The sequence below is a fragment of the Nycticebus coucang genome, chromosome 18, assembly GCF_027406575.1.
Source record: "Nycticebus coucang isolate mNycCou1 chromosome 18, mNycCou1.pri, whole genome shotgun sequence".
NCBI lineage: Eukaryota > Metazoa > Chordata > Mammalia > Primates > Lorisidae > Nycticebus > Nycticebus coucang.
Window position 1 is genome coordinate 15,863,649 of NC_069797.1, and position 72,089 is coordinate 15,935,737.

Consider the following 72,089-nt stretch of genomic DNA (forward strand, 5'->3'; position numbering starts at 1 on the left):
TGGAGGTACAGGAACGTTCACTGCAGTGTTATTTATGACAGCATAGAGTTAGAAAACCTTGGTATTCAGCAATAAAGGATTAGTTAACTCAGCATTTCCTAAAGTGTGCTCTATGATATAAATGGGTATTTTTAGAAAAAGAAAAAAGAAGAAGAAGAAATTAGATTGTTACATTCCATGGTCAAAAATTTAAAAGAGGATTGATCTCGGATGATGGCCAACTGGTAGCAACCCTTGGCAGAGGCTTCAGAGCAGAGGAAGAAAAACTGTACAGAATCAGAATCTATGAAGCCAAAGGTGGAGAGCTGAGCCAAGAAAGAAGTTTAGCAATCTGTAACTCCAAGGAAGAGCATTCAAGAAAACAAATTTCAGTTATTATAGCTGTCTGGGGTGACAGAGCTCCCCACATGAGACACATGAAGTGAGCCTGGTAAGGGTTAATTGGCTTTTGCTAACACAGAAGCAGCTTTTGCAAACAACAAAAAGGCTGGACAGAGGGATGGGCTCCCCTGAGCAAACACAGGGCTTGTTTCCATGGAAACAAGAAATTCCAGGAACAATGGCTCTGAAGTCATGCATTCCGTCAGACCCAGTGGTTGCAGGTGTTACAGCCTCACTCCTAGAGTCACAGATCAGAGGTTGACATATGTGAAAACATTATGTCACAAAGAGCCTATAGGTCTCTGTGCTGTGGAGAAACAAAGCCATAAATCTAAACCAGGTAAATTGAATGTGCTTATGAGGGGTTTCACTTCCTCATTTCCCTTGCAGTTTCTGTGTTATGTTTAATCAGATTTGTAGTTAGAGTTGACTGTAGTTAGAGTTGACACATGTCTGAGAGGAATGTAAAAAACAGAAGAAATTGTGTTAATGTGGAGATTTCATATTTACCCACAAGTTAATTTTAGATAGAGTAAGTTAGGTAAGATTTAGGTAATAATAAAGTTTATAGATTAAGTTTCTACGTGACCACCAATGTATATAAGGTGGCACAAAATAAAGTTTCTTTGCTACATGCCATCTTGTGTGTAGTCAATCATTCCTGGGCCCATCAACATTGCAGGAGCAAGCTCACACCTGTGGCAAAGCTGCTGACTCTCTCACATCTCTGATCACACAACATAGGTGTGGTTGGCTATGTTAACCAGTTCAATGAAAATATTTCAAATTGTATATAAAACCAGCACATTGTACCCCATGATTGCATTAATGTACACAGCTATGATTTAATAAAAAAGAAAGAAAGAAAGAAAGAAAGAAAGAAAGAAAGAAAGAAAGAAAGAAAGAAAGAAAGAAAGAAAGAAAGAAAGAAAGAAAGAAAGAGTCAAGTTACACCTGAAAAAAGAAAACAAATTTCAGGTACAAAGCTTATCAATTAGAGGACAGGAGACCTCTCCCCCAAGCAAGAGGCCTGCTGCAGTCTATCTGCAAATGAGCAGGGAATAAAAGACCTCTCATTTTACCTTGCTGGAGACAGCCGCTAAACTCCAGGTCTCTTTCTCCAGAGAGATCCCATTTATCAACCTAGACACCACCCTGCCAGGCATAAAATTGAACAGATATTTTCCCCCACAAGCCCAAACTCCCAGTTCACCCTTCCCCCTCACATGGTGCTCTGAAGTTCTGTGCCCCTGCAGCACAGAATGTTTTGTCTTGTCCTGAGAGATCTGGGCATAGGGTGGACCACCAACCATCAGGATGAAATCTGTGACTAATGGGGAAGAAAGAGGGTGTGGGAAGAAAGGACACTCGGTGGGAGGGGGAGCAGTCCCCTGGTTATGACTATGCCTGGCCAGGGGTAGTGTTGACCCTTAGTTTGGGCTGTGTCTGGTGGGATGGGGTACAGAACCCCTGGCTCTGATGGCACCCACAGTGGGAGAGTGGTTGCTCCATGTGGACTGAGTACAGCAGACAGGCTGGTACCCAGCCCCTGCTGGGCATGTGACTAAGACCTGAGAGCAAGGGCATGGTCTCTTGATTCCAACATAACCCTTAAACAGTGGCCTTCTGGTGTGAACCAAGACCTGAGCACTAGGGCGTGGTCCCCTGTTTCCAGTGGGGCTGTTGAGCAGAGGCTTACTGGGTGAGGACTGAGACCGGCGGGTGGGGCCACAGGTGCCCTGACTCCAACAGAGCCTGCAAACAGAGGCTTGCCAGGCAGTGGACTGAGACTGGCAGGCAGGGGCATGGTCCCCTGACTCCAAATGGTCTGTCAAGCAGAAACTAGCTGGGTGTGCACTGAGACCGGTGGGTGGGGGTGTGGCCTGCGGCTCCAACTGGTCCTATGAACTGAGACATGGACAACAGTGTGGACTAAGTCTGGTGGGTGGGAGTGTGGATCCCTGGCTCCAATTGTGCTCTTGAGGACCCTTGAATCCCTCTCTGTTGAGCAGAGTTTGCACTGCCTGAGACAATTTAATTGGAACCTTTGTCCGGGGTTGTCCACTCAGGGACATTCTGAGGTTGACCGTCGAAGTTCTGTAGTGGAAAAGAACTGAAGGGTGAGGGCTGGGTACCACAACTATTTGTATCTCTTCACAGTTGAGATTTAAACCTAATTCTATGGCTCCTTAGGACAGGGTAGAGGTTGGCTGATATCAAAACAGAGCTTGCATGCAATAACTCACCAAGTAGGTCCTTGGAGTCTCTAGCCAAAACTCTGAAAGGGGCCTTTGTAAGGTTGTTGGAGATAACTCAAAATTACAAAGCCTACCTGGGAACCCCAATTCAATCTCAAACTACCAATTCTAACAACCAAACATTAGAAAATAAACATGGTGTGGACCCAACAGAAGAACTCTGGCAACATGGATAACCAGAGTAGATCAATCCCCCCCCCCCAAGAAATGACAAAGGAGATACAACTGAAGATGCCATGTATAGACAAATGGCAGCAATGTCAGAAGTTGAATTCAGAATATGGATTGCAAATAAGATAAATATAATGGAAGAAAAGATAAAGAAAGATGGGGGAAGAGACAAGATGGCTGACTGAAGCCGGCTTTCCACAGAGGCTCCCGTCCAGAAGGAGAGTTAAAGAACAAAAATTTAGCAAGTAACCTGGTGGATTTGAGCTGCACTAAGAGAGAAGGTTGAAGAACGCATGTCAACCCCGCTGAGGCAAGCTGTGACCACAAGGATACAAACAAAAGGTACAAAATCCATCACCAAGCAGACAATAGTCCCCTCCCCCATGAGAATGGCTCGGAGTGCCCCACAAACAATCGGGCAGAATTCAAAGGTCCTCCCACTATACTCTACTGGAGAGACCCTCTAAAAACTGGACCTACCTCCCCTACTATGGTGCCACAGCATCCTCCTGCCAGGCATAAAACTGTATAAAACTGTATATAGTCTCTACCTGGAATTCTGAGCTCCCAGCGCTCCCCTCCACTCACACTGAGGTCTGAAGGCCAGTCCGCCAGGAGTTCAGAGTCTTGGGTGATTTCTCGAGGGGTATGGATGGTGCCTGGAGTGCAGCTGGTCGGCGCCGGCTCTGGGGCACAGGAGTGAGGAGAGGACAGTCAGCAGAGAGGGTACCACACCGGAGCGGCGGTTCCCTGAGGCACAGTGTGACAGCTGTCTTTTGGTGACAATACGGCCAGGCATAAAACTGTGTAAAACTGTGTGTCTTCTCTGCCCGCAACCCTGGGCTCCCAGCACTCCCCTCCGCTCTCGCTACCAAGGTCTGGAGTTCTGTCCCCCAAGAGTCCAGACTCTTGGGTGATTGCTCGAGGGGTGAGGACAGTGCCAGGACTGCAGCCAGTTGGTGCAGACTATGGGGCATGGGAGCAGAGACAGGACAGTTGGCCGGAAGGGAGCTGAACCAGAGCAGTGGTTCCCTGAGGCATAAAACAGCAGCCCTCTTTTGGTAGCAATATGGCTCACTACCAAATATTCTGAAGTCACATCCCTTGTCTCCCTGGGTAACCAGAGACTGTGAGTATAGGATTTGCCTGAGGCAATACCAACTTTCAAACTGGGGAAACTCCCAGGGCGGGGCTGACCCAGAGGTCCGCGTTACTGAGCCTAAGATGCACCTGGCCCTCAGGGGATCGTCAGCCTATAGACAATACAAGAGCAAAGACAAGCTGATTTGGAACTCAATTCAGCTTTTCTTCTGCAGGGGAACCGCAAAGTTGTTCTGTTCTATTCTGTGAGTAACATTAATCAGGGACGAGACTGCACCTGAGTGAAAACCCCCCAACCTTCTTCAAGCACCCGAGGTTGTCAGGCCTCACCTCCTCCTGCTAGAAAGAGGCAGAGCGCAGCAGCCTGGCAGACTTCCTTGTGATTCAGGCAGGTGCAAACTCCTGGAATACCGATTCACTACAGGCAACTGGGTCAGCCAACTGCAGGGCTATCAGTGACTGGGTGTGACAGTGGTGCAAGGTGGGGAAGGAGGCATAAACCTTCCCAGACTGATCTATTGGCTAGGTGGCTCCTCCTGACTCCACACAACACTGGAGCAAGCCACACCAGAGTAGTCACCAGACCCCTGTGATCCAGTTCCCAGAGACCTCTTAAACTCTCTCACCCAAGACAGGTGCAGACTGAGACAATTGATTTGGACCTTTTGAACTGAACCAATCGCCTGAGGACAAATCAGGTGGTGCCCTGGGTGCACGGACGTAGGAAAGTTTGATATTCCTTTTCCAATTGTTTGCCCGTGGGGGGTGGGGTGACTTAATTGCTGATATTCTCCACAGCTGAGACTTCAATCCAGCGTATCTGTTTCACTAGGGTGGAACAGAAACCAGCTAAAAAGAAGACAGAACCATTAGCCCCACCACACCAAACAGGACCCCAGTTTCTCAGGCCACAACACTGTACAGGCCCTCAAAAAAGCCCCAGGGGAAAAAAATCAAAGGGAGTAAAACAACCATGGGGTGGAATCAGCGGAAAATCTCTGGTAACATGAATAACCAGAATAGTCAACCCCGCAAGGAAAGATATGGCAGATGTAATTGAAGATTCTATTCATAAACAACTGGCTGAGATGTCAGAAATCAAATTCAGAATTTGGATTGCAGACAAGATTAAAAGTGGAATTAGGAATTGGAGGAGAAATTCAAAAGTTTTCTCGAGAATTTAACGAATTTAAAGACAAAACCACCAAAGACTTAGACACAATGAAGCAAGAATTTGCAGCCCTCAAATATATGAAAAATACAGTAGAATCCCTCAGCAACAGAATGGAGCAAGCAGAAGAAAGGATTTCTGACATTGAAGATAAAGCCTTTCAACGCTCCCAAAATGAGCAAAAACGGATCATTCTTTCCAAGAGCTCTGGCATAATTCGAAAAAGGCAAGTATCCGAATCATAGGGGTTCCAGAAACAGATGAAGTGGCCTAACTGGGCACAGAGGCCCTTCTTCATGAAATTATGAAAGAGAATTTTCCAGACATGCCTAGAGATTCTGAAATTCAGACAGTGGACAGCTTCAGAACCCCAGTACCACTCAACCCCATGAAGACATCCCCCAGGCATATAATAACTAACTTCACTAAAGTTAATATGAAGGAGAAAATTCTCAAAGCTGCCAGGAGAAAGAAAACCATTACCTTCAAAGGGAAGAATATTAGAATGACTGCAGATCTCTCTGATGAAACTTTTCAAACCAGAAGAGGGTGGTCATCAACTTTTAATCTCCTAAAGCAAAATACCTTTCAACCCCAGATCTTGTATCCAGCTAAACTGAGTTCTATTTATGATGGAGAAATTAAATACTTTAATGACATTCATATGTTGAAGAAATTTGCCATAACCAAAAAAGCTCTTCAGGATATTCTCAGACCTATCCTCCATAATGACCAACCAATCCTATACCACAAAAGTAAACTCACTCAGAAACTTCAGATCAAACTCCAATTTCCACACTGGCAAAAGGATTAAAAATATCCACTGGACTTTTGAAAAACTCGATACCCAAAAGTTCACCAGACTTATCAATATTCTCCATTAATGTGAATGGCTTAAACTGTCCTCTAAAGAGGCACAGGTTAGCTGACTGGATACAAAAACTCAGGCCAGATGTTTGTTGCATACAAGAGTCACAACTTAACTTCAAAGACAAATACATACTCAGGATGAATGGATGGTCATCCATATTTCAGGCAAATGGTAATCAGAAAAAAGCAGGTGTTGCAATTTTAGTTGCAGATACAATAGGCTTTAAACCAACAAAAGTAAGCAAGGACAAGAATGGTCACTTTATATTTGTTAAGGGTAATACTCAATATGATGAGATTTCAATCATTAATATCTATGCACCCAACCAGAATGCACCTCAATTTATAAGAGAAACTCTAACAGACATGAGAAACTTGATTTCCTGCAACTCCATAATAGTCGGAGATTTCAACACTCCTTTGGCAGTGTTGGATCGATCCTCCAACAAGAAGCTGAGCAAAGAAATCTTAGATTTAAACCTAACCATCCAACATTTGGATTTAGCAGACATTTACAGAACATTTCATCCCAACAAAACTGAATATATATACTTCTCATAAGCCCATGAAACTTACTCCAAAATCTATCACATCTTAGGTCACAAGTCTAACCTCAGTAAATTTAAAGGAATAGAAATTATTCCATGCAACTTCTTGGCCTGCCATGGAATAAAACTTGAGCTGAGTAACAACAGAAATCTGCATACTCATACAAAAATATGGAAGTTAAATAACCTTATGCTGAATGATAGCTGGGTCAGAGATGAGATTAAGAAAGAAATCGCCAATTTTTGGAACAAAACAACAGTGAAGACACGAACTATCAGAACCTCTGGGACATCGCAAAGGCAGTTCTATTAGGGAAATTTATAGCACAGCAAGTCTTCCTCAATTGAATGGAAAGAGAGGAAGTTAACAACTTAATGGGACATCTCAAGCAACTGGAAAAGGAAGAATAGTCCAACCCCAAACCCCGTAGAAGAAAAGAAATAACCAAAATTAGACCAGGATTAAATGAAATTGAAAACAAAAGAATAACAGAACACATCAATAAATCAAAAAACCGGTTTTTCAAAAAGGTCAGTAAAATAGATAAACCTTTGGCCAACCTAATCAGGAAAGGAAGAGTAAAATCTCTAATCTCATCAATCAGAAACAACAAACACGAAATGACAACAGACTCCTCAGAAATCAAAAAAAAAATCCTTAATGAAAATTACAAGAAACTTTATTCTCAGAAATATGAAAATCTGAAGGAAATTGACCAATACTTGGAAGCACATCACCTTCCAAGACTTAGCCAGAATCAAGTGGAAATGTTGAACAAGCCCATATCAAGTTCGGAAATAGCATCAACCATACGAAACCTCCCTGAAAAGAAAAGCCCGGGACCAGATGGTTTCACATCAGAATTCTACCAAACCTTTAAAGAGAAATTAGTACCTATATTACTCAACCTGTTCCAAAAGGTAGAAAAAGAAGTAAGACTACCCAACACGTTCTATGAAGCAAACATCACCCTGATCCCCAAACCAGGAAAAGACCCAACAAGAAAAGAAAACTATAGACCGATATCACTAATGAATATAGATGCAAAAATATTCAACAAGATCCTAACAAACAGAATCCAGCAACACATCAAACAAATTATACATCATGACCAAGTCGGTTTTATCCCAGTGTCTCAAGGCTGGTTCAATATACATAAATCTATAAATGTAATTCAGCACATTAACAAATTAAAAAACAAAGACCATATGATTCTCTCAATCGATGCAGAAAAAGCTTTTGATAATATCCAGCATCCCTTCATGATCAGAACACTTAAGAAAATTGGTATACAAGGGGCATTTCTTAAATTGATAGAGACCATCTACAGCAAACCCACAGCCAATATCATATTGAATGGAGTTAAATTGGAATCATTTTCACTCAGATCAGGAACCAGACAAGGCTGCCCATTGTCTCCATTGCTTTTTATCATTGTAATAGAATTTTGAGCCACCGCAATTAGGGAAGAAAAGGAGATCAAGGGTATCCATATAGGGTCAGAAGAGATCAAACTTTCGCTCTTCACAGATGATATGATTGTATATCTGGAAAACACTAGGGACTCTACTACAAAACTCTTAGAAGTGATCAAGGAATACAGCAGTGTCTCAGGTTACTAAATCAACATTCATAAATCGGTAGCCTTTATATACACCAACAATAGTCAAGTTGAAAAAACAGTTCAGGACTCTATCCCATTCACAGTAGTGCCAAAGAAGAAGAAATATTTGGGAATTTATCTAACAAAGGACATGAAAGATCTCTATAAAGAGAACTATGACACTCTCAGAAAAGAAATAGCTGAAAATGTTAACAAATGGAAAAACATACCAGGCTCATGGCTGGGAAGAATCAACATTGTTAAAATGTCCATACTACCCAAAGCAATATATAATTTCAACGCAATCCGTATTAAGGCTCCACTGTCATACTTTAAATATCTTGAAAAAACAATACTTTGTTTTATATGGAATCAGAAAAAACCTGGAATAGCCAAGACATAACTCAGAAATAAAAACAAAGCAGGAGGAATTACGCTACCAGACCTCAGACTATACTACAAATCAATGGTGATCAAAACAGCATGGTATTGGCACAAAAACAGAGAAGTAGATGTCTGGAACAGAATAGAGAACCAAGAGATGAATCCAGCTACTTGCCATTATTTGATCTTGGACAAGCCAATTAAAAACATTCAGTGGGGAAAACATTCCCTATTTAACAAATGGTGCTGGGTGAACTGGCTAGCAACCTGCAGAATACTGAACCTGGACCCACACCTTTCACCATTAACTAAGATAGACTCTCACTGGAGTAAAGATTTAAACTTAAGACACGAAACTATAAAAAATACTAGAGGAGAGTGCAGGGAAAACCCTTGAAGAAATCGGTCTGGGCGAGTATTTTATGAGGAGGACCCCCGGGCAATTGAAGCAGCTTCAAAAATACACTACTGGGACATGATCAAACTAAAAAGCTTCTGCACAGCAAAGAACACAGTAAGTAAAGCAAGCAAACAGCCCTCAGAATGGGAGAAGATATTTGCAGGTTATGTCTCCGACAAAGGTTTAATTACCAGAATCCACAGAGAACTCAAATGCATTAGCAAGAATAGAACAAGGGATCCCATCGCAGGCTGGGCAAGGGATTTGAAGAGAAACTTCTCTGAAGAAGACAGGCGCGCGGCCTTCAGACATATGAAAAAATGCTCATCATCTTTAATCATCAGAGAAATGCAAAACAAAACTACTTTGAGATATCATCTTACTCCAGTGATACTAGCCTATATCACAAAATCCCAAGACCAGAGATGTTGGCGTGGATGTGGAGAAAAGGGAACACTTTTGCACTGCTGATGGGAATGCAAATTAATACATTCCATTTGGTAAGATATATGGAGAACACTTAGAGATCTAAAAATAGATCTGCCATTCAATCCTGTAATCCCTCTACTGGGCATATACCCAGAAGACAAAAAATCACATCATAACAAAGATATTTGTACCAGAATGTTTATTGCAGCCCTATTCATAATTGCTAAGTCATGGAAAAAGCCCAAGTGCCCATCCATCCACGAATGGATCAATAAATTGTGGTATATGTACACCATGGAATATTATGCAGCCTTAAAGAAAGATGAAGACTTTACCTCTTTCATGTTTACATGGAGGGAGATGGAACATATTCTTCTTAGTAAAGTATCTCAAGAATGGAAAAGAAAGTACCCAATGTACTCAGCCCTACTATGAAACTAATTTAGGGTTTTCAAATGAAAGCTATAACCCAGTTACAACCTAAGAATGTGGGAAGGGGTAAAGGGAGGGGAGGGAGGAGGAAGGTTGGTAGAGGGAAAGGGATTGGTGGGATTATACCAGTGGTATATCTTACAAGGGTATATGTGAAACTTGGTAAATGTGGAATGTAAGTGTCTTGGCACAGTAACTGAGAGAATGCCAGGAAGGCTATGTTAACCAGTGTGATGAAAGTGTGTCAAACGGTCTGTGAAGCTAGTGAATGATGCCCCATGATCTTATCAATGTACACAGCTATGATTTAATAAAAAAAAAAGTTCAAAAAAAAAGATAAAGAAAGATAAGGAAAGTCACTACATACTTGTCAAGGTAAACACCTAACATGAAGAAATTTGGATAATTAACATTTATGCACCCTAACAGAATGCTCCCCAATACATAAAGCTGGATATGAACAACTTCATATCTTCCTGCACTATAATAGTTGGAGATTTTAACACCCCTTTGACAGTTTTGGATAGATCCTCCAAGAAGAAACTAAACAAAGTAATATTAGACTTAAACCAGACCCTAGAACAAATGGACTTTAGAGACCTATAAAGAACATTTCACCCTAATAAAACTGAATATACATTCTTCTCATCAGCCCATGGGTCATCCTCCAAAATAGATCATATCCTAGGACACAAGTCTAACCTCAGCAAATTTAAAAGTATAGAAATTATTCCTTGTATTTTCTCAGATTACCATGGAATGAAAGTTGAACTCAACAGCAACAGGAATCCTCATACTCAAGCAAAGTCATGGAAACTAAATAACCTTAGGCTGAATAATAGCTGGGTCAAAGACAAGATTAAGAATGAAATTACCGGTGGCACCTGTGGCTCAGTTGGTGGGGTGCTGGCCCCATATACCGAGGGTGGCGGGTTCAAACCCGGCCCCGGCTGAACTGCAACCAAAAAATAGCCAGGCGTTGTGGTGGGCGCCTGTAGTCCCAGCTACTTGGGAGGCTGAGGCAAGAGAATTGCTTAAGCCCAGAAGTTGGAGGTTGCTGTGAGCTGTGTGATGCCATGGCACTCTACCCAGGGTCATAAAGTGAGACTCTGTCTCTACAAAAAAAAAAAAAAAAAAAAGAATGAAATTACCAAATTTTTGGAACAAAATGATAATGAGTACACAAATTATTCAAACTTGTGGGATACTGCAAAGGGAAATATATAGTATTGGGAGCCTTCATCAAGAAAACCGAAAGACAGGAAGCCAACAACTTAATGGGTCATCTCAAGCAACTGGAAAAGCAAGAACATTGCATCCCCAAACCCAGCAGAAGAAAAGAAATAACCAAAATTAGGGCAAAATTAAATGAAATTGAAAACAAAAGAATCATTGAGAAGATCAATGAAACAAAAAGTTCGTTTTTTGAAAATTTTAACAAAATTGATAAACCTTTGGCCCACCTAACCAGAATAGAAAAGTAAAATCTCTAATATTGTCTATCAGAAATGATAAAGAGAAATAACAATAGAGTATTAGAATTGAATTCAGTATTGAATTAGTATTGAATTCAGAAATTCAAAAAATTCCTAAATGATTACTACAAAAATCTCTATTCCCAGAAATATGAAAATCTGAAGGAAATGGACCAATACCTGGAAGCACACCACCTTCCTAGACTCAACCAGAAAGAATTAGAAATCTTGAATAGACCTATATCAATCACTGAAATAGCATCAAAAATACAAAATCTCCCAAAAAAGAAAAGTCTGGGACCAGAGAGTTTCACATCCTAATTCTATTAAACCTTTCAAGAGGAACTAGTGACTATATTATACAATGTTTTCCAAAGCATAGAAAAAGAAGGAATACTTCCTAACTTCCCTGATCCCCAAACAAGGAAAGGATCCAACAAAGAAAGCAAATATCACCCTGATCCCCAAACCAGGAAGGGATCCAACAAAGAAAGAAAATTATAGACCAATATCATTAATGAATATCGATGCAAAAATATTTGATAAGATCTTAGCAAACAGAATTCAACAGCACATCAAAAAAATTATACACAAGTTGGTTTTATTCCAGGGTTACAGGGTTGGTACAACATATGAAAATCTATAAATATAATACATCACATCAATAAAATAAAAAAACAAAGACCTATGATTCTCTAATTGATGCAAAAAAAGCCTTTGATAATATCCAGAATCCTTTCATGATCAGAAAACTTAAGAAAATAGGCATAGAAGGGACATTTCTTAAACTGATGGAGGCCATCTACAGCCAACCCACAGCCAATATCATACCGAATGGTGCAAAATTGAAAACATTTCCACTCAGATCAGGAAGGAGGCAAGGATGCCCAAAGTCTCTACGGCTATTCAACATAGTAATGGAAGTCTTAGCCATCGCAATCAGGCAAGAGAAGGTGATCAAGTGTATCCAGATAGGGTCAGAGGAAATCAAACTCTCACTCTTCACTGATGATAAGATCCATATCTGGAAAATATGAGGGACTCAACTTCAAAACTCTTATATGTGATCAAAGAATACAACATCATCTCAGGATACAAAGTCAATACTTACAAGTCGGTAGCTTTTGCCAACAATAGTCAAGCTGAAAAAACAATCAAGGACTCTATTCCTTTTACAATAGTGGCAAATAAGATGAAATATCTGGGAATTTACCTAACAAAGGACATGAAAGATCTCTATAAAGAGAACGATGAAACTCTGAGAAAAGAAATAGCTGAAGATGTTAACAAATGGAAAAACATACCATGCTCATGGCTGGGAAGAATCAACATTGTTAAAATGTCCATACTTCCCAAAGCAACCTACAGATTTAATGTAATCCCTATTAAAGCACCATTGTCATACTTTAAAGAACTTGAAAAAATAGTACTTCATTTTATATGGAATCAGAAAAAACATTGAATAACAAATACATTACTCAGAAATAAGAACAAATCAGGAGGTACCACGTTGCCAGACTTTAGGCTATACTATAAATCTATAGTTATCAAAGCAGCATGGTACTGACACAAAAACAAAGTGATAGATATGGAACAGAATAGAGAACCAAGAGATGAACCCAGCTACTTATCATCATTTGATCTTCGACAAACCTGTCAAAAATATTCAGTGGGGGAAAGACTCACTATTTAACAAATGGTGCTGGGTAAACTGGCTGGCAACCTGTAGAAGACTGAAACTGAGCCCCCACCTTTCACCATTAACAAAAATTGATTCTCACTGGATAAAAGATTTAAATTTAAGACATGAAACTATAAAAATACTGTAAAAGAGTGCAGGGAAAATACTTGAAGAAATTGGCCTGGGAGAATATTTTATGAGGAGGACTCCCTGGGCAATTGAAGCAACACCAAAAATACATTACTGGGATCTTATCAAACTAAAAAGCTTTTGCACAGCCAAGAGCACAGTAAGTAAAGCAAATAGACAACCTTCAGAATGGGAGAAGATTTTTACAGGTTATGCTTTTGACAAAGGTCTGATAACTAGGATCTACAGAGAACTCAAACTAATCAATAAGGAAAGCACAAATAACCCCATTTTTAAGTGGGCAAGAGACTTGAATAGAAATTTCTCTGATGAAGATAGTGTATGCATGACCTAAAAGATAGTGCATGACCTAAAAACACATAAAAAATGCTCATCATCCTTAATCATCAGAGAAAGGCAAATCAAAACCACTTTGAGATATCATCTAACTCCAGTAAGATTAGCCCACATTACAAAATCCCAAAACCAAAGATGTTGGTGTGGATGCAGAGAAGGGAATGCTTCTACACTGCTGGTGGGAATGCAAGCTAATACAACCTTTTTGGAAAGAAGTTTGGAGAACACTCAAGGAACTAAAAGAAGACTTACCATTCAATCCTGCAATTCCTCTACTAGACATATACCCAGATGATCAAAAATTATTTTACGGGCAGCGCCTGTGGCTCAGTGAGTAGGGCACCGGCCCCATATGCCGAGGGTGGCAGGTTCAAACCCAGCCCCGGCCAAACTGCAACAAAAAAATAGCCAGGCGTTGTGGCGGGCACCTGTAGTCCCAGCTGCTTAGGAGGCTGAGGCAAAAGAATCGCTTAAGCCCAAGAGTTAGAGGTTGCTGTGAGCCGTGTGATGCCACGGCACTCTACCTGAGGGCGGTACAGTGAGACTCTGTCTCTACAAAAAAAAAAAAAAAAATTATTTTACAACAAAGACATTTGCACCAGAATGTTCATTGCGGCCCAATTCATAATAGCTAAGACATGGAAACAGCCTAAATGCCCACTGACCCATGAATGGGTTAACAAATTGTGGTATGTGTACACCATTGAATACTATGCAGCCATAAAAAAAAGATGGAGACTTCACATCTTTTATGTTTACCTGGATGGAGCTGGAACATATTCTTCTTAGTAAAGTATCTCAAGAATGGGGGAGAAAGTATCCAATGTACTCAATACTACTATGAAATCAATATGTAATCACCTACACACTCATATGAATTGAAAACATAACTATAGTCCAGAAAGTAGAAGGGAAGAGGAGAGAGAGGGGATTAGTGGGGAGACATGGGAGGAGGGAGGATATTTGGGGGGACCTCACCTAATGTGTTTGATGCAATGGTACATTTTAAAACTATTAAGAAATGAGTATAATTATGATAGATGTGTTACTTAGTTCAATGTACGCATTTCACATTGCATTTTGAAGCAGTACCCTGAACCCCATAAATGCATCAATGTACAAAGTTATGATTTAATAAAAATAATTAAAAAAGAATAAAAGGAAACATTAAAAACTAAAAAAAATAGGCTTGGCACCTGCGGCTCAAGTGGCTAAGGCACCAGCCACATACACCTGAGCTGGCAGGTTCGAATCCAGCCCGGGCCCACCAAACAACAATGACAGCTGCAACCAAAAAATAGCCAGGTGTTGTGGTGGGCACCTGTGGTCCCAGCTACTTGGGAGGCAGAGGCAAGAGAATTGCTTAATCCCAGGAGTTGGAGGTTGCTGTGAGCTGTGATGCTACAGCACTCTACCCAGGGAGACAGTTTGAGGCTCTGTCTCAAAAAAAAAAATAACATAAAATAAAATAATTTAAAAAATTTAAAAGAAACATTATCTTAAACAAAGAACAAAGTCAAAAAGATTCCTTTACTGGGGAACTTCATTGGCCTTTTATACAGCATATATTAAGCACTCAATAAAATTTGTTGAATTACTGAACAGATGAATGGCTATTTATAGTCCAGTAAAAAGGCAATTTGCTTCATTTTTTTTAAGTCATGGAACATGTTTCCTCCCACTATGGCATAGTAATCATTTATTGGACATAAAAGGTGGGAGTTAGATGCTTATTTCTGTCTTTATCTATTTTTTGCCTTTTTCCAAGGAAATATTTTAGGTGGTTAATCAAGGTCACACCTTATAAAGTTCCTGGAGGTCAAAAGATCCTGTCTCAAGCACTCTTTGGATGCTAGACCTAGGCCTGGAGACCAAGCCAGCAGCAGAAGATATTGTTCGCACACATATGCAACAAGTCCCATCTGTTTTCTATAAAAATGATTAGTTCAGAATGGAAATATGTATTTGTTCAGAATCCCAGATCTCAGAATCTTCACCTAGCACCTACTGACACTGCAACTTTTCACAGGCAATATGTACATTCTAAACAAGATGAGGGATGTTTATATTATTTATGACTGTAAGCCTTTACTCCCAGATTCCTCAGAATCAGATTCCTCATGAGCTTGACTTGACCACATGTGAGTTAGAAAGACTTCTTTGTGCTCTTGGCCTGCTTCATCTGAAAGTAAGTACAAAATATGGTAGAATCAAGAGTATATAAACGTCTTAACACATAGGTACATACGACCTAAAACAAAAAATTGTTTATAGTAGCCAGCATGTATTCAGTGTTTAAGGTATTCCAGCATTGTTCTAGGTAGCTTTATACGGATTGACTCATAATTCTTACAGAATACAGTGAAGTGAGTACTATGGTTATTCTATTTTTTTGCACTTGAGAAAACTAAAGAACAGAGAGGTGAAGCAACTTGCCCAAGGTCACACAGCTAATGAAATAAATAGGATTTAGAAGCAGCAGTCTAGCTACAGAATCCATTCTCTTAGCCAACATATGATTCTGTTACTTAAATTGATCCTAAGCCCACCCATGGGTGGGCCTTCCTAGAAAGAGCATTGTGAATATTAGAGAAGTGACAAGGGACACTCAGAGTGAAAAAGGTAACAGGGTGATCACTTGGCAAGTTCAGAAGGTCTCTGGGGGAAGCATCCACATGTAGGAAAGGACAGGAAGAGAGAGGCCTGGGACTCCATGCTCCCCCCACAAACACTGCAGCCCAAGTTATTGCGGGGTCCCCATCATGACTGCAGACCTCCACACTGATCAGGGTCTGCTTAGAATTTACACAGTGACACTACACCAGAGAGTGGGCACAACAGGGACCTGGTGGCTTTCTAAGTTGCCACAACTGATGTCATTCTGAGCTCTCAGGTTCAGAGCACCAGGTTTACACAAGACTTGGCTTTGCTGCAACCACTTCTTCATTGTCCTGGCAAGGTTTGGGAGGGAGCAGGGACAGCATACACTCTCACACACCCTGTGGCTGGGAGCTGAGCTCCCCTCCATCCTATGGGGGATTTCAGCAGAATGGGAGCAACAGACACCACCTGAGAAGCCTTGTAGGACTCCCTCTATGGAAACCTGGGCAAGGGGAGAACCCCAGATGCCCCACAGCCTGGCCCCGTACCCCTTCCTCCATTAGACTTTGCATCTCGATCCCCAAGGCCCCGGTACTGCTGTCAGAACAGATAGCCTGTCCCCACAACTCCTAATGGCCACTATCATTCTGCCAGGGACCTGCTAACCTCAGCCACCATTGCACCCAGACCCAGTTGGAGGAAACACAACACTGACACCTATGACCACTGCCTAGATAGCCTCATTCAGCTGCCTCACTGTCACAAACACAGGGAGACCAAGGCAGAGCAATCTCTCAAAAACCCAGAATTCATGGTGAGGTACTCATCCAGCCGCCAACCCAAGCTTCCAACAGCAGCCTTAGGAACAACACATCACTCTGCACAAAGATCATCCTGCACTAGCTGGGACTGTGATAAGCACAGGGGAATGAGACAATACAGGACAGCTGCATTACAGGCTCTTAGTTCAGCCATCCCTTCCCTTGCCAGGTCAGTCTTACAAAGTAGGTCTCAAAATCTCCCCATCTAGGGACCACTCTTTCTTCTCACTAAGTAGGAGAATTTCCAGCAAAGGAGAACAGGTGGATCACTAATATATCTACCCTGACCTGAGAGAAGAGGATTTAGACATGAAGAAACCAACAAAAGAACTCTAGTGATGTGATTTTAAAAGCTTGTTTGACACCCCCAAGGAATCATAATGGATCTACAGCAGTGGAGTCAAACCAAAAGAAAATAGTCAAAAAGTTAGAAATAGAATTCAGAATATGGATGGCAAATAAGATAAATGGGACTGAAGAGAAAGTTGAAAAGCAACACAAAGAAGCCAAAGAACATATAGATATGTGTGTGTGTGTGCATATATATACACACAAGGTAGATGTAAAGTGTGTGCAATTTACTATGCTAAACTATTTTAAACTGCGCACAAACTTTGTGTCTACTTTGTGTGTATATGTCTGTGTATATATAGATGTATTTATTTATTCTTTTATTTTAAGACATTAATGAAAATATGAAAAAGTTGCTAAGGAGGTAGATAATTTAAGAATGGAAATAACAGAACCTAAAGAAATGGAAGAATCATGTAGGAATCTTCAAAATACAATAGAAAGCCTGAATAGCAGGCTACACCACACAGAATAAAGAATCTCAGAACTTGAAGATAAGGTTCTTGAACTAACTGATTCAGTCAAATATGAAGAAAGGAAGGAAGGAAGGAAGGAAGGAAGGAAGGAAGGAAGGAAGGAAGGAAGGAAGGAAGGAAGGAAGGAAGGAAGGAAGGAAGGAAGGAAGGAAGGAAGGACAATCACTCAGAAAAACAGGGACTATGTGAAGCAAACCAATGTACAAATTACAGATATCCTTGAGGGAAAAGAATAAAAAGCAAAAATCATGGAAAAATCTATCCTAGGGAATTATTGAAGAAAACATCTCTGATATCACCAGAGATCCAGGTACAAGATGGCCTCAAATACCAGGAAGATTCAAAAAAATAAAATATCTCCATGACACATAGTCAGTCAATTGGCCAAAGTCAAAATGAAAGAGAAAATTCCACAAGCAGGACGATAAAAGCAACCAATAACCTACAAAGGAAAATTATCAGGCTAACAGCAGACTTCTCAGGAGAAAGGGTTGGGGCCCCATTTTTAATCTTCTCAAATAGAACAACTTCCAGACAAGAATTTTCTATGTTGCAAAACTACTTTTCGTAAATAATGGAGAATAAAGACTTTTCCGGACAAACAAACACTAAGAGAATTTGTCACTATGAGACCTGCCCTATAGGAAACATTCATAACTGGAGTATACATGGAACAGCATTATAAATACCCACCAGTGTAAAAATTTGCAGAAGTTAAAGCTAACAGCTCTTATAAAATAATAGCACAACAGGGTAAACAAAATAACAAGACATCATCTAACATGATAAACAGAACAGCATCCCACATATCAATACTAACACTGAATGTAAATAGTCTTAAAGTCCCACTTAAAAGATATAGACTGACTAAATGCATGAAAGAGCACACCCCAAGTACATGTTGTTTCCAAGAAACACATCTAATTTGTAAAGACTCACATAAACTCAGATAAAGGGATAGAAAAAATATTCCATGCAAATGGAAACCAAAGACAAGCAGGTGCAGCTATTTTCATATCACATAAAATAGACTTTAAATTAGCAATGGTAGAAAAAGACAAAAATGGTCATTATCTAATGGTAAAAGAAGCAATTCAACAAGAAGACATGGCGATCCTAAGTATATATACACCTAACATGGGAACTCCCAGATTTATAAAGCAAACTCTACTAGATCTAAGCAAAGAAATAAACGGTAGCATTATAATTGCCAGAGAATTTGACACAACACTGACAGAACTAGACAGATCACCCAAGTAGAAAATCAACAAATAAACATTGGACTTAAGTGGGACTCTAGAACAAATGAACCCAACAGACATTTACAGATGATTCTACCCCCAAATTACTAAATACACATTATTCTCGTCAGCACATGGAATTCTCCAAGAGTGATCATTTCTTAGGCCACAAAATAAGCCTCAGCAAATACAAGAAAATCAAAACCATACCATGTAGCTTCTCAAACCACAGTGGAATAAAACTAGAAATCAACTCCAAGGGAAGCATTCAAATCTACACAAAGTCATGGAACTTAAACAACCTGATGTTGAAGACTTTTCCCTATGATGAAATTAAGCTGGAAATCAAAAGATTCCTCAAACTGAATGACAAACAGGACACAACTGTCAAAACTCTATGGGACACAGCAAAAGGATTCCTAAGGGGAAAGTCACATCAAAAAGTCAGAAAGATCACAAATTAACAACTTAATGTCACATATGAAGATGTGAGAAACTAGAAAAAGAAGAACACATCAATCTCAAAGCCAGCAGAAGAAATGAAATAACAAATGTCAAAGCAGAAGTAAATAAAATAAAAACCAAAAAAAAAAAATTCAATGAAAAGGATCAATTAAACAAAAATTTGTTTATTTGAGAAGATAAACAAAATCAATATACTAATAGCCAGATTAACCAGAAATAGAAAAGACTTCATAAAGCTCAATCAGAAATGAAAAAGGAGACATCACAACTGATACTGCAGAAATACAAAATATCATCCACATATATTATGCAAACAAACTAGAAAACATAGAGGAAATAGACAAATTCCTGGAAACACATAATCTCCCAAGCATAAATCAGGAAGAAATAGAAATTGGGAACAGATCAACAATGAGCAGTGATACTGAAGAAATAATAAAAAAAAAAAAAAACCTCCAAACAAAAGAAAACACCAGATCAGATGAATTCACAGCCAAATTCCACCAGATCTACAAAGAAAAAAACTGGTATAAAACTGGTATAAAACCTATTATTCCATAACATTGAGAAGAGAGAAATCCTCCCTACTCATTCTATGAAGCCAGTACCACCTTGATACCAAAGCCATGAAAGGACTCAATAGAAAAAGAAAACTATGGACTGGGCATGGTGGCTCATGCCTGTAACCCGAGCACTCTGGGAGGCTGATGTGGCAGGATTGCTTGAGCTCAGGAGTTCGAGACCAGCAAGAGCAAGACCCCATCTCTACTAAAAATAGAAAAACTAGCAGGGCATTGTGGCTGGTGCATGTAGTCCCAGGTATTTGGGAGGCTGAGGCAGGATAATTGCCTGAAACAAGGAATCTGAGGTTGCTGTGAGCTAGGCTGATGCTGGGGCAACAGAGTGAGACTCTGCTCAAAAAATTAAAAAAAATAAAAAAAAGGAAAAGAAAACTACAGATCAATATCCCTTATGAATATAGATGCAAAAATCCTCAACAAAATACTTGCAAACCAAATTCAACAGCAGATCAAAAAGATAATTTGCCATGATCAATTGGGTTTCATCCCAGGAATACAAGGGATGAAATTAATAAATGCAATTCACTATACAAGCAGAAGCAAAAACAAAAATGATAGGATCATCTCAATAGATGCAGAAAAAGCATTGGATAAAATACAGCACCCTGTCATGATACTAACCTTTAACAAACTAAGGATAGGAGGAACACACCTCAAATTAATAATAGCTGTACATGAAAAACTCATAGCCAACATCATAGTGAAAGGTGAAATATTGAAAGGATGCCACATAAGAATTATTAGAAGACAAGGGTACCCACTGTCACCACTTCTCTTAAACATAGTGCTAGAAATCCTAGTTAGAGCAATCAAGCAAGAGAAACAAATAAAGGGAAGCCAACTCAGGAAAGAGGAGGTCAAACTGCACCTGTTCATTTACAATATGATCTTATATCTAGAAAACTCTAAAGATGACTCGACCAAAAGACTCTTAGAACTGGCAAAATCTCAGGTTACAAAATGAATGTACATAAATCAGTAAATAATAGACTAATAACAAACTAAAAGGTCAAACAAGTATTCAATATCACTCACTATAGCCACAAAGAAAATAAAATACCTAAGAGTATACATAACTAAGGAGGTGATCTCTAACAAGAACTGCAAAACACTGATGAAAGTAACCACAGATAGCAGAAACAAATGAAAACAACATTCTATACTTAGGAATTGGTAGAATCAACGTTGTTAAAATGTCCAAACTGCCCAAAGCAACTTCAGATTCAATGTAATCCCCATCAAAAAACCAACATCATGATGTTTCACAGATCTAACAAAATAATTATGCACTTTATTTGGAACCAAAAAAGAGCCTGAACAGCCAAAGCAATCTTAAGAAAAAGGACAAATCTGGAGGTATCACATTACTGGATTTTGAATTATAAGACTATAGTAACCAAAACAGCATGGTTCTGATATAAAAATAGAGACACAGACCAGAAAACCATCTATCTACAACCAACTGATCTTTGACAAAGCAGACAACAACATACACTGGGAAAAGGAAGGCCAATTCGATAAATGTTCCTGGGAAAGCTGAATAGCTACATGCAGAAGAAAGGAACAGAACCCCTCTTCCTCATCATTTATAAAAATTGATTCAAGGCTTGGCACCTGTAGCTTAGCGGCCAGGGTGCCAGCCACATACACCAGGGCTGGCAGTTCACACTCAGCCTGAGCCTGCCAAACAACAACGGCAACTACAACAAAAAAAATAGCCAGGTGTTGTGTTGGGCACCTGTTGTCCCAGCTAGTCAGGAGACTGAGGCAAGAGAATCACTTAAGTCCAAGAATTTGAGGTTGCTGTGAGGAGTGATGATGCCACGGCACTCTACCGAGGGTGACGTAGTAAGACTGTCTCAAAAAAAAAAAAAATTGATTCAAGATAAATAAAAGATTTAAGCATGAAACCATAAAAATTCTAGAAGAAAATATAGGAAAAACTCTTCTAAACATCAGCAGAGGCAAAGAATTTATCACTAAGATCCCAAAGGCAAATACAGAAACAACAAAAATTAATAAATGGGACTTAATTAAATCAGAAAGCTTCAGCACAGCAAAGGACATGATCAACAGAGTAAACAGACAACCTACAGAATGGGGGAAAATATTCAAACTATGCATCCATTAAAGGACTAATATCCAGAGTCTACAAAGAGCTTAAGCAAATCAGCAAGAAAAAACAAACATGCAACCTCATTGAAAAAGTGGATAAAAGATGTGAATGGAAGTTTTTCAAAAGAAGATAGACAAATGACCAAGAAACATTTGAGAAAATGTCCAATAACACTAATCATCAGGGAAATGCAAATTAAAACCATAATGCAATACCATTTTACCCTTATCAAAACGGCCGTTAATAACAATTTAGAAAAATAGATTCTAGTACAGATGCAGAGAGATAGCTATGCTTATACACTGTTGGTAAGACTGCAAATTAGTAGAACCTCTATGGAAAACAATATGAAGATTTCACAACAAAATTAAATGTAGACTGTAGTTCATCCAGCCATCCCACTACTGGGTATCTACCCAAAGGAAATGAAATCATTTTTTTTTTTTTCAAAATGAAATCTGCACTTGAATGTTTATTGCAGCACAATTCACAATTGCAAAGATGTGGAATCAACCTAAGTGCCCACCAAACAACAATTCATCAGTGAACAAAGAAACTGTGGTGTATGTACTACCCAGATGGATCTGGAGACCGTTATCCTAAGCAAAGTATCTCAAGAGTGGAAGAACAAAAACCACATGTGCTGTCCAATAATTGGGAACTGAACAACAGGTACAAAAGATGTGAGGGACATTGAAAACCAAGAAGGAGGAGAGGGTGGTAGGAAGTGAGGGGTATAAAAACTTACCAGGTACAATGAACATTATTGTGGTGATGGGCATCCTAAAACTTCAACTTAAGCATTGCACAAGGGATCAGTATCACAAACACATGTGTACCTCCTTAATATTTTGAAATAAGAGAAATGATGAAACTGAGACAGGAGTGGATAAGTAACTGGACTCAAATGGCATAGCCAGTTAGTTATGGAACTGGGGTTTGATGGGGAGGATATCTAGGTCATATGAAAAATAAATAAAAATTTTAAAAATATTGCAGTAACCTAGGTAAGAGGTGATAGTGACTCAGACCAGGGTAGCAGGAATGGAAGTCATAGTTCAAGGTTGGATTCTAACTATAAAATATTTTGAAAACAGAGCCAGATTTCCTCATGAATTCATGTAAATTGTGAAAGAAAGAGAGGAGTTAAGGATGACTCCAGGATTTTTGGCCTGAGCTACTAGAGTAGAAGCTGCCATTTACTGAGCTGGAGAAAGTTCTGCGTGGACCAGCGTTAGAGGAGAAAGAGCAGGAGTTCCGTTCTGGACATGTTAAGTTGGGGATGCCTAATTGTCATCTAAGTGAGATGTAGAGTTGGTAGCAGGATAAATAAGGCTGAAGTTTAAAGGCAGGTTTAGAGCAGAAATATAATTTGGGGAGTCCTTGAATAGTTTTCAAAACACTAGGACTGAATGTGATTGGTGAAGGAATGAATAATAGAGGACAAAGGACCAAACACGGGGACACTTTGACATCACCAAGCAGGGAACAGAGGGGATATCACAGGAAAGGAGACTGAGGAATTACAACCAGTAGGAGCGGGGAGATATTCGGTGTCATTTTCTGGAAGCCAAGTACTCAGCTCTGTATTTTGTGGCTTTTATTTTATTTATTTATTTATTTATTTATTTTTATTGTTAAATCATAGCTATGTACATTAGGGCAATGAAGGGGTACAATGTGCTGGTTTCATATACAATCTGAAATAATCTCATCAAACTGTTCAATGTAACCTTCATGGCATTTTCTTAGTTATTGTGTGTAGGCATTTGTATTCGCTTTTAGTAAGTTTTGCCTGTACCCATTCTAAGACTCACCCTAGGTGTGGTCCCATCCATTACCTTCCCTCCACCTGAACCTCCCCCCTCCCTTCCCCTTCCTTGGCCCTTTCCCCTTCCTTGGCCTTTTCCCCATATTTTGTGCTATAGTTGGGTTATAGCCTTCATATGAAAGCTATAAATTAGCTTCATAGTAGGGCTGAGTAGATTGGATACTTTATCTTCCATTCCTGAGATACTTTGCTAAGAAGAATATGTTCCAGCTCCATCCATGTAAACATGAAAGAAGTAAAGTCTCCATCTTTCTTTAAGGCTGCATAATATTCCATGGTGTACATGCACCACAATTTGATAGTCCATTCATGGGTCGATGGACACTTGGGCTTTTTCCATGACTTAGCAATTATGAATTGGGCTGCAATAAAGATTCTGGTACAGATGTCTTTGTTATATTGTGATTTTTGGTCTTCTGGGTATATACCTAGTAGAGGAATTATAGGATTGAATGGCAGGTTTATTTTTAGATCTCTAAGTATTCTCCAAACATCATTCCAAAAGGAACGTATTAGTGTACATTCCCACCAGCAGTGTAGAAGTGTGCCCTTTTCTCCACATCCATGCCAATATCTCTGGTTTGGGGATTTTGTTATGTGGGCTACTCTTACTGGGGTTAGGTGATATCTCAAAGTAGTTTTGATTTGCATTTCTCTGATGATTAAGGATGATGAGCTTTTTTTCATGTCTTTGTAGATCGTGCGTCTGTCTTTAGAGAAGTTTCTCTTCAAGTCTGTTGCCCACCCTGAGATGGGATCATGTGTTCTTTTCTTGCTAATACGTTTGAGTTCTCTGTGGATTCTGGTTATTAAACCTTTATCAGAGGTATAACCTGCAAATATTTTCACCCATTCTGAGGGCTGTCTGCTTACTTTACTCACTATGTTCTTGGCTGTGCAGAAGCTTTTTAGTTTGATCACATCCCAGTAATGTATTTTTGATACTGCTTCAGTTGTCTGGGGAGTCCTCCTCATAAAGTATTCACCCAGGCGGATTCCTTGGAGAGTTTTCCCTGCATGTTCTTCAAGTATTTTTATAGTTTAATGTCTTAAATCTTTTATCCAGTGAGAGTCTATCTTAGTTAATGGTGAAAGGTGTGGGTCCAGTTTCAGTCTTCCACAGGTTGCCAGCCAGTTCACACAGCACCATTTGTTAAATAGGGAATCTTTTCCCCACTGAATGTTTTTAATTGGCTTGTCAAAGATCAAATAATGGTAAGTAGCTGGATTCATCTCTTGGTTCTCTATTCTGTTCCAGACATCTACTTCTCTGTTTTTCTGCCAGTACCATGCTGTTTTGGTCACTATTGATTTATAGTACAGTCTCAGGTCTGGTGACGTGATTCCTACCACTTTGTTTTTATTTCTGAGCAATTTCTTGGCTTTTCAAGGTTTTTTCTGATTCCATATAAAATGAAGTATTATTTTTTCAAGGTCTTTAAAATATGACAATGGAACTTTAATAGGAATTGCATTAAAATTATATACTGCTTTGTGTAGTATAGACATTTTAACAATGTTGATTCTTCCCAGCCATGAGCATGGTATATTTTTCCATTTGTTAACATCTTCAGCTATTTCTTTTCTTAAAGCTTCATAGTTCTCTTTGTAGAGATCTTTCACATCCTTTTTAGGTATACTCCCAAATGTTTCATCTTCTTTGACAATACTGTGAAAGGAATCAAGTCCTAGACTGTTCTTTCAGCTTGGTTATTGTTGGTATATATAAAGGCTACAGATTTATGGGTGTTGATTTTGTAGCCTAAGACATTGCTGTATTCCTTGATCATTTCTAAAAGTTTTGTAGTAGAATCCCTAGTGTTTTCCAGATATACGATCATATCATCTGTGAAGAGTGAAAGTTTGATCTCTTCTGACCCTATGTGGATACCCTTGATTGCCTTTTATTCCCTAATTGCAATGGCTAAATCTTCCATTACAATGTTAAGGAGCAATGGAGACAATGGGCAACCTTGCCTGGTTCCTGATCTAAGTAGAAATGATTTCAATTTAACTCCATTCAATATGATATTGGCTGTGGGTTTGCTGTAGATGGCCTCTGTTAGTTTAAGAAATGTCCCTTCTATACCAATTTTCTTAAGGGTTCTGATCAAGAAGGGATGCTGGATATTATCAAAAGCTTTTTCTGTATCATTTGAGAGAATCATATGGTTCTTATTTTTTAGTTTGTTTATGTGCTGAATTACATTTATAGATTTACGTACATTGAACCAGCCTTGAGAGCCTGGGATAAATCCCACTTGGTCATGGTGTATAATTTTTTTTTTTTGATGTGTTGTTGGATTCTGTTTGTTAGGATCTTATTGAATATTTTTGCATCAATATTCATTAGTGATATTGGTCTATAATTTTCTTTTCTTGTTGGGTCTTTCCCTGGTTTAGGGATCAAGGTTTGCTTTGTAGAATGTGTTGGGTAGTATTCCTTCTTTTTCTATATTTTGGATGAGGTTTAGTAATATAGGTACTAGTTCTTCTTTAAAGGTTTGGTAGAATTCTGACGTAAAGCCATCTGGTCCTGAGCTTTTCTTTTTAGGGAGATTTTGTATAGTTGATGCTATTTCAGAACTTGATATAGGCCTGTTCAACATTTCCACTTCATTCTGGCTAAGTCTTAGTAGGTGGCGTACTTCCAAGTATTGGACAATTTCTTTCAGATTTTCGTATTTCTGAGAGTAGAGTTTCTTGTAATATTCGTTAAGGATTTTTTGAATTTCTGAGGGGTCTGTTATTATTTTGTCTTTGTCATTTCTGATTGATGAGATTAAAGATTTTACTCTTTTTTTCCCAGTAATGTTGGCCAAAGGTTTATCTATTTTATCGATCCTTTCAAAAAACCAACTTTTAGATTTATTGATCTGTTGTATACTTCTTTTGTTTTCAATTTCATTTAATTCTGGTCTGATTTTAGTTATTATTTTTCTTCTGATGGGTTTGGGGTTGGAATGTTCTTCCTTCTACTGTTGCTTGTGATGTCCCATTAAGTTATTAATTTCCTCTCTTTCCATTTTCTTGAGGAAGGTTTGCAGTGCTATAAATTTCCCTCTTAGGACTGCCTTTGCAGTATCCAAGAGGTTCTGATAATTTGTGTCTTCATTGTTGTTTTGTTCCAAAAATTTGGTGATTTCCTTCTTAATCTCATCTATAACCCATCTATCCTTCTGCATAAGGTTGTTTAGCTTCCATGTTTTTGTGTGAGTATGCAGATTCCTGTTGTTGTTGAGTTCAACTTTTATTCCATGATGGTTTGAGAAGATGCAAGGAATAATTTCTATCTTTTTAAATTTGCTGAGGTTGGATTTGTGGCCTAGGATGTGGTTGATTTTGGAGTATGTTCTGTGGGTTGATGAGAAGAATGTGTATTCAGTTTTGTTGAGATTAAATATTCTATAGATGTCTGTTAAGTCTCGATGTTGAATGGTTAAGTTTAAATCTAAAATTTCTTTGCTTAGCTTCTTTTTGGAGGATCTATCCAGCACTGCTAGAGGGGTGTTAAAATCACCAATTACTATGGAACTGGAAGAAATCAAGTTGCTCATGTCTGTTAGAGTTTCTCTTATAAATTGAGGTGCATTCTGGTAGGGTGCATAAATATTAATAATTGAAATCATATCATATTGAGTATTACTTTTAACAAATATGAAGTGTCCATCCTAATCTTACCTTATTTTGGTTGATTTAAAGCCTATTGCATGTGCAAATAGGATTGTGCTTTTTTCTGCTTTCCATTTGCCTGGAGTATAGTTGACCATCCCTTTGAGTCTATATTTGTCTTCTAATGTAAGATGAGATTCTTGTATGCGGCAAATATCTGGCTTGATTTTTTGTGTCCAGTCAGCCAACCTGTGCCTCTTTAGAGGACAATTTAAAAAATTCACATTAATTGAGAATATTGATAAGCCTTTCGAGAGTCCAGTGGACATTTTTAATCCTTTTGCGACTGTGGAAGTTGGAATTTGATCAAAATTTTCTGGGTGGGTTTACTTTTGTGGTGGAGGATTACGCTGGTCTTCATGGAGGATAGGTCTGAAAATATCCTGGAGAGCTGGTTTAGGTATGGCAAATTTCTTCAACATGTGAATGTCATTAAAGTATTTAATTTCTCCATCACAAATGAAATTCAGTTTAGCTGGATACAGGATCCTGTGTTGAAAGTTATTATGTTTTAGGAGATTAAAAGTCTATAACCATCCTCTTCTAGCTTGAAAGGTTTCAGCAGAGAGATCTGCAGTGATTCTAATATTCTTGCCCTTGTACATGATGGTTTGCTTTCATCTGGCTGCTTTCAGAATTTTCTCCTTCATATTAACTTTAGTGAAATTGATTATGATGTGTCTGGGGGGTGTCTTATTTGGGTTGAGTCATGCTGCAGTTCTGAAGCTGTCTACTATCTGAATTTCAGAATCTCTTGGCATGTCTGGAAAGTTCTCCTTCATAATCTCATGGAGAAGAGACTCTGTGCCTTGTGAAGCCACTTTATCGCTTTCAGGGATCCCGATAAGATGAATATTGGTTTTCTTCAAATTATCCCAGATCTCTCTGAGAGAGTGATCTGTTTTTGCCCTCCATTTCTCTTCCTCTTGGAGAGTTTGGCAGCGTTTGAAAGCTTTGTGTTCAATGTCAGAAATCCTTTCTTCTGCTTTTTCCATTCTGTTATTGAGGGATTCTACTGTGTTTCTCAGATCTTTGAGGGCTGCAACTTCTTGTCGCAATTTCTCAAAATCTTTGGTCATTTAGTCTTTGAATTCGTTGAATTTGAGATATCTTTTGGGTTACTTCTTGGAATTCTAGTTCGATCTTATTTGGTATCCAGATTCTGAATTCGATTTCTGACATCTCAGCTATTTGTTTATGCATGGGATCTTTTGCTGTGTCTGCCCCATTGATCCTTGGGGGTGTTGATCTACTCTGATTATTCATATTGCCAGAGTTTATTCATTGATTTTGCCTCATGATTGTTTTTCCACCATTGCCTCTAGCTGTCCTCAGAGTTGGGGAGATGCCTCTCCAACATTAGACCCCAGCGGGATCACTCTATTGTTGTTGGCTCTTTGTAGGGAGTGACCCTGTGTAGCTCCTCTGGGGCTGCCCCAGCCAGGGAGTTCTGGTTGTGGGAGCAGCTTTGAAGTGTGACACTCCCAGATCCAGCAACAGGGCTGGGGTGGTGAACAGGGAGTGCACCACTGGTGCCCAGTCATTTTGGCTCAGAAAACCCAAGGCTCCAGCAGTCTCTGGCCAGGAGAAGGGCTCTGCACAGAGGCAAGAGGGCTCTGGAGTGCACTCAGCTACCAGAGTCCCTGGCCAGACAAGCAGGCCAGTGTGGAGACAGGGAGGGTACAGGACGGAGGATGTGGGGTTGCGTGGCTTCCGGAGTTTCTGGTCAGGGTGTGTGGAGGCCCAATGGGCACAGCTCTTACCAGAGTCTGGGTGGGGGCAGATCGCTGACTGCGGCGCAGCTCTTACAGAGGTCCAGGTGCTGATTGCTGATTGTGCGCAGCTCTTACAGAGATCTGGGTGCCCATAACTGATCATGTGCAGCTGTTACGGAGGTCCGGATGCCAATAGCTGATGGTGCGCAGCTCTTACAGATCCAGGTGCTGATCTGTTTTGTGGCTTTTAGCTAAAGCTTTTGTTTTTGTTTTGTTTTGGGTTTTTTGTTTGTTGTTTGTTTTTATTGAGATGGAGTCTCAGTAGAGTTTTGTGGAGTCATAGCTCACAGCAACCTCAACTCTTGGGCTCAAGCAATTCTCCAGCTCAGCCTCCCTAGTAGCTGATACTATAGGAGCCCACCACAATGCCTGGATATTTTTTTGTTTGTTTGTTTAGCAGGCCCAGGCCAGGTTTGAACCCACTAGCCCCAGAGCATATGGCTGGCACCCTAACCACTGAGTATGGGTGAACCGCTAAAGCTGTTGAGTGGATATTGGCTTTTGGGGAAATATGCTAACAGCCATTTGAATTCTTCTTTTGTTTTAAATTAGAGAAATTAAATGCTTATGAATCTTAAAATGCTTATATCTTTAAATATCCACTTTGCACATATTACTTCAGAAGAAAAATAAAGCTATATCCATTAAGGGTGGAGGGGAAGAAACTTCATTTATAAAAGAGAAAATAGGTGATCTAAACCAAATTCTGGGGACATCAATAAAGTCCACTAGTTACATAGCTCTTATGTCACACACCAATGGAAAAAAATTTAAATGGCCATAGTTTATGTCTATTTCTTGGCCCCAAATTGTCACACAACTTTACTGTAGACATTATAACGTTGTAAATATTGGTCATCATATATATTAGTTTTTAATTAATTGAAACTTGAATAGAACAAAAGAGTAAAATAATCCTTTAATATATTTCACTACCATGAAAAGGTCATTGCTGATTTATGATTTATATGAAGGATAGAGTGAATGGACCATGGATAACTAGAATATTTCTATAAAATACTTGTGGTAAATGTGATTCTATTTATTCTAATGCTTCTGTAGCATACATAGCCTCTAACTAATAAGAAAATTTTAAAAGTCTTATATTTGAAATCTCATAAAGAGCAATTCATTTTTAAGACTAATATATTTTTCAGTCTTCTATGATTTAAACATCCAAGTAAAAGTATACAGAAATTTACATTAAAATGTTTATGCTCCTGGGTGGCTCCCATAGCTCAGTGGGTAGGGTGCCAGCCACATACACCAAGGGTGGCAGGTTCAAACCGGCCTAGGCCAGCTAAAAACAACAATGACAATTGCAACAACAACAACAACAAAAATAGCCAGGCATTGTGGCAGGTGCCTGTAGTCACAGCTACTTTGGAGGCTCAGGCAAGAGAATTGCTTAAGTCCAAGAGTTTGAGGTTGCTGTGAGCTGTGATGCCACAGCACTCTAGCCAGAGTGACATAGGGAGACTCTGTCTCAAAAAAGAAAAAAAAATTATGCTTCTTTTAAAAACTGTAGTGTATACCATTATGGCAAGTGTACTATGTACAGTATAAGAAAAATTATTTATTTGAAATGTATTTTTTTTTCTTGGACACAGAGCCACAAGCTGTGGCCTGGGTAGAGTGCTGTGGCATCACAGCTCACAGCAACCTCTAACTCCTGGGCTCAAGCGATTCTCTTGCCTCAGCCTCCCAAGTAGCTGGGAGCACAGGTGCCCACCACAACACCTGGGCTTTTTTTTGGTTGTAGCTGTCATTATTGTTTGGCGGGCCTGAGCTGGATTCGAACCTGCCAGCTCAGGTGTATGTGGCTGGCACCTTAGCTGCTTGAACCAGAGGTGCTAAGCCTTGAAATGTATTTCTTTACTGAAACTTAATGCATCCAAATGAAATACTTTATTTATTCAGGAAAAAAATGGCCCTACATTTTTCAAAATAAACAAACACAAGTACTGAGATTTAGAAAATTTATGGTACAGTTTGGTGAACTTTTATAAAGTAACCACAGCTGATTAGCCACCACCAGAGTCACAAAATAGACCATTAGCCATAGCACAGAGCCTGCCGCATGATTACCTCCTCAAAGGTAATCACTATTTTGTCCTTCATCACCATAAATTAGTTCTGCCTGTTTTCAAACTTTATATTAGGTGGAGGAATCATAGAGTACATGCTACTTCTGGTCTGGTCTGGTAACCTCCACTGCATCTGCGAGGTTTATCCGCGTGGTGGAGTGCATAGAAGTTGTTAACTCTTCTTTGTTTCTCTCCCTCCACCTGTTTTTGTGCAGCCTGCAAGCTAAGAACAGTTTTTATATTTTGTAATGGTTGAGAAAAAAATCAAAAGAAGAATATTATATGAATGAAAGTTATATGTAACTCAAATTTCAGTATCTGTAAATACAGTTCTAGGAGCGTGGTGGCTGTTTTCACACTACTGTAGTGCATGAGTCATGACAGAATGGCCTGCAAAGTCTAAATGAATTTGCTGTCTGATTCTTTACAGAAGAAGTTCACTGAACCCTGCTATATGAGGAACTATGATTTACTACCCATCTAACTGTTGGTAAACATTTAGGTTGTTTCCAACAGCGGGGCCGTAATAAAGATTGACACTGTACACACGCCTTTGGGGGCACAAGTGTACATGTTTCAGTTGCTATACCAACGTATAGAATTGCTGGGTCACAGAACATTCATATGTTTTCCAAAGTGGATGCACCAATGCACACCATCACTAGTAAAATAACTGGCAACTTTTACATGAATCAAGTGACTAAATGTGAGTAATTCTGTTTCTGGACTCTATTCTATTTCATTAGTCAGTTTGTCTGTTCTGAGACATGCACAATCTTAATTACTATAGCTTTCTAAAACATCTTAAAGTTGAAGACATCTTGTTCTTCATCTCTTTCCATTTCCATATAAATTCTAGAATCAGCTTGTCAATTTCTATAAATGTAAAATCTGCTAGGATATTTGTGCCCAGATCTTGAAATCCCCCACAAAGACCACCAGGGAGCCGAGTCCAATGCAAAGGCAAAAGGGCCATTTATTGCATGTTTGAACTTGGGCTCCCAGGGTCTCCGCTACAACGGATCCGAGGCAGGAGCCCTGAGCTCTGGAGCAGGGGGTTCTTATGGTCCCGCACAGTGGGTGGGTGTGCACAGCTTGAAACAAAGGGGGCGCTTCTGGATTGGTCAGGTGGGGGTGTCCCTGATTGGTGGGCAGTTGTCTCATGATTTCGGGGAATTGCCTGGGCTTGCCTGGGAAGTTAAACTTACTGAGCAAAATGGTGGGAGTGAGCGAAACTTAACTCCTAAGATGGCGCTAGTCTTGTTCTTTCAGGAATAACATTAATATATAGATTAATTTCAAGAAAACAAGATATATAACAACATTGAATCTTTCACTGCACCAATAAGCCACTTCCTTCCATTTATAATCAGTAATTGAGTATAGTCTTCTGTGTAGAAGTCTTGACTCTCTCTTTTTTTTTTTTGGTAGAGACAGAGTTTCACTTTATCGCCCTCAGTAGAATGCCATGGTGTCACAGCCAGCTCTTGGGCTTAAGTGATTCTCTTGCCTCAGCCTCCCAAGTAGCTAGGACTACAGATGCCCACCACAATTCCCGGCTATTTTTTTGTTGCAGGTTGTCCGGGGCTGGGTTTGAACCCACCACCCTTGGTATATGGGGCTGGCACCCTACCCACTGAGCCACAGGCACTGCCTGTCTTGAGTCTCTTTCATCAAGCATTTTCTAGGTATTTGATGTTTTTGATGCTCTTTGGAGCCATATCTCTCCATGAATTCTCCAAACTCTATCCACTGGCTGCTGAGTACATTAGGACATCTTCTACAAGCTCTTCCTCAGCCTCTCTCTTGTGAGATGTTCTTGCTTTCCCCACTTACTATAATAGGATCCCAATTATATTTGAAATCCAGAAAAAAAAAAAACACCTCTTACTTGAATCCTCCTGGACCTCTACAACCCCACAGTAAATGCCTCCAGCTAGTGGCCCCTCTTATTTTTATTGTTTGCTTACACAGGAATCATCTTCTGCTGCCTCACCTCTTTGGGGAATAAATTGCCAAGGAAGTTTTCAATGTCAATACACAACTTTTAATATCTTGTCTCTCTAAATATAGTGCCCATTCACCAAAGTCAAATACACATTATTTTTCACTTTTAGTATCCCTCAAATATTCTTCCAGGGTAGTGTGTTCAGAAGGAATTTAATGTTAGCTCCTTGTTTGATTGAATTCTCGATTCATATCCCTGAATATACTCCAGCCGGAGATGGATGAAAACTGGTTAGCCATGTCCTGGATTTCCTGTAATTGACTCATACATCACACATGGAGTAATTCATTGATTTAAAATATTTTAATGCTTTAAAGCTAAAGTTTTCAATAAATTAAGAGACATATTTTTTGTATTCTTTCTTTCTGTCTGTCTTTTTGATGGGAGAGGTAGGCAGCTAGTTCAAAAAAGAGCTTGGAGCAAAAGAAAAAAAACACCACTTCATCATTTAGCCTTTTTTGTTAGCTCATTAAATCCCTTTGAATGAGGCCATGAAATTACAGAAGATTCAAATCTGTTATCCATAATTTGCAGTTGTTGACATGCAAGACCCTGTGTGTATTAATAAATCAGTTTTCAAAATGCCAAGCAGCATTTTCTTGGCTCATAAATAAGGATGGTGGCCTATATGACCCAAATAATTTGTTTCCCCAATTGGAAACTACTTAGATGTAGCCAGGCGAGTTTAGAAAAGAGAAAGGCAGAAATAACAGACAGAAATGGCCAAATCGAAACTGGAACCTCTCCCACACCGTGTCCCGTGATTGGGATCAGGACAAATGAAGAGATAATAAAAATCAGAAAGATAGAGTTTTGGACAAAGGGGACTGCATGGAATGTGGATACACAGATCATTTGGGGCTTATGTTTTGTTTTAAAAAAAATCGCACCACAACAACCAGCCTGATCCCTCAAAAAGCTCCCAGCAGCTGGCTCCTAGAGATAAGCAGAGGTATTTCACAGTCTAATACTAATCATATTTGGGCATTTCAAGTAAGATTGGAACATACGTGGGTTTTTTCCCCCCTTTTATAATGTGTATTTTTAAGTTCAAAGCAAGAACTTGTTATGTATGTGAAAGATTCCCTTGAATCTAAAATACAAAACAGAAGGAGAGAGAAGTGAGGATGTGGCCGGAGGTGGGAGGGGGAATTGAAGAGAATACTAATGCCTCCCTCCAGCAGAACCCAGTGATTAATGCTGGAATTCTCATAAACTTCCAGACTTCCCCGGCTGATACCCACATGAGAGTGGCAGCTGCTACCGAGGCTGCCAGACCTCTGGTGAGGAAATGAAATTCAAAGACCAGCAAGGTGCAAGGATGCTGGGACAGCACGGCCGGGAGGACCCGAGGAGGAGACACGTCCTTCATCATGATAGGCACCTGTATTTCTTTGCCAGCCCCACCTGCAGATCACACTTGCCCTTCAGTGAGCAGCCTGTAATTCCACATAGTCTGTACATGATTTCCTTGGGCCATGACTGGAAAAGAAGCTATAGTGCATGTCAGTTAGGCTCAGCTGTGGATTGGCTTCCTCTTCTTGAAGCAATTTCTTTCCAGTCTTGTTCACCTTAGAGGCCTCACATGTTTTCCTTTGGGTATATTGAACTGGGTGTGAATCAATGACTTCATACCAAAAAAAAAAAAACTTCCATCCTCACGGTAGGTCAACATGCAGGTAACCAGCAGTTGGTCATTTTTAATCCTGCTCTTTTTTCGTCTATTCAAGCTTTTTCTTTTTTTTCAAACAGTTTCAATAATGGCCACTCCTTCCCAAACCCACAGAGAATTAGAAGATCATCTGTTAAGCCCATTCATGGCAACACAGATGTAATTTCATACCCCTGCATCTTTGTCTATGATGTCCTGGATTTTTTTTTTCCTTGAGACACAGTCTCACTCTGTTGCTATGGGGTCAGCCTAGCTCACAGCAACCTCATACTCCTTACTTGGTTCAAGTGGTTCTCTTGCCTCAGCCTCCCAAATAGGGACTGCAGGTGCCTGCCACAATGCCTGGTAATTTTTCAGTCTGGTATCAAACACCTCAGCTCAAGGGATCCGTCTGTCTTGGCCTCCCAGAGTGCTAGGATTACAAGTGTGAGCCACCACATCTGCCCCACCTAGAATTATTTCATCTCTACCACTGCTTGTTGAACTCCTGGGGAAGAGCTGTGTAGACTATTACCTTCTCTGTGAAAATTCTCCTAAAATTCCCAAGAAGAAAAGTGTCTCTCCCCATTGTGCTCTCTTGGCCCTCTCCATATGCCACAACTGTGATACTTGGCAAGTAAATATTACAAATCAATTCCATGTTTCCTCTTGCTAGACTGTGAGTACAAGAGAAAAAGATATTTCATGGACATCACTACAACCACAGTCTCCAGCACTGTGTCTGACACACGGTAAATGCACAATAAAATATTGGGTGGATGGGAGGGTTGATGCTGATAAAACTAGAAGATTGGTGCATTGGTTTCTATTTTTGCTATATAATAAGAAGTCCAATTACATTTTTGATGGTTGACTACCGACAGTATTTTTTTTTTTTGAGACAGTTTCAAGCTGTCACCCTGGGTAGAGTGCTCTGGCATCATAGCTCACAGCAACCTCCAACTCAGGCTCAAGCCATCCTCTTGCCTCAGTTTTTCTATTTTTAGTAGAGACGGGGTCTCGCTTTTGCCCAGGCTGGTATCGAATTTGTGAGCTCAAGCTATCAACTCTTCTTGGCCTCCCAGAGTGCTAGGATTATAGGCGTGAGCCGCTGCACCCAGCTGAGACTACTGACAGTATTTAAGTATCACTCTACATTATTCTTTTCTTCCCCATACCTGGAAAGCTGCCAAGAAAGCCTGCCATTTTCTCTCTCTCAGCCATTACAAAAATCAGACCATGCTTGAGAATCTTCACTCCTCCTAACTACCATAAATTTCCCAAGAAAGTCTTCTTTTAGGTTTTCTCAAGTCATTTTGGATCTGCTTGGGAGCCACCCTGAAAGTAAGAAACTTTTTCATACTCGTTTAGCATATGTGCGTGTGTGTGTGTGTATGTGTGTGGCATCATCGGTCTCAACATCTGAACCAAATTTTGGGTGGATGTCCGTCCTGTCCCTGAGGGGGTGTCTATAACATGCTGTAACAAGTAGCCACAAATTTAGTAACTTGAAACAACGCAAATATCTTATAGGTCGATAGACCGTAACTCCAACATAGGCTTCATCAAGCAAAACCAAGGCGCCAGCAGTATATCGCTGTCTGGAGGTTCTAGGGGAAAATCCATTCCCTTATCTTTTCCTGCTTCTAGTAGCTTCCTTGATTCCTGGGGTCTCAGCCTCTCCCTGCATCTTCGAAGCAAACAATTTTACATTTCTCCAGCTCTGCTTTCCTTTATTTCCTATTCTCTCTTCCTCTTTCCTCTTCCCCTCCCCCCACTTTTGGGAACTGCTATGTATAGCTTGCTGGTCAGAAGTACAGTGGACGTGTGATTGGCAAGCAGAGTTGGGACAGTCTTGTGAAACTGAGCCTCAACCTGGGGGTCTGTGCTAACCCTGGGTACTTGGTGTCATAATTGCATTGAATTGTATGACACTTAATTCAATTGTCTGGAAAACCAGAGAATGGCTTTTGGGGTGGAAGATAAAACCCACCCCAAAAGAGACAGGAATAACAGTGAAAGGAAAGTTCCCCTTTGCCTTTGGAAGGTTTGCTTAAAAAATTACTCATAAAAGGCAGATTAATAAGAAAAAAGACATCTAATCAATTAATGTCTGCACAGGGAAAACCACAAAGTGATGATTTATCTCCACATGAATGTAGAAGCTTATTTATCATCTGGAGGTTAACAAGATGGTAGAATGCAGACTCAGAGTATGGCCAAAAACAAGAATACTAAGACATAATTTTAGGAATCTCATATAATTTTTGAGCATATATTAATAGTACATTTATACAAATATAACTCAGAGAAAGCTAAACACCATTTCTTATTTGGCAATGCTTCCCATGTGATTTTAACATAACAAGTAAGACTTGTATGTCTGTTTGGACTTCCAGAGGCCCTAATAGCCAAAAAATTAATTTGATGTCAAAAAGACTGAAATTAGAATTTGAAAATTTGGTTTTGAAAAGTTTGTCAAAAATCGAAGGCTTAAAACATTTGCTTAAAATAGACTCATGGGTCATTAAATAATATTAATAGTCATTTATTGGGCAGTGCCTGTGGCTCAAAGGTGTAGGGCACCGGCCCCATATACTGGAAGTAGAGGGTTCAAACCCAGCCCCAGCCAAAAAATACAAAAAAAAAAGTCATTCATTAGCCAAAGTGATAGTTCAAAGATTTTAAAAAGCAAAAGCTTTATTTTTTGATAGAGAGGACACTCAGTTTCCCAAACTAAAGACAAAAGACCATTTTATGACCTTAAAACATCTAACAGAGACAGTATAAACCTATCTAATCAATAGACCTAGGCCAAAAAAAAAGTATAAGTTAAAATTGGAAGACATGTTTATTTTATTTTACAAACAATCTTATTTATTAAAGATTATTAAAATTATGTAAATTTGTAGAGTATCTGAGCTTATTACTTAACTTATGAGTATTTATTTATCTGTAAGTGATCTGTAAGTGTAGGGAGTATATAGACTGACAAATTTGCATGTACACATAAGACACAGAGACTTTGTGGTTTTGTTCTTTAAAATGTTAGCTAGGAGACCAGTAAAACTTACTAATTTAAAAGGATAGGGCTTTTTTTAAGTGGCTTATGCCTGTAATCCCAGCACTTTGGGAGTCTGATACAAAAGGACTACTTGAGGCTAAGAGTTTGAGATCAGCTTGGACAACATAGTGAGACTCTGTTTCTACAAAAAATTTAAAAAAAAAACTTACTTGGGCATCGTCATGTGCACCTATAATCCTAGGTATATACGTATGGGATAACTTGGGAGGCCAATCTGGGAGGATCACTTGAGCCCAGGAGTTTGTGGTTACGTTAGCTACGATCACACCCATTACACTAGCCTGGGCAACAGAGCAAGAACCTGCCTGTTACAAAAAATAAAAATAAATAAAAATAAAGACACAGGTTAGGGAGGTTAAGCAAATTTCTGTGTTTTCTCAGTCACTAAGTATTGTTCTGAGAGTCAAACGGAGCCCCTGACTCCAGGATGAATGTGTTTTCCCACTCTTTCATGATGATGGGAAGGAAATTCTACAGTGCCAGAGTGTGATGAATGGTTTTTCGTATGGCCAGAGCTCAGAGACTCAGATGGGATTTGTTGCAAAGGAAGTAGGAGAGCCACTTTGGTGGTGGTGGTGAGTGGTTCTCCTCTTTCCTTTGTCACTTGTATTTTATAAGGCTTCATTTGTTCTCTGGAGATGAGACCTCAGGACATCTGCACAGCATTTATTTTTTTTGTTTTTTGAGACAGAGCCTCAAGCTATTGCCCTGGGTAGAGTGTCGTAGCATCACAGCTCACAGCAACCTCCAACTCGTGAGCTCAAGCTATTCTCCTGCCTCCGCCTCCCAAGTAGCTGGGACCACAGGCGCCCGCCACAACGCCCGGCTGTTTTTTTGTTTTTTTGTTTTTTTTAGTTGCAGCCATCATTGTTGTTTGGCAGGCTGGGCTCGAACCTGCCAGCTCAGGGTATGTGGCTGGTGCCTTAGCCGCTTGAGCCACAGGCGCCGAGCCACACAGCACTTATTTTAAAGCAGAAAGCCATGTTAGATAAAATATTCTAGTTCCTTACATTTTAGGATTTATTTTCCAGAATGAAATATACCTTGTATATCAAAGTTCTTGAGTTCTATCCTTTTAATTAGGCAATCTCCACCTGTAGAACTTAACAAGAAAGGTTTAGAATGTATTTTTGCAGGGACACACCCAGTCAGGTAGGTGCTTAGTATCGACTGGAAGTCAAAGTGCTATTTTGGAAAAAGCACTAGACGAGAAGCCAAAAAACCTAGGGTTGACTCTCCTGTCTATCACTCACTTGCTGTGTGCCCTTGGGAAAATCACCCAGACGCTCTATGCTTCAGTTTCCCCTTCTGCAATATGGAAATAATATTTATCTTGCATCTTTTTAATATGAGAGTAATTTTAAACTGCAAAGAACTATACAAATGCAAGTCATTGCCATTATTATTATTTGAATCGGAGCAATGTGATAAAGTAGAGGGAACTCTGGACCAGGCAGGCGCAAGAAACCGGTTTTGCCAATTATTTATTGAGCAATGTTGAGCAAGTGAGTTCTTTCTGTTCAGTGTTCTCTATATCCAAATATGTAGAGGGGAGCAGGTAAACTGCATGATTTCTTTTAGTCTCCTTTTGCTAAAATGTTAAGTCTTCAGCACTGAATCGTTATTTTCAGCATATGTGGTAGCCCATCTGAAGTTCTGGTTCTTGATCTGTGGCCTGAATGCAGTTTAAGGCCTCCATTTTTAGCGCTGGTGGTCGTTCTGATGTGCTTGCCTCAGCACAAGCGCATGTGAGCAGCAGTTGCCTTATCCAGGGTCCGGTTGCCTGATTGAAAGGATGCTCTAAGCATCTGTCTATTTCTGCAGCCACCATTTTATTGCACTGAACACTTGTGCTCACAAAAGCAAAGATTGTCATTCCCAAAGAATAGGTCTAGAGAGCGTCAGCATGCCATGCACAGAAGGGGAGCAGGATTTGAATTCTGTGCCCACTAAAGCTACTAAAGAGGTATGTGACCTTGTACCTCCCTGAAATTCTAGACCTTACCTGAAGTAAGTATGATACTACCTCACCACTTCCCTTCTTCTCATTTAATCTCTAAGTATCTCCGTGTAGGGTTCACAAACTGGTGCATGCTATAAAGATGAAAGAGAGAAGGTAGGAAAAAGAGAAATTAGAAAACAGAAGACCAGCTTCCACCAGTCCCAGCCATCACCTCCTGACTCATGGTGTGATCTCATTTTATGAGCTCACTAAATAATGAATATTTAGTGTTTCCACTGTGTTATCCTCAAACATAATGAGCCTAAAACCTGCCTTCAACCATGGCAGAAGCAAAACTGTCCTGTAACGCTGAGCCCTGTAGTTCATCATCACAGACAACCTGCCAGGTTCATGCTAACCTCCGTCCTTCATCTTTGCATTTTCTGGGGTCCAGGTGCTCAATAAGTTGCAATACTTCCTCCCTGTAATGTCACCCAGTCTGTAATTTTTATCTTTTTTTTTTTTTTTTTCAGACAGAGTCTCACTATGTTGCCCTTGGTAGAGTGCTATGGTGTCACAGTTCACAGCAACCTCAAACTCTTGGGCTTAAGCAATTCTCTTGCCTCAGCCTCCCAAGTAGCTGGGACTATAGGTGCCTGCCACAACACCTGGCTATTTTTTGTTGCAGTTGCCATTGTTGTTTAGGTGGCCTGGGCTGGGTTCCAACCTGCCAGCCTCAGTGTATGTGGCTGACACCATAACCACTGTGCTACGGGTGCCAAGCCTGTACTTTTTATCTTATTTACACAGAGAGACTTTGTATACGTAGGTCAAAAATCTTACACAAATTCAATGAAGTACTTAAGCAGGCTGCAGCAGTAGAATCCTGGTACTTATTTCATAGATCAAACTAGTCAAGTAGCCCCATCCTTCTGGGCCATGCTCATAACTAGCACACGGTCATTTTTATTTGTAAGTGCTCACAAGGCCATCATATGTCCTGCTCAACAGACCTGATCAAAGGCCAAAGGAGGGACTCTCAGGTTACAGGACTGGCCTGGCACGTTTAGAGAATGACTGGTCTGCAGCTCGCAGGAGAAACCCTTCCCTAGGCTTCTGTTTTCCATCCATTTTCCAGAACCCCTCAACGTATGAGTAGTAGTCCCATTCCAAACACCTCCAGCAATGCCAGGAGGACAGGATGAAGTTTCAGATGACCAAAAAAGGATCAGCCCTAAGCTCATACTAGGCCCATGATCAAAAATTTTTATATAGAAAACAAGGATTAAAACCAGTCCACCTGGATGGAGGAAGACGGCAGTGGGATTTTTAAGGGATTTATTTGGTATTTGTTTGGTACAAAATGCTTTGCCCAGATGTAAATATTAATCAAATTCACATGTTAATTATCCAGCTCTCCACTTCCCTTTGCTTGAATCTTCTCAAGATGCCTCCCTTCCCAGGCAAAAAGACGGAATTGCCTGCAGCTTGGCACACAAGAAGCCTAGCTCCCGGACAGCTCTGGGTGCGGCTGGCTTCTTGGTGATGTTAACCAGAGTTGGCTGCTGGGATCTTAGAGGATCAAAGGAATTTTTAAAAATTGTACATAAGCCCAGAAGAAAGCCCATAAAATCACTTCCTTGTGTCTGTGGGTTCCACCCATTAATAGCTTGCCAAACCCAAATACCTGGGAGAAAGCAGGGTGCCGAGAGAAAGAAGGAGAAGCCGGCTCCAAAGGAAAAATGAATCAATCCCCAAAGTCTGGATTCATTCCTGTTTATACCATTCGCATCTGATTTCAGGGAGAAAGTTAGATAATCTCCTTCTATGCTCCTAGCTAATATTTCTCATCAAAGTTATAAGAAAGATACTGGGAAGAGAGGTGGAGGGACTGAGTTAATTTGAAGGAAGTAGATTCCTCTTTTGTTTTACCAAAAGGCAAGTAAGATTTTTTTCAGTTCTTCTTTTGGTCTTTCTCTGCAAAAGCTGTATTTACTTTTTTTTTTTTTTTTTTTTTTTTGGTGCCCTGGTAAGTATCGTGGCTGTGAATATTGACCAGGCATCATTGTCCCCCTCTGCTACTCTGCTGGCCTCATTCAAGCACTCAAGATAAGCTCTAATTTGTAGGTAGGCTACTGAAAATCGAACTCAGTCACGAAGTCCACCTATTTTCAGTTTAGCTTCATTATAGAAGAATAGGCTATGTGATGGCAGGTTAAGCCATCCGCAGGCCCGTGCTTCTGTGTCTCTGCACAGACTGTTCCCACCAGCAGCAGCATGCCCTTTCCTGCCCCCTAGGAAGCTCCTGCCAATCTCTCATGACTCTCTCTAAGCATCAGACCTCTGTGAAGCCAGTCCTAACTCCCTCTGCCTCTACAGCCCATCGCCAAACAAGCCCTCAAGTCCACTGCTTTCCTGTGCCAGCATTTCTCTCTCTATGATTGCATATGACCATAAGTATGTTCTGGAATAGTCCTCCTCCCACTCCTGGTTTTCTCAACTATAATGACTCAAGGGGAAGATCCATACCTTATTCATCTCCACCACCTACTAGCACCAGTCAATGATGGTTGAATGAATGAATGATATTTCATTAGCCAGAGATCAGCCTCAGTTTTCAGCCCATTACAAGCCCTCAGCTTCTTCACTCTTTGCTTTCAGTGAGGGCAGAGAGTCCAGGCATAATGGACAGGGAGGATCATGGTCAATGGACAGTGCCAAAATCTATGCATGTACGTGGTTCTGTAAGTGGTTTATATACGAACCCTCAATGCAGTTATCTTTCACTGTCTGTTTTTGTACCTGCTTCTTCCGTCTTTGACACATAGGTAACACTATATCTACTATGACGACAGGAAGAAATGGGCCTATCAAATGATGGAATGAGTGAATAAAAGCAGTATGATCAGGAGCAAGGTTGCAAGATGCTAGAGTAATTCCCTGCAATTGTCTTTATGATATACGCTGAATGGGGTGCAAATGCTTAATAAACGTTAGTCATCATCGTCATCATCAAAAGTGCCTTGTATTTCCATTCAGAAATGAATTTATTACCATTAAAGCCTAGATGTCCATAATTATCATTATTATTTAACATTCTGGGAGTTCCAGCCAGGGCAATCAGACAAGCAATAATAGCAGCTGTATGTGCCAGGTACTTAGCTATGTGCTTCATAGGCAATATTTCATTTAATCCTCATAATATCCCTATAAAGTAGGTATTATTATACCTCTTTGAGGAAACTTAGCATCAGAAATTGGGTAATTTGAAAAAGGTTCAACTTAGTAGGTGGTACAGTTGAAACTCAGCACAAATCTGTCTGTCCCAAATACCTATGCTTTATTAGCACCGTGTTACTTACTCTATAAAAAGTAAAAATTCTAAATATTGACAAATATTTCTTGAAAAGAATATGTTTATCTCTTTACAAAGCCCAGGATAGCTAAACTAGATGAAGGAAACAAAAAAATTTATTAGGAGACCTAAAAGAATGAAAATAAACAAAAACATATACTGTATTTCTAATGGGAAGATTTAATATTGATAAAAATCAATTTTTCACAAATTTACCTTTACATTTCACAATGCTATAAAAACTCTGACAGGACTATTTTCTGAAATATTACAAAATTATTTTAATATTCATATGGGAGAGTATATCAAAAGCCAAAAATATTTGGTAAAAGAAGAGTTAGAGGAAGGATTTATAGAACCACTATTAACATGTAATACATAGCACAAAAATTAAAGCAGTATGTTACTTGTACCAAATTAAAAAGATGGAGGAAAAAATAGAACAAGAAGTATAAAAACACACCCAAGTAAATATATAAAGTAGTATTCTGTAAGAATGAAATTTAAGTAGAAAAAGAATAAATAATTCAACAAATGGTTTGGGAAAAAATTGTTTAGCCACTTATAAAGTAAATGTATACTACCAATGCATACCACACACTAAATAAATTACAGATATACTAAATGTTTTAGGTGTTAAAACAAAAGTAAACTATAAGACAATAAACATTAGTTTATAATTTTTAGCAGGGTAGAGCTAAAATACCATATCAAAAGCAGAAATCAGGGGGGCGGAGCAAGATGGCAGCCGAGTAACAGCTTCCTTGCATCTGGGCACCGTGAGTCTGGGGAGATAGGACTCCAGGCATCTCTGGCTGGTGGGAACTGCCTATCATCACTCCTATGAGAATACAGGGAGTCAGCGAGAGACTTCTGGACCCCAAAAGGAGGACTAAAACAGTGGAAAACCGGCAAGTGGTTGCGTGTGTTCAACCCGTCTAAACCCGCCCACAACTGTAAGTTCAGTAGCAGCGAGACTGCAAACCAGAAAGGCCTTACCTGTGAACTCTTTTGATGTCCTTGGACTTGGCACTGAGTTGAACTGCCTTGGGGAAGGCCTGAGTGGGAGTGCGGAGAACTTTGGCCGTTGTCTAGGGCCCCAGTCTGAGCCGCTGAGCCAGACGGAGCTAATAGTGTTTGGCGGTGGGTCACACGGATCCATTGTCAGTGATCTGCCCCGGCAAGCTCCGCCCTCAGGGTCACAGAGCTAGAAACGGGTGGGAGCTGGTAACCCAGCAACCAAGTAGCCTAAGGGTGGGGTCTGAGCCGCCTTGCAGCCCTAACCCTCAGGGGCAGAGTGAGACCGGTTTTGGCACACTGAGTAAGTGGATAGCCACTTCAGCAGCGATTCCAGTGAGAAAGCTGGGAAAGCTTCTGCTCAGCAAGTTTACAAGTTCAAAGTGCCTTTTAAGTGGGCTGAAGAGAGATTTAGGGTGTCTACCTGCTGGGGTTTGAGAAATCAGCAGCCTCCAGTCGTATTGGAACTGTGACTAACATCCCATACCCCAAAAGACCACGTGTTGCCCAGACAATATTCAACAACATATACAAACTGCTTTGTTTTTGGTTGTGTATTTTTTTTTCTTTTTTTTTTGTTTGGTTGGGTTTTTTTGTTTGTTTATTTGGACGTTGTTGATGTTCTTTTGTTTCTTAATTTCAATCTTTTCCATACAGATCCCTTTTTCTTTCTCAATTTTTCTAGTTTAATTATAATTTCCCATTGCTGCCTTTTTTAATAACTACAACTTCATTTTTGCTAGTGGTTCTACCGCTATCACTTGGTTTTTCACCCAATTTTATCGCCATAAAGTTTTCTGTTTGCTTGTTTTGGTTTGAGTTATAGCATTTTTGTCTTTCCTCTCTACTTGGTGGAGGTGGGGTACTGTGTCTGACCAGGTTAGCAAAGAGCTGCTGACCTCAAGGGAACCACCCAACTGGGCACCCAACCCCCAGAAGGTGGGGTTTTTTAAGGTTGTGTCAAAGTACCCTACTGTACACCTATATTGCCCTGTCTCCCTCTTTCTGTGCCTCTCTTCTTTTTGTCAATATTCCTTATCCCTACCCCCTCTCCTTTCTCTATCTTTCTTTTTTTTCTTATCACTCGGTCATCCTTTCTTTCATCCCTTTTTTGCTCTTCAACCTTCTCACCTTTCTGGTCCTGTAACCCTTAGTCCACAGGCACGAGAACTTAAAGAGCAAGAGGAAGTGAAAGGAAAATTAGGGCAAGGAAACAGATAAAAGAAATCACTCATGAGGAAGAATCAGCAGAAAACTCCAGGCAACATGAAGAACCAGTCCAGAACAACCCCGCCAAGGGACCATGAGGTAGCTACTGCAGAGGATTCCACCTATACAGAAATGTTAGGAATGACAGAAAGGGAATTTAGAATACACATGTTGAAAACAATGAAAGAAATGATGGAAACAATGAAGGAAACTGCTAATAAAGTGGAAAATAACCAAAAGGAAATCCAAAAACAGAATCAAATCAGAGATGAACGATATGAAGAATATAAAAAGGATATAGCAGAGCTGAAGGAAATGAAACAGTCAATCAGGGAACTTAAAGATGCAATGGAAAGTATCAGCAACAGGTTAGACCATGCAGAAGAAAGAATTTCAGAGGTAGAAGACAAAGTTTTTGAGATAACTCAGATAGTAAAAGAGGCAGAAAAGAAGAGAGAGAAAGCAGAACGTTCACTGTCAGAATTATGGGACTTTATGAAACGTTCCAACATACGAGTTATAGGAATTCCAGAAGGGGAAGAAGACTGCCCCAGAGGAATGGAAGCCATACTAGAGAATATTATAAAAGAAAATTTCCCAAACATCACCAAAGATTCTGACACACTGCTTTCAGAGGGATATCGGACCCCAGGTCGCCTCAACTCTAACCGAGCTTCTCCAAGACACATTGTGATGAACCTGTCCAAAGTCAAGACCAAAGAAAAGATTCTGCAAGCTGCCAGGAGTAAGCGCCAGTTGACCTACAGGGGCAAATCCATCAGAGTGACCTCAGACTTCTCTAATGAAACTTTCCAAGCAAGAAGACAATGGTCATCTACCTTTAATCTACTTAAACAGAACAATTTTCAGCCCAGAATTCTGTACCCTGCTAAGCTAAGCTTCAAAATTGATGGAGAAATCAAATCATTTACGGATATACAAACATTGAGGAAATTCACCACAACAAGACCAGCTCCACAGGGAATACTTCAACCTGTTCTGCACACTGACCACCACAATGGATCAGCAGCAAAGTAAGAACTCAGAAATCAAAGGACAGAACCTAACCTCCACACTGATGCAAAAGATAAAACTAAGCAATGGACTCTCACCAAATAAGACGAATAGAATACTACCACACTTATCAATTATCTCCATAAATGTTAATGGCTTGAATTCCCCACTGAAGAGACATAGATTGGCTGACTGGATTAAAAAACACAAGCCATCCATTTGCTGTCTGCAAGAAACACACCTGGCTTCAAAAGACAAATTAAAGCTCCGAGTCAAGGGTTGGAAGACAATTTTTCAGGCAAATGGAATTCAGAAGAAAAGAGGAGTTGCAATCTTATTTTCAGATACATGTGGATTTAAAGCAACTAAAGTCAAAAAAGACAAAGATGGTCACTTTATATTGGTCAAGGGAAAACTACAACAAGAAGACATTTCAATTCTAAATATCTATGCACCAAATTTAAATGCTCCCAGATTCTTGAAACAGACCTTACTCAGTCTGAGCAATATGATATCTGATAATACCATCATAACAGGGGACTTTAACACACCTCTTACAGAGCTGGACAGATCCTCTAAACAGAAATTAAACAAAGATATAAGAGATTTAAATGAGACCCTAGAACAATTATGCTTGATAGACGCATACAGAACACTCCACCCCAAAGATAAAGAATATACATTCTTCTCATCACCCCATGGAACATTCTCCAAAATTGATCATATCCTGGGACACAAAACAAATATCAACAGAATCAAAAGAATTGAAATTTTACCTTGTATCTTTTCAGACCATAAGGCACTAAAGGTGGAACTCAACTCTAACAAAAATGCTCGACCACATCCAAAGGCATGGAAATTAAACAATCTTCTTTTGAATAACAGATGGGTGCAGGAAGAAATCAAACAGGAAATCACTAACTTCCTTAAGCATAACAACAATGAAGACACAAGCTACCAAAACCTGTGGGATACTGCAAAAGCAGTTTTGAGAGGAAAACTCATCGCTTTAGATGCCTACATTCGAAAAACAGACAGAGAGCACATCAACAATCTCACAAGAGACCTTATGGAATTGGAAAAAGAAGAACAATCTAAGCCTAAACTCAGTAGAAGAAAAGAAATCTCCAAAATCAAATCAGAGATCAATGAAATTGAAAACAAAAGAATCATTCAGAAAATTAATGAAACAAGGAGTTGGTTTTTTGAAAAAATAAATAAAATAGATAAACCATTGGCCAGACTAACTAGAAATAGAAAAGTAAAATCTCTAGTAACCTCAATCAGAAATGATAAAGGGGAAATAACAACTGATCCCACAGAGATACAAGAGATCATCTCTGAATACTACCAGAAACTGTATGCCCAGAAATTTGACAATGTGAAGGAAATGGATCAATATTTGGAATCACACCCTCTCCCTAGACTTGGCCAGGAAGAAATAGACCTCCTGAACAGACCAATTTCAAGCACTGAGATCAAAGAAACAATAAAAAAGCTTCCAACTAAAAAATCCCCTGGTCCAGATGGCTTCACTCCAGAATTCTATCAAACCTTCAAGGAAGAGCTTATTCCTGTACTGCAGAAATTATTCCAAAAAATTGAGGAAGAAGGAATCTTCCCCAACACATTCTATGAAGCAAACATCACCCTGATACCAAAACCAGGAAAAGACCCAAACAAAAAGGAGAATTTCAGACCAATCTCACTCATGAATATAGATGGAAAAATTCTCAACAAAATCCTAGCCAATAGATTACAGCTTATCATCAAAAAAGTCATTCATCATGATCAAGCAGGCTTCATCCCAGGGATGCAAGGCTGGTTCAACATACGCAAGTCCATAAACGTTATCCACCATATTAACAGAGGCAAAAATAAAGATCACATGATCCTCTCAATAGATGCAGAAAAAGCATTTGATAAAATCCAGCATCCTTTTCTAATTAGAACACTGAAGAGTATAGGCATAGGTGGCACATTTCTAAAACTGATTGAAGCTATCTATGACAAACCCACAGCCAATATTTTACTGAATGGAGTAAAACTGAAAGCTTTTCCTCTTAGAACTGGAACCAGACAAGGTTGTCCTCTGTCACCTTTACTATTCAACATAGTGCTGGAAGTTCTAGCCAATACAATTAGGCAAGACAAGGAAATAAAGGGAATCCAAATGGGAGCAGAGGAGGTCAAACTCTCCCTCTTTGCTGACGACATGATCTTATACTTAGAGAACCCCAAAGACTCAACCACAAGACTCCTAGAAGTCATCAAAAAATACAGTAATGTTTCAGGATATAAAATCAATGTCCACAAGTCAGTAGCCTTTGTATACACCAATAACAGTCAAGAGGAGAAGCTAATTAAGGACACAACTCCCTTCACCATAGTTTCAAAGAAAATGAAATACCTAGGAATATACCTAACGAAGGAGGTGAAGGACCTCTATAAAGAAAACTATGAACTCCTCAGAAAGGAAATAGCAGAGGATATTAACAAATGGAAGAACATACCATGCTCATGGCTTGGAAGAATCAACATTGTTAAAATGTCTATACTTCCCAAAGCAATCTACCTATTCAATGCCATTCCTATCAAAGTACCTACATCGTACTTTCAAGATTTGGAAAAAATGATTCTGCGTTTTGTATGGAACCGGAAAAAACCCCGTATAGCTAAGGCAGTTCTTAGTAACAAAAATAAAGCTGGGGGCATCAGCATACCAGATTTTAGTCTGTACTACAAAGCCATAGTGCTCAAGACAGCATGGTACTGGCACAAAAACAGAGACATAGACACTTGGAATCGAATTGAACACCAAGAAATGAAACTAACATCTTACAACCACCTAATCTTCGATAAACCAAACAAGAACTTACCTTGGGGGAAAGACTCCCTATTCAATAAATGGTGTTGGGAGAACTGGATGTCTGCGTGTAAAAGACTGAAACTGGACCCACACCTTTCCCCACTCACAAAAATTGATTCAAGATGGATAAAGGACTTAAATTTAAGGCACGAAACAATAAAAATCCTCAAAGAAAGCATAGGAAAAACACTGGAAGATATTGGCCTGGGGGAAGACTTCATGAAGAAGACTGCCATGGCAATTGCAACAACAACAAAAATAAACAAATGGGACTTCATTAAACTGAAAAGCTTCTGTACAGCTAAGGTGACGATAACCAAAGCAAAGAGACAACCCACACAATGGGAAAGGATATTTGCATATCTTCAATCAGACAAAAGCTTGATAACCAGGATCTATAGAGAACTCAAATTAATCCACATGAAAAAAGCCAACAATCCCTTATATCAATGGGCAAGAGACATGAATAGAACTTTCTCTAAAGACGACAGACGAATGGCTAACAAACACATGAAAAAATGTTCATCATCTCTATATATTAGAGAAATGCAAATCAAAACATCCCTGAGATACCATCTAACCCCAGAGAGAATGGCCCACATCACAAAATCTCAAAACTGCAGATGCTGGCGTGGATGTGGAGAGAAGGGAACACTTTTACACTGCTGGTGGGACTGCAAACTAGTACAACCTTTCTGGAAGGAAGTATGGAGAAACCTCAATGCACTCAACCTAGACCTCCCATTCGATCCTGCAATCCCATTACTGGGCATCTACCCAGAAGGAAAAAAATCCTTTTATCATAAGGACACTTGTACTAGACTGTTTATTGCAGCTCAATTTACAATCGCCAAAATGTGGAAACAGCCTAAATGCCCACCAACCCAGGAATGGATTAACAAGCTGTGGTATATGTACACCATGGAATACTATTCAGCCATTAAAAAAAATGGAGACTTTACATCCTTCGTATTAACCTGGATGGAAGTGGAAGACATTATTCTTAGTAAAGCATCACAAGAATGGAGAAGCATGAATCCTATGTACTCAATCTTGATATGAGGACAATTAATGACAATTAAGGTTATGGGGGGTGCAGAAAGAGGGATGGAGGGAGGGGGGTGGGGCCTTAGTGTGTGTCACACTTTATGGGGGCAAGACATGATTGCAAGAGGGACTTTACCTAACAATTGCAATCAGTGTAACTGGCTTATTGTACCCTCAATGAATCCCCAACAATAAAAAAAAAAAAAGAAAAAAAAAACAAAGAAAGAATGATAAAACCTAAAAAAAAAAAAAAAAAAAAAAAGCAGAAATCAAAAAGGAAAAAAACTGAGATTCAACTAAATTACAATTTTATAATGTTTGCAGGTTTTAAAAAGTGAAAAGCAAATGAGGCATAAAGAAAGCCTTTGTATGTTCTGTGGTAAACGTTTGATTCCTCCACATATAAAGATCTTATAGGAATCAGTTAGAAAGAGATAGATATTTCTGTTAAAAAACTAAGCAAAAGCAAGTCACAAAAGAAATATAAAAAGAGATTATAAACCCTACTAGAAATCTGCTACAATTGCAAAGCAAAACATCTTTGAGATAACGCTGCTTCAAGTGTCAAATTGGGACCAATTTTTTAAATTGTTAGCTAAATGAGGATAAGAGGTGCTTTCATATTCTATTTGTGACAAATATAAATCTATGTAATTTTTCTGGAAGGTAATTTTGTTCTAGAAACGAAAAATGCTTAAAAATTGTGCAACCTACTCTAGAGGTAATAGGAAGGAAGTTACCATGCATGCAAATTATCTTTTAGAAAGTTTATTGAATTTATCTTTTAGAAAGTTTATTGAATCATCGTTACAGTAATGAGAAACTGGAAAAATTTGAATTTCCATATTCGGAAAAATGGTGTAAAAAAATAACAGGATGTGTACACAATACCATGACATCATTCAAAGTAATATTATATGGTTATATTTTATCACATGGGAAACGGTCATGGTCAGTGAGCAAAGATTATAGGACTCTATTTGCAGCAAGCACTGTCCAGTAGGATGCTCTGTGTTGACGGAAATGTTTATATCTGTACTTCCCAGCAGCCATGTGCAGCTTTGGAGTGCCGGAAGTGTAGCTAGTGCTACTGAATGAATTTTGATTTTGATTAGTTCTAATTTGCATCTACATATGGCTATTGGCTACTATATTGAACTATACAGATCTATGGTATAAACCTGTTTTATCCACATATGTCTGTATAATAATAATAATATTGAGAAGATGTACAACAAAATGTAAATGATGGTTATCCCTGAGGAGCAGGACTATGGTTGGTTTGTTGAAGTGTCAAAATTTGTTTAAATACAAAGGGCTTTTTTTTTTTTTCAGATTAATACAAGGTTACATACAATTAGGTCACAATGTTTACATTTGTTAGGTAAAGTCTGAGTGCTTCACCAGGAGGTGCGCTGCATACCCCCACATAGTACCCATTAGGTGGGAGCTTCCCAAACCTCCTCCCCCTGCCCCCTTCTTGACTTTAATTGTTTTTCTCCCATATGGGCCTATAGTGGTTCATCTACTCATTTCATATTAGTATTGAGCACACTGGATACTTGCTTTTCCTTTCCTGTAGGAGGATACTTTACTTAGGAGGATGCTTCCAAACCCATCCAGGTAAACACAAAATACCCAAAGTCTCCACCTTTTATGGTTGAATAATATTTCATGGTATACATATGACATAGTTTACTTATCCATCCATGGGTTGATGGGCACTTAGATTGTTTCCCCATCTTTGTGATTGTGAATTGAGCTGCAATAAACATTCAAATGTCCTTATGATAAAATGATATTGTTTTCTTTTGGGTAGATCCGTAGTAATGGGATTGCAGGATCAAATGGAACGTAAGGAAGTTATTTTTTTAAATGGCAGTTCAGCATTTTACAAACTGCTTTGAAAATGCTTTTCTGTGTGGAGAGTGGTGAAAACTCTGAGCCCATCACAAAGCTCCCTGATGGGTTTCCCTGACCACCCAAACTGAGTCATATTTAATTGGAGCCCTAAATTTTTTTGTTCCCAGGGACCATTCCAGATGTCATAGCCCTACATCTCGACACACCAAGGATCACTTCTCCAGAGTCAAAGCCCTGGGCTTTTGTCAGTGCTATTTTTTTCTTAACTGATGGGCAGAGATTTTTAATGACGAGGCGGGAGGTCTGCTTTTAATAGAAGCCACGCTGCAGGTTCTGGAACTGGCCATGCATGCTTCCATTCAGCACCCCTTCGCTCATCCACTGTCAAAGCTTTTCATCACGTCATGTGGCCCAATCCAGAGAGATTTGTTTCCCATTATGGCTCCCAGCCTAGTTCCCTATCCCAGGAGTCAGGCCCAGGCATTGCTCAGGATGAGAAATTATCCAAGTTGCCAAGTTGCTGCTACAGTGGGAGAACTAATCCTCCCACCGTGGGTAGTTCAAGGTACTTAAGAACTCCTCCCAAACTGTAGGAATCGTCACAAAAGAAGTTTTCTGAGAGGCCCACATCTGGGGGCTCCTTAGGACCATCACACATCCTCCTTTAGTCTCCATTTGTCTCTGCTTCACCCCAAGAGCAGCATAGAATTAAAAAGGCAAGAGCATCATCCCTCTGTCTTCCCCCAACTGTTGCGTTTACTGGTCGCAGTGCTCTCACCTGCTGAGTTCAAGGAGGCCTCTGCATCCTTCTCAACACAGGGCAGGCACTGCTCACTGATCTCAATTGATGCATCAAGAGAAAGGCCCTGCAAATGAAAGTTCACTGTCTGATTGATCAGTGATAGCATGGCCCGAGTGGAAGTTAGGGCCTGTATTTTTGGACATCTAAGTTAGGGCCTGTATTTTTGGACATCTGAGAACGGATAGAAATATCCCTTCTACTTGCTGACCACTTCACAGTTTACAAAGCCCTCGCACGCATAGTTGAATGTCTCAACAGCCCTGTGAAGGAGGAAGAGCCAGGGTTAGTTTCCTGCCTGGCAAAGTGGCCCTTGCTCCCTAGGTGATGTGATAATGTGAGTCAGGGCATTGGGACTGGGAGCGGATGGCCGCGTCCACCGGCTAACACAGTGCTCCTTCCCCATCGTGCAGCTGCTCCACTCAGGAAAGCCCCAAGAAACCCAAGGCAGTTCCAGGTCAAGAATACACAAGGGTGGCGATGCAGAACTCAGCCAGCCTCCAGCACTGGCTTCAGAGCTTGGTTTCACCACTGAACTAGTTGCATGACTTGGGAAAATGTCCTGGCCTGTTGTTTTTTTTTTTTTGAGACAGAGTCTCACTATGTCACCCACGAGTGCTGTGGCCTCACAGCTCACAGCAACCTCAAACTCTTGGGCTTAAGTGATTCTCTTGCCTCAGCCTCCCACATAGTTGGGACTACAGGTGCCCACCACAAGGACCAGTTATTTTTTTGTTGCAGTTGGCATTGTTGTTTGGCAGGCCTGAGTCAGGTTCAAAACCACCTGCCTGGATACATGTGGCCAGTGCCCTAACCACTGAGATACTGGCACCGAACCTGTCCTGGCCTCTTTAAGTAACAGTTCTCCCAACTATAAAATGTCTTTAGCAATAGCCCAGGAGTGGTGGCTCATGCCTATAGTCCTAGCACTCTGAGAGGCAGAGGTGGGAGGATCACTTAAGCTCAGGAATTTGGAGACCAGCCTGAGCAAGAGGGAGATCCTGGTCTCTACTAAAAAGAGAAAAATTAGTTGAGTATCATGGTACAGACCTATAGTCCCAGCTACTTAGAAGCTGAGACAAGAGGATCACTTGAACTCAGAAGACCAAGGTTGCCGTGAACTATGATGACACCATGGCACTCTACCCAGGCAACAAGTGAGACTCTATCTCAAAAAAAAAAAAGACTATAATAAAACTACCTCCTTCAATGACCTGTGAAAAATAAAAGAACATTTAGCACACTGCCTGGTGTACAGAATGCTCACAGTCAGGGAAGCTATTATTTATCATCAGTCCAGTTTTTTACACATGTCTATTAAAAAAAATCCCGAGAAAGCAGGCCTGTCTTCTGATAAAGACAGAGGCTGTGTGTATGCTGAATCACCGAGAGGAGGCCATAAGGTCGAGAAACCACCCAGAAGGGAAGAACTGAGGCTGTGACCGTAGACAAAGATGGACACAGCTTCCTAGATAGGAAGTCATTTTCCAAGTCCAAGTTGAGGTGGATGGGTTTGCCTGTCACCTTAGGGAGTTCAAAGCTGCTTCCCCCAGGTAGTAAAATGAGAGCCAGCATGCTCAGGGGTGTGCGTGACCTGCAGTACTGCCTCAAGAGGTGCCATCAAGTTATCGCTCATCACATTGTTACGTTGCCCTGCTGCCTCATCTCTTGGCCTCTGCACTAGGGCAGGAAGGTTGAAGCCATCCCCCAGACATAACTTTTGGCAGCAGGCCAGCCCCAATGGTAACCGCAGTCTTCATAGCTAGCCAAGCCGATTTTACTGCAGAGGAAGGTGAGCAGGCATGAAAGTGAGAAGAGAATGGGAACTCTTTAGCTTTTATATCTTACATTGATGAAGTTTCTTGGAACGCTCTCGATAGAAAATAGGGATTATTTATATCCTAGTTATTTTCCTAATGCATTCTCCATTATTTCCACATAGACCAAGAAATGCCTTTTTGGAAGAGGTGACCGTTCTTTACCTGGTCTGTTTTTTAGGGTTGTGTTTGCAGCAAGTAATCTTGAAGATTTGGGGGTCCTGTGAAACTCACATCAACAGGAAGTTCATGCTGTGTGCCCTGCTGTAATGAAGTCCTTTCTCTCTGACCCAGGAATTTCATGTCTAACACCAACATCTATGAAATAGTTCAGTAGCATCCAAGCAGGACTAACTACCTGACTTCACAGTCCTGGGCACTTTTATGGGTTGTTCCTTAAACAAAATGTATCATTTTATTATATTCTATCTTACAAGATTTGCAAATTATAAAATATTAACCTGGACAGGATTATCACAGTGCCTCCAAGCTTATAGCCTCTTGTAAGTGAAACTGGCCCACAGGGACCCAGCATGATATGGACGGGGCAAATTTCCCACACCTAGTAATGGCTAATAGAACAACCTGTTCACAAGCTGGCCAGCAACCTGAGCTGGGGACAGCCACAAAAACGTGAGTTGGGGCTGGGCATGGTGGCTCACACCTATAATCCTAGCACTCTGGGAAGCTGAGGCAGGTGGATTGCCCTAAGGTCAGAGGTTCCAGACCAGTCTGAGCTACAGTGAGACCCCATCTCTACAAAAAAAAAACGGGCATTGTGGTGGGCACCTGTAGTCCCAGCTACTTGGGAGGCTGAGGCAAGAGAATCACTTAAGCCCAAGAGTTGGAGGTTGCTGTGAGCTGTGATGCCACAGCACTCTACCGAGGGCCACAAAAGGAGACTCTGTCTCAATAACAAAAATAATTAATTAATTTAATTTAAAAAAAAAAACATGAGTTGGGTTCGATTCTACACATCCAAAATATGCAATTAGCAGTAACAGATGAACTGAAGTACAGTTGCAGCCATTAACTGAAGTTATAGGAGGAAAACACTATGAGTGAACAAAAACTATGTGGTAAAAGATAAAGAAAAATCAAGGTACAGAATAAACCGGTATGAGAAGATGGCTTTATCACAACTGCTGGGGGAACACAACACATCCTGATCCAAGTGGTCGTGGTATGAGATGCGTTATTCACAGCCACGTCAATGTCAACTGACGTTTTTGGTGCCGTTCTTACTTTCCTTATTTCCAAGCTTCTGTCCCACATCAGCATGATCCAATCCAAACCACACATGGCTCTAGAGCAAATTAATAACAGCCTAAAGTAAAATAATAGCAACGTTGAGCAAATAGTTAAGTTTAAAATAAATTTCAGTCATTCCAATTGAAAGAGTCAGTAAACCATCATGTGAAATCAAACCCAGGAGTCCATGAGGAATCAGAGCAAAGGATTCCGAGATTATTTTCTCAGACATTTGGACCAACCTTCCAAGTCAATCATCATTCCTCGCCGTCCATAATACAGGTAGTGTCTGTTGAATATGAAATTTACTTTCCATCACCGCAAAGAGCACAGTCAACCTTTCAGGGCCGATGCCAACATCTTGCACTATTTTGTAACCTCCTCAGTTTGATATTTCCATTATTTTCCAGACAGCCTAACCCTTATTAGATGAGCTATATGTGGAGTCTGTGGTGCACACTTATTTTTTGTGTCCAAAGCTTTGAATTTCTCCACAGAGCACATTTACTCTTCCAAATGAGTTTTTAGAAGGCTTGATTGATTGAGAAACCAGATCAACCTTTAATGAACCACTGTGTAATTACAAAAAAGAAAGAAAACAAAACAGTTATAAACATTAACACACCTAAGGAATTGACACGGAATGCACAGAATTACTCTTCTAGACCCAGGCCAGCTCCTTGGCATTTCTATTAGGATGAAACATTCTGGTTTAGTATCAAATTTCTCTTTTCAAAGGACGCTGCTACTAGAGGAGTGGGTCTGCATTCTAGAAGGTCTTTTATTTCCCCAGGGATAACACTGTTTATTCTCATTACTACTGTGACTTGGTAGCATAGAACAGGTTACCACAAAAGTGAGACAGACTGTGTCATGGTCCATTATTTCCATTTTTAAGAAATGTAGCCAGCAGCATCCTTTTTGATTCACTCCTGCTAGTTTGAACTTACTCAGCTTATCGGTGCTGCTGGGAGGGCTTTGTTTATTTCCAGCCATGCGAATTTTACATTTCTTGAGTTTTGCGTCTCTCAAAACTTTCATAATGACCCACGTACGTAATAGTCCATCCAAAACCAATTATTAAGGAGCAGTGCTTAAGAGTTAGCTTCTGAGCTGGGCATTGTGGCTCATACCTGTAAACCAGCACTTTAGGAGGCCAAGGCGGGTGGATTGCTTGAGCTCAGGAGTTCGAGACCGTCCTGAGCAAAAGCGAGACTCCTTCTCTACTAAAAATACAAAACTAGTCAGGCACCTATAGTTCTAGCTACTTGAAAGGCTGAGGCAAGAGAATTGCTTAAGCCCAAGAGTTTGAGGTTCTTGTGATCTAAGACACCACAGCACTCTACTTCAGGGTGACATTGTAAGATTCTGTCTCAAAAATAAAAGGCTCAGCACCCACAGCTCAGTGGTTATGGCACTGGCCACATACACCAAGGCTGGCAGGTTCAAACCCAGCCCGGGCCTGCTAAAAACAACAATGACAACTGCCACAAAATATAGCCAGGCATTCTGATGGGTGCCTATAGTCCCATCTACGTGGGAGGCTGAGGCAAGAGAATCACTTGAGCCCAGGAGTTTGAGGTTGCTGTGAGCTGTGACATCATGGCACTCTACCCAGGGTGACAGCTTGAGACTCTGTCTCAAAAAAAAAAAAAAAAAACTTTTAAAAAAACATCTTCCACTTAAAATATCTCATTGGTATTCCCCTCTGTCCAAGAGTCCAGAATAAGAATTTCTAATGCAGAGAGAGAAGAGACTACCACAGTCAGGCTGCAGCTTCTAGAGTTAGTGAGTGACTCTCCATCTCTTTTAAACATGGGCACCCAAAGATGGCCTCAGAACCCAACCCACTGCGGAAACATTCCTCATCATGCCGGCCAGATATCAGGGTGCCACCAACTCCATTTAACCTGACCTCTTGGGTACTCTATTTTTTAATTAACCTTGGATCAGCAAAGCAATATCTGTTCTCCAAATAGAGTCATATTTTATGCAAGCAGTGACAAGCTAATTAAGTTAATTATTATAACACCTATCTGTATAATGAAACTAAGGTTGGCTGATTCCAGCTGCTTCTCCTTAAAGTGCATCCTGGTGATGATTAAAAAATAATTAATATTTCACCAAAGACAGGAACAAGAAGTTAATTAAAAGACGGAGGTGCAGTCTTAATGAAACATATCCAATTGTGTTCAGCACCGTGCTCCACCACCAAATCCCTTCTTAGTGAATGTCAGACCCTTCTCAAGAGCATTTAGAAAAGTATTAACATCTCCCATTTGCCTCATGCAGTAAACATTCTAGAAATCATTTCACCTTTTAACAACATAAAGGGAATTTATACAGTCAGCTGGCTGAAATGAATTCAAAATTTGAACCAGTAATATTACTTTTTGGAGGGCTACATTATGAAAAGGGTCACTTCTCTGACAGTGCTACAGACACTCAAACAGGTCCGAACTCCACAACAAAGCTATAACTCTTCCCTTTTTAACCTAGCCAATTGTCTTGTTTTGTCTTAGTCTGTTTGGGCTGTTGTAACAAAATACTATAAACTGGGTGGTTTATAAACAACAGCCATTTATTTCTCACAGTTCTGGAAGCCGGAAAGTTCAAGATCAAAGTTCTGTGAGCTTCAATGTCTGGTGAGGGTTCCCTTGCTATAAACAGCTATCTTCTTGCTGTGTCCTCACATGATGGAAGGGGAGAATGGGCTCCCTTCGTCCTCTTGTATGAGGCATTAATCGTACTCAGGAGGGCTCCATGCTCATGACCTAATCACCTCCCAAAGCTCCACCTCCTAAGGCCATCACAGCAGGCATTAAGATTTAACATACAGGCTCAACACCTGTAGCTCAGCCACTAGGGCACCAGCCACATACACCTGAACTGGCAGGTTCGAACCCAGCCCAGGCCTACCAAACAGGCCTGCCAAACAACAGTGACAACTGTAACCAAAAACTAGCCAGGTGTTGTTGCAAGTGCCTGTAGTCCCAGCTACTTGGGAGGCTGGAGTAAGAGAATCACTTAAGCCCAAGAGTTTGAGGTTGCTGTAAGCTGTGACACCATGGCACCCTCTGAGGGTGACATAGTAAGACTCAAAAAAAAAAAAAGATCATAACATATGAATTTGTTATGAAAAGACACAAACATTCAGTCTATAGCATGTCTTCATAAAGAAAAGACTAAATAGGCTGGGCATGGTGGCTCACACCTGTAACTCTAGCACTCTGGGAGACTGAGGCACATATATTGCTTAAGTTCAGGAGTTCAAGACCAGACTAAGCAAGAGTGAGACCCCCATCTCTACAAAAAATACAAAGTGCCTGTAGTCCCAGTTACTCGGGAGGCTGAGGCAAGAGGATCCCAGGAGTTTGAGATTGCTGTGAGCTATGGCGCCACCTCACTTTACAGAGAATGGCAAAGTGAGACTCTGTCTCAAAAAAAAAATTTTTTTTAAAGAAAAGACTAAATAAAATATTATGATTAAGAAAATACAGAATTGTACTTGGATTTAGCCAGTTCAAATTACATTTATTGAATTCCAGGTACCATTTTCCTCATCAAAAGAGACAAAGGGACAGTCCCTGGCTGTCTAGGATAGATGGGGTCACATCTGTAGTCAACAAGGTGGCTTGTTCGCTGGGCTCATGGGACAAGGACAGAGATGAGACAAGTGTCTAAGTTAGTGAAGAATACCAGGGCCTCGGCCCTGTGCCAGACAAATGGCTTTGCTGCTTAGGAAAATAAACTGGAGTCATTTGCAAAGGGAAAAATTAGGAATTAGCAAAATTATATTTTAGCCCAGATTAGAACTAACAGCCATCCTTCTCAAAGTTAGAAGTTCTGGGTTCTTCTTTATTCCCCCACTGAGCAAATCTGCGTCCTCAGGCAGAAGCTTTGCCTCTTTGAGCCTCTGTCTTCTTGTTCATACAACGAGGTAGCTGGACCCAAGCTCTAACTATGGCTTCTTTTAATGCTACCCTTCCATGAGTCTAAGATAATCACCTCTGAGAACTTTCAGAAAGTTAATATGAGATCAGAAAGGTATCCTTAAGCCTATTTTACAGATGAAAACCTACTGCTCCTAATCTTCCAGAACTGTTAAAGTTACTTAGTCTCCTCTGAACTTTAGATTTCAGACTAAACACCAGGTATTCTGAATCCTCATGGATTGCTCCACACCTGGTGCTTAAAACAATACATCTTCTAACAAAGGTTCAAGTTCTTTTTCTGTAAGAACTTTTCCCTCCCCCATGCGGTCACAGGACTGAAAGACCCACAGTGGCTAAACTAGCACAATGGCAGTTATTTAGCCAAGGGTGGGAGTGTGTTTGCTTTTTGTTTTTGCTTCTGTTGTGGGGCACTGCCTAACAAAGAGAGAAGGGACTCTTGCAAGGGCCACATCCACATAAAAAGCAACTTAATATAGGCAATCCAGATGGGGCTTTGCTACAGTAACAAATCCTGTGGCGTTCGTCATTAACACCTCATTTGGAACAGGCTCTCCTGGTCTTCCTCACAGGAAGCAATTACACACACTTGCGCCCGCCTCACCCCACCTCGAAATTTTATCCTGACTTTGGGTTGCTGGAGCACCAGCAAAACCAGGCGGAAAAGGGGGATTCTTTCTCATTTATTTGGAATGGGGGGTTTGAGTGCTGGTGTCACGTGAAAGGTGAAGACATTTTGGAAAGGGCTTTGGTGCCAGAAGAGGGGTGCGTGAGAAGGAGGGGGTGGAGGCTGTGCTGTGGGGGAAACCTAGACATCTATTCATAAACGGGATTCTACACATCCAGGCTGTGAAATGCCCTTCTCTTGAGGGTTGGGTGCAGAATTGCATCATGTCCTTAAGGGGGGCAGGGTGGTCTCTGCTACTGGTCTCTGGGGGCCTTGAGGCCCTTTCTCTTTAAGAAAGTTCTTATTACAAAAGGACCATAAACTCGCTTCCAGTCTTGGAGAATAAGCCAGCATCTGTGGTAAGTGCTGAGAAATCACACACGTGTGCTAGGGAAGGAAGTTCGGGCAGAAAACAATCTCAGACTGAGAACGTAGAGTGGTGGGCATCTCCTCAATCCCCTCCCTGCACTGCAGCTTCTACGTGGTCTCAGCAAAGAACACTGAGCTTTCCTGACAGCCCTCTCCATTTACAAAGCACTGTCCCAGCCACACTCGCATTAGAGCCGCAACACAGCTTTTCCCATCAGCCCCATTTTACAGTTGAAAAAACCAAGGCCCAGAGAGGGAAAGTGACATTGATTCTAAGCAGCACAATTAAGACCTTGACCAAGCACTTTGAATTCCAGCATCTCCACCGGAGTCCTAACCTGCAGACACGCCCCTCCTCCTCTTCCCTGCTCACCCCCTTCCCTGCCTCCCCAGAAGGCTGCAGCTTCTAGTGCAGGAATTGGACACATTCAAGTCCTAGTAGATTTGACCCCTGAATAGGAGGTCAGGATAAGAGAACACTTCCCTTTCATCCAGAAAGACCTCCATCCCCACAAGCAGCTCTGTGCACGCATTGTCCCACCCCCTTTACACTTTACCTCAGGGGTTTTCAACCGGGGTGCCTCAGCACAATGGCGCGCCATGAGAGGATCTTAGGTGTGCCATGAAAATTTTTAAATGTTGTTAATTTAATTATTTTCTAAAGACGTCCAAAGCACAGTAAGTATATCCTTTTTAAAAAATATTTTTTTAAATCAACATAATTTAAGTGTGCCCCAGAAGTTTAACTGTAGGTTCAAGTGTGCAGCGAGATAAAATAAGATAGCAAACACTGGACTAGTAGGTGAGATAGCTGTCGGAAAACACCACACTGGCAAGCAGCAGGCTTGGTATAGAAGAAAGGTCCTCACACTGAAGCAACAGAAAGAATCCCATTTGGGGCGGCGCCTGTGGCTCAGTGGGTAAGGCGCCGGCCCCATATACCGAGGGCAGTGGGTTCAAACCCGGCCCTGGCCAAACTGCAAAAAAAAATAGCCGGGCATTGTGGTGGGCGCCTGCAGTACCAGCCACTTGGGAGGCTGAGGCAAGACAATTGGCTAAGCCCAGGAGTTAGAGGTGCTGTGAACTGTGATGCCACAGCACTCTACCGAGGGTGATAAAAGTGAGACTCTGTCTCTATGAAAGAAAGAATCCCATGGAGGGCAGGTTAGTTAAAACACAGTTTTCGGGGCCCTGGCCCCCGGAGTTTTTATTTCAGTGAGTTTGGGGCAGAGCCTAAGGACTTATAGTTCTAACAAGTTCCCAGGTCACACCGCTGCTGCTGTTTGGCAGCCACACTTTGAGAACCATTGCTTTAGAAAAATGAATAGGGTTTGGGAGCACGAAGTTCTGAGTTACAACCCTTCTTCTTGCCCCTTCAAAGCTGTGAGACCTTGGGCAAATTATTGGAACTGAGCTTTTGTTTTCTTCTTTCCTTTGTTTGTGGTTTTCTTTTTTTTTATTTTTTTTTTTTTGTAGAGACAGAGTCTCACTTTACTGCCCTCGGTAGAGTGCCGTGGCCTCACACAGCTCACAGCAACCTCCAACTCCTGGGCTTAAGCGATTCTCTTGCCTCAGCCTCCCGAGTAGCTGGGACTACAGGCGCCCACCACAACACCTGGCTATTTTTTTTTTTTGGTTGCAGTTTGGCCGGGGCTGGGTTTGAACCCGCCACCCTCGGTATATGGGGCTGGCGCCTTACTGACTGAGCCACAGGCGCCGCCCTGTTTGTGGTTTTCTTTTGTTTTTTTGTTTGTTGGCTTTTTTTTTTTTGTCTTTTTGAGACAGTCTCACTTTGTTGCCCTTGGTAGACTGCCGTGATGTCATAGCTCACAGCAACCTCAACTCTTGGGCTCAAGCAATCCAGGGTCTCCCTCTTGCTGAGGCTGGTCTAGAACTCCTGAGCTCAAGCAGTCCACCCACCTTGGCCTCCCAAAGTGCTAAGATTATAGGCATGAGCTACTGTCCCCCACTTATTTGGGGTTATGTTTGTTTGTTGCCTGGGTAGAGTGCCCTGGCATCATACTGTTGGGCTTAGGTGATCCTCTTGCCTCAGCCTCCCGAGTGGCTGGATCTATAAGCATAGGCCAAGATGCCCGGCTAGTTTTTCTATTTTTGGTAGAGATGGGGTCTCGACTTTGCTCAGACTGGTCTTGAACTCCTGAGCTCATATGTTTGACCTGCCTCCAGCTCTCCAAGTGCTAGGACTACAGGTGTGAGCCAACGCACTCAGCCCAGTTTCTTCTTTTGTAAACGTAGTGGGAAGATTAGAGGATGCAGGATGTATGTATATACCTGCGCAGTCAGCATATAGGAAACAGGGACCTCATGCAAATGGACAAGTTGTACCAGAGGATAGAAGGAGACATTAATCCCTGGCGGGGCAGGGGGAGGCTGTTTAAATTTGAGTCAAATCCTAAGCAGCTGGGAACCCCAGTGATAGTAACATAAGTACTTTGAAGCCCTTAAGTAACAAACCCAGGACTCTTGAGTAAGGGAGCGATTAGAAGCATATTTAACTACATTTTGATTGACATCTACTTTCCTGGACCTTGAAATATGAGCAATGGCAGAGAGCCAGAAGGCACCCCATTCTTCCCACACACAATCTGCATGTAAAGACTTCCACATACTGTGGCTTTGTAAGACATCAGGATGAGATTTACATTCTACGCAGCAGAGCACCAGAACAGTTGAACCATACTATAGGTCTTTCTTTTCTTTTCTTTTCTTTTCTTTTTTCTTTTCTTTTCTTTTCTTTTCTTTTCTTTTCTTTTCTTTTCTTTTCTTTTCTTTTCTTTTCTTTTCTTTTCTTTTCTTTTCTTTTCTCTTCTCTTCTCTTCTCTTCTCTTTTCTTTCCTTTCCTTCCTTTCTTTCTTTCTCTCTCTCTCTCTCCCCCTCCCTCCCTCCCTCACTCTCTCTTTCTCTCTCTCTCTCTAAAAACTATAATCCTAGCATTCTAGGAGGTTGAGGCAGATGGATTGTCTGAGCTCACGAGTTCAAAACCAGCCTGAGCCAGTGTAAGACCTAGTTGCTAAAAAAATAGCCCAGTGTTGTGGCAGGCGTCTATAGTCTCAGCTACATGGGAGGCTGAGGCAACAGAATCACTTGAGCCCAAGAGTTTGAGGTTGCTGTGAGTTATGATGCCATAGCACTCTACTGAGGGCAACAAAGAGAGACTCTGTCTCAAAAACAAAACAAAACAAAACCATAGTTACTTCTTTTACTCTAGCTGGTTCACCGTTGGCACTGCAATCCATTCATTTCACTCACTCATTGTTACAATTCAACACTTTGCTCACTTGCAGTTCGAAAATGTTGATGTAAAATGTGGCAGACATTTCCTGAACACACCAAAAATTTGACAACCAACTCCCAGGAGAGTCATTTCCAATCACTCATCATATTTGCCCACAACAGAATCCCGGGCCCTGCATTCATGAGGTGGCATTTTGGTGGCTGGAATATCTGCCTGGATCGGGAAGCCACAGAATATGGAGGATTTGACATCTGGCATCTCCTGCAAAGCAAAGACGCAGGGTGGGAGAGAAGAGACGGGGGAGGGGTGTTTCAGATCCTCAGAGAAAAAAATTCTAGCTGTGGTTGCATAAATTCTGAGCTTCCAGAGGAAGCCAAATTAGCACAGCCTAGAGGAGAGGTCCTGACACTGAATGGGGTGATGTGAGTCTCACACCTGGGGCTGGGACCACAGAAGCCGAGAAGGGAGGATTGCAGGGGAGAACCTAGGCATGAATGAAGAAAAGCCATCTGCCTTTTCTTTCAGCCTAGCAGGGCATTGGGCAGGTCACTGCATGTAGGAATTGCTAGCCTGATTTTGTCCCCCATTCCTGGGCACTCCCGAGTTTCTCAAATAGTGTTGCACAAAGTGCTCACAAGAAAGAGGCTCTTGGAGCTTGTCTCCCTTCAAAAATCAGTATCACGTCTGTTTCCTTGAGACCGCAAACCAGATGTCTACAGGCAGCTATTTGCAAGTTCCTCTGAGGTCTCAAACTCTTCTCCAGACTTCTTCTCCCACTGTTCCCTGTCTTCCATGTAACCTCCCCAGTCCTTACTGAAATGGAGCACAGAGGTATGTCCTGCCTGTTCTCTGCCTGCCCGCCACCTCGGCTTACATCTAACCACAAACAAGCAGGGCCGAGCGAAAGCGTGAGGCCGTGGCTCTTAATCCCTGACATGGCAGGAATCACGGGGGCTCCCGGGACAACGCAGACTCTGACTCTGTGGGTCTGGGCTGCACTCAATCTGCATTTGGACCAGCTCTGCTGCTGTTGATCTGCAGACCACACTTTGCACAGCAAGGTTGCAGGTCACAGGAGATTCCCTGAAACCAGATCAGATATGCCCTGTTATTCTGAGTCATCCACTGGGATGTGAAGAAAAAATAAGGACATTTGTGGCTCTCACATTAGTGACAGTTTAATGCAAACAGACTGTAGTCGTGCAGTAGTGGCCCATTACCATGGTACTTGGGAGCTGTGGGTGCCCTTGGTTGCATTTCTGAATATACCAGGAGCAGAAGGGAATTATGTGAAATCACCCCCAGTGTGGCTGGGTGAAAACTTATGCCAGCCTCAGAATTAGAAGACAGAGAGGTGAATGCCTCACTGTTCCCCAGAGCTAGTTGTGTATGTTAAACATGCCGCCAACTGTTTGAAAAATGGAAAGAAATAATAATTTCCCTACTTAACCTAACGTGGCTGCCTTGAAGACTGAGCTAGCCAACATATAGGAAAGTTTAGCACGATTTTGAATGATAAAGTATTGATAACTCCCCACTGCCCTCGCTGGGCTCAGTGGAGTGCAGTAGTAGCAAGCATAGAATGTAAAATAATTCTTTTGTAGAGAAGGTTGCAAACATTTTCATGGGTCACGTGTAGCACTGCTCTGTCCTGCGTGGCATCTTAAGACACTACCCCATTTTACTTTCCTTTTGCTCTAACAGCCAAAGGAGAAGACCTTGCATTATAATAACAGCATTCTTGTAAAAAGTAAAGTGACCAAAGATGCTGACTCATTTTCTTAATATGATCACAGCAAGATTTATAGAAGCCTGCTTATTTCAACCTTTACCATCCTTCCTGCTGAACTGTCTCCAGAGAGTGGCCCTTCTGGAAAAAAAAAAAAAAAAGACGATTCACTTTAGCCTCATGGGAATTCCTTTCTGATGTCAGCCCTTAAGGAAATAATTAGCAACAGTGTCCCAGCCCACACATCCAAGTGCTGCTCTTTGCTTGAAGGAGGATGTCGCATTCTTGGAAACCTTCAGGACGACGGGAGAGGGGACCTTGAAGGGGTTAATTTTTAGAGCCGCTGACTGAAAAAGAAGCCTGATGAAATGACGCTGATGTCCGGTCAGAAATTACATCTCTGTAAATATAATAATCCCACGATTAGCGTTTGCCAAAGGGACTGAGCTTCTGTGTCCAATTTGTATCACGTTCAGACAAGTGATGTTACAGTCCTGGGCCTGTGTATTATACAATTACGGAAATGTGATTCTCGTTATGTTCTTAAAGTGCTAGTTGTTATTACGCTGGCCACACTCCAAGCAGACGTTCCTCATGGCGGCACCACTGTTACCACTGCTGCTGCTGCTGCCACCACTGCTTCGGTGGCCAAAATGTCATTCTCTCCTCTGTTCTGTTGTTGAGGCCACATTCATCCTCCTAAAACAGAGTCCGATCAGGATTAACCAGATGTGCTCTTCAGCCTCCTGGATTGTTTTCCACTGGGCTCAACTTCTAGGAGAAACTGGACTCCTGCACAGCTCAGCCATATAAACAGAATTCTCACTCCCAGTTGTCATTAACCCTTTTCTCGGCCGGCAGCAATTCACACAAATGTAAACCAGATGGGCGAGAGAGCCTTTGCAAGGGGGAAGAAAGCACATTTTTATACATTCCACATGGAAAATGAATAGGAGGTGTTTCGTACATTAGTTGTATGTTTCGGGAATTCTGTACTGAGTATTATGTGATGTTGGAATTGGCGGGAGGCTTAGGCCTAGTCGAGGGAGGGAAGAGGTCTTCACCTACCTCGGATGAAGCTGACCCCACAGATGATCCTAACAGCCTTGGGGATCAGAATATTATAGGTCACACCAGAGCAGCCACAAATCAAAACTATGGTTGATAATATCCATCTAATCACTTGGCAGCTATGTGTTTGCGTGTATTTGGTGCAGAAGGGTCAACCGGCTTCAGAGAGAGTTAAGCCCTAGAATTTCAGGACAAGGTCAGGAAACGTTACCTTCTCACACTGAAGCTAATAAGAAGTTCCATGAAATCGAAGCAATCAGCTATCTGTAGAGGAAAACAGCTTTGGGGCAACATGTCGCCAATGAGAAGGGAGGGTTCTCTAAATCTCCACCTAGAAGCCACGTTGTCTCCGTAACGTTCAAGAGTCAGCTGTGAGACCATGAGGCAGCTGTTACAGTGAAGCTCTCACATGTGAGGGGTGGAGCTGCCCCTGGCAGGCATCATCCTGAGAGCAACATCTTGAAATTGAGAAGAGTAATTCCTCTACTTACCCCACCTTCAAGGAAATAACGCCTAGAAACAACTGATGCCCTTTAAATTAATTCTGTACTCCTCAGGCAAACTCTTCCTGGTGATTGATACCAGATACCACACCCAAAATGGTTTCTACCTAATAAATTACATTCCAATAGATGAGACTTTCCAGAATTCAAGGAACAAGTTCACTTTATGAATATGGATACTTTTATAAAAGTGAATCCTGAAACTGTGCAGACTTAATTTATTCCCTCACTCACGGATTCCATCAAATTATACTCGTGACATCTCTGTATTGGATTGCTGTGTTAGGCTTGGGGGATGCCAAGGTAAATTGCAATGTCCCTGCCCTTCAGAAGCTTCCAAAATATTGCAGAGTATGTTTTCAAGCTATGGATTATGACCAAGTAGAGAGTTATGAAATCAATTTTAAAAGGTCACAAACAGCATTTAAAAAAATAATGAACATAAGGCCAGGCACAGTGGCTAATGCCTGTAATCCTAGCACTCTGGGAGGCTGAGGCAGGAGGATTCCTTGAGCTCAGGAGTTCAAAACAAGCCTGAGAAAACTGAGACCTCGTCTCTACTAAAAAAAGAAAACTTAGCCTGGTGCGGTGGCATGCACCTCCCAGCTACTTGGGAGGCGAAGGCATGAGGATTGCTCAGATCCATGAGACTGAGGTTGCAGTGAGGTATGATGATGCCACTGCATTCTAGCTTGGGTGACAGCACAAGCTAAAAAAAAAAAATAATAATAATGAAAGAACATAATAAAAGCAAAAATAGAATAGAATAGAAACTCTTAGCATATGCTGTTTGTCATATTTGTACACTATCACCAACTAATTCTGCAAACCAACTGGATGTTCAATAATTCAATTCTGGGGCCAGGCACAGTGGCTCATGTCTATAATCCTAGCACTCTGGGGGGCTAAAGTGGGTGGATTGCCTGAGCTCACAGGTTCAAGACCAGCCTGAGCAAGAGCAAGACCCCATCTCTAAAAATAGCCGAGTGTTCTGGTGGTCACCTGTAGTCCCAGCTACTCAGGAGGCTGAGGCAAGAAAATTGCTTGAGCCTAAGAGTTTGAGGTTGCTGTGAGGTATGATGCCAGGGCAGTCTACCAAGCGTGGCAAAATGAGACTCTGTCACAAAATAAATAAATAAATAAAAATTAAAAAAAATTAAAAGAAAAGAAATTGAATTCTGACACTTAACTATTTGGAGTTAGCACAGACCCTACAAGTTAAGGGCCCAGCCCCACACAACTGCCCCCACTTCAGACACCATCCGTAAATGCGGTATCCAGGCTACCTGCACTTTTGCATGGCCAGCTACAAAATCAGGGGTTCCCAAATGTAGCCCTCAGTTCTGAGTATTTGCTAGAATGACTCACAGAGCTCAGGAAAGTGCTGGACTTACTACTCCAGTTCACTGTCAAGGATACAAATGAACGGGCCGATGAAGAAGTACACACGAAAGGGTCTGGAGCTCAGGAGCCTCAGTCTTTGCAGAGCTGGGTGCACCACTGAAACTGCCCGTACAAACCGATGAATGGGGTGTGAGACGAAAACTAGAGAAAAGGCCCCAAAACTCTGTGAAAGGGCAGGCATAGCTAAAATAAGGATAATAATCAGCCACTGTCCTTCATTTACTTGATAAATAGTCACTGGTCCCTCTTCCCTCTTTTGCTTCTTTACCCTGGAGTCACGTTTGGTTGTCAGGTTGTAAAAACAGTTTTTTTTTAAATTTCAGGTTAATAAGAGAGTACTTAAGACTAGGTTACATACATTGCTTTTATAAGGTTTGAGTCCATATAGTTGGGTCCTTCACCCAGGAAGTGTGCCATATACCCGTGTGATGTACCCACCGCATGGGAACTTACCCACCCCCGTGCTCCCCCTCCCCCCATTGGAATTTAATTTAGTTTTTTGCTCACATGAGCATGTAGTTGTTAATCCATTAGTTTGGATCGATAACAAGTACACGTGATGCTTATTTTTCCATTCTTTGCTGAGGAGAATATTCACCAAAGCTGGCCAGACTGTTACAAAAGATACATAATATCTGTCTTTTTTAAATATCTGAATAATATTCCATGGTATACACATACCACAGTTTACTAATCTAATCATGTGTTGACGTGCACCTGGGCTGTTTCCACATCTTTGTGAATGTGAACATTTGAGTGCAAATGTCCTTATGCTAAAACGAATTTTTCTTTTGGGTAGATACCCAGAGATGGGATTGCAGGATCAAATGGGAGGTGTTTCAGATCTTTGAGGAATCTCCATACTTCTTTCCATTAAGTCTAGTAGACTGCAATCCCACCATCCAGTGGACGAGAGTTCCTCTTTCTCTGAATCCATGTCAGCAACTGTTGTTTTCAGAGCTTGTGTTGTGAGCCATTCTCAGTAGGGTTAGGGGATATCTCTAAGTGAACAGAAACTTTTCTCATGAGAATAGACTAATACCCAACAAACCATGAAAAAATGCTCATCATCCCTAATTATCAGAGAAATGCAAATCACAACCACTTTGAAGTTGTAAAGATACTTCTTTTTTTTGAAACAAAGTTTTATTATGTCACCCTCGGTAGACATGGCCCCACAGCAAACTCAAACAGCTCACAGCAACCTCAAACTCTTGGGCTTAAGCAATTCTCTTGCATCAGCCTCCAAAGTAGCTGGCACTACAGGCACCTGCCACAATGCTTGACTATTTTTGTTGTTATTGTTGTTGTTGTTTAGCAGGCTTGAACCCACCAGCCCCAGTGAACATGGGCAGTGCCCTAACCACTGAGCTACGGGTGCTTTCTTTGTACAAAACATCACTTGTTAGGAACATGGGGACAGTTTTTGAGATATCTTTCAGGCCCTGAATTCCAGTCTACTGACTGACCTACCCAGACTAAGGAACTGACCCAATTGATTTTAAATGCCCCCACCCCAAGGAAGTTCATTCCAGTGGATTGGCTGACACCCCCAGCCCCAGAGAGCAGCCCATACCAAAGGACTGCTGATTCCACCCCCAAACCAGCCGATTAGCAGACTCTGGTGGCCTACTCTTCTGCCCACCAAACTGTCTTTAAAACCCTATCTCCCCAGTTTTAGGGGAGACAGATTAAGAAATTACTTCTATCTTTCCACTTAGTGTTATACAGAATCAACTCTCTGCTGGCTCAGCTCCTTGTAGCTTAGTGGTTAGGGCGCTGGCCACATACACCAGGGCTGGTGGTTGGAACCCAGCCCAGGCCTGCTAAAACAACAATGACAAGTACAAAAAAAAAAAAAAACATCCAGGCATTGTGGCAGATGCCTATAGTCTCAGCTACGTGGGAGGCTGCGAGAGTTTGAGGTTGCTGTGAGCTGTGATGCCACAGCACTCTACTAAGGGCAACATAGTGAAACTCTGTCTCAAAAAAAAAAAAAGGTAGTGCCCATGGCTCAGTCTGCAGGGCGCCGGCCACATACACCCAGGGTAGCAGGTTCAAACTTGGCCTGAAGCTGCTAAGCAACAATGACAACTGCAACCAAAAAATAGCTGAGCGTTGTGGCAGGCACCTGTAGTCCCAGCTACTTGGGAGGCAGAGGTAAGAGAATTGCTTAAGCCGAAGAAGAAGAAGAAGAAGAAGAAGGAGGAGGAGGAGGAGGAGGAGGAGGAGGAGGAGGAAGAGGAGGAGGGGGGAGGGGGAGGAGGGGGAGGGGGAGAGGGAGAAGAAGACGGAGAGGGAGAGGGAGAGGGAGAAGAAGAGGGAGAGGGAGAGGAAGAAGAAGAAAAAGATCTCAGCTGTAACCCCTGCTGTCTCTGGGTATTGGCTTCTGCTCTCCAAACACATAGATGTTCCACCCTCCAAACACATAGATGTTCCCCAATAAAACCTCATCCTTCCAAGTTTTTTTAGTAGTTTCATTATATAGGCACGTTTGATTAAATCACTGGCCATTGGTGACCAGACTCAATCTCTAGCCTCTCTGCCCTTTCTGGAGATTGGGTGAGGGCTAAAAATTCCAACCAACTCTAATCATTTGGTCGATTTTTCTGGCCTCTACCCAGAGGAGGAGGAGGAGTCACTTCATCAGGATACAACAGACACTCCTATCACTCAGGGAATCCCAAAGTTTTAGAAGCTCCCTTGCACAGATGCAGGGACAGAGACACACAGTTTACACTGCATCTTAGGTACACAAAGTCGAGATTACTATTATTTTGTGAAAGCTTTGTTGTCAGTTAT